The following is a 72089-nucleotide window of genomic DNA, read 5'->3' as shown; positions in this document are numbered from 1 at the left end:
ATTTGAAAAAGTGATCGCATATAAACACTACTCAAATTATTCCAATTCATGCAATAAGCCTCCATCAACAGGCATTCAAACAATTAAGGACTTAAGCAATTAGCCTCATGGCAAGCATGTTAGACATGGCAACAATCACACTCATGCAATATGCTAAAGCGTGTAAAGGCTCACCTAGTACTCCAAGACAAAAAAGAAATAAGTTAGAAGAATGCATGATCCTAACTTTATGCAATATGACTAACACAACACATGCGATATGCAATCTGAATAGGCTCGGCTACTAATATGGCATATGAATAAGTTAAATAGCATGCGGTCTAAGCACATTTTCAAAGAAGAATTAAACCAACAATGCAGTTAGATTGATAAACCGAGCCTCGGTGCATGCAATACAAATGGATGCAAACATAGAGAATGCTAAACAAAACATGATATCCGTAATCTAACCATCGTAAGCAGTTAAATAAAAGGGAGAAAGACGTGAGATTGGAAAACATACACATTATTACATTGCGCTCTCACGAAGAAGAGTCCAAATAAACTAACTAGCCAACTAGCTAACTAATTAAGCTAACTATTACGAGTCAAAATGAATAACTAGCTAAACTACTTAACTAATTATTAGAACAAATAAATTAACTATTCTAGTTAACTAATTAATTACAACACTTTACAAAATTAACTAGCTACACCTAATTAATTACAACAACAAATATCTAAGCTGAATATTTAAACTTAAACACGCTTGATATGCGAAGAATGCTCATGCACGTGCTCGATTTCCACCCGAAAAGTCACTATTTTGCTTCTGGAGAGCCTCTGTTGTGCAATAGAACACATACACTGCTGCTCACTTCTAGAATAACACTGCTCTGCCTTACAAACATATGCTACTAAAATTTGCATCAGTGCCCGGCCGGCCAGTGGTGAAGACTACCAACCACTAATGATGGCCGGTCGGCCATCAAAGGTGGTTTGCCAACCACCTGCCGGCCACTACTGCCCAGTTCTCCTTGCTGCAACAGAGGACAAACAGAGTATATACAGGGTATTTTCAAGGGTTGTCTGTACAACTCACCCCTCCTTTTCATGAACAAATCAAAGGAGTGGTGAACTTAAGCCACAAACCACCAACTCAAGCAATTTCATTGCATGATAGCTTATGACTCAAAGTGTGCAATTCCAATGGATGCAACAAAAAGAGACTCTAAAGACCACCTCCCTATCATGGATGATCAAGGGAAGTGGTGACCTTGGAGCCTTGAATCATTTCATCACTAATGAGTATGAAATGGTTCCGGTTCTATGTGTTCAATTAACGTCTGATTAAACACAACCAATTATTATCTTGCATCATTTTAGCCTCAATTTTAGATTACCAGCCATCCCTTAATCTATTAAGTCCAATGGTGAGTTTAAGTCCTCTAAATAGAAAGAAGGCTCAAACTAAAAGTTGTTTTAGGCATGAAAGAGACATCATGCCATTGGTAATGAACCCCCTAAGGGATTAAACCATTAAGCATGACATCTCAATCTCATGCTTTAAATAAACAAATTGTTTGAACCACTTTCAAAGCAAAACAAAAGCCAAGAAAGGAGGGAGGTTGCAGAGATGATTAAGTACTGAAAATGAGTGAGAAAAGCATAAATAAATGCTATCAACTCAAACAAGATGGTGTCTAAGGCCTAGAACAACAAGCTTGTGAGGACAATTACACCATAAGCATGCAAAGCAAAGCTCAAATGCAACCAACAGCCCAAAATAGTGCTAAAACAAGTCTAATACTGTCCTAAAACATGCTGGAATTGAGCTAAAACAAACTAGATTAATATGCTAAAACATGGCACTAACTAGGCTAGTAAGCAAGACACAAAGAGAGGAGGCTAACCCCTCTAAATTTGAACTTCAAAACATGATTTTGGCCACTGAAGATCAGTGTTTAAAAGCTTGGGAAAAGATAGTAAAAGGGTGGGAAACACAAGGGCAAAGGCCTCCAAAACAAGGTACAAAGAAGGGCTATCAACCCCTCAACCTTTAATGGCCCTTATACCCAAGCTTCAGTCCAAAAATATAGAGTTTTGACAGCCCCAAAACAATAAAAAAACAGTAGGAATAATAGCAAATTAAACAAAGCTACAAGCAAAGTCTTATACATTTTGAAGATAAGAGCAATTCCAAGCAACAAAACCAAGTAAACACACCCTCTAAAGCTCAAACCAAGCTCAAAAGTACCTCAGCTCAAAGATGGTGAGATTTGGTTAAGGGTGTATAGGCAAAGGTTAAGGATTTGGAGGCTAAAGTGTAGGAATTTGCTAGAGAAAGAGAGAATTATGGAGAGAGAGAGAGAAGAAAAAAAAATTGATCTCAAAATTTTCTAACCTTAAAACATAAGAAAGGGGCCTCTTATATATAGAAAACATGAATTCCCTACAAGGATATCCAGCCCTACACATGGGTGCAGATGCATACATCTGTGCAAACAGCTGGCACAGTTGGCACAAAATATCTGCAAAAGAAACTGGTGGCCGGCAAGCGATATTAGTGGCCGGTAGCCCAAAGTGATGGTCCGCGACCACCAAAAGCTGCAAGCTTGAAGGACTAAGGCTTGGTCCAAAAATGAGGCAACAAGGGTGCAGGGTTTGAAAGGTTCAAAGTTGTGGCGTTCCGCTGAGGACTTCGAGCACTTGGCGAGCAAATAAACTCAGCATCGAGTGTGCATGCGAGGACGTCCAAGCTGTAAGGGCCGTCAAAAATAGGGTGTCTACATCATGCTATCTTAATCTCCTTTTTATCTCAATTCATTTTATTTCAATTCATGAGTTATTTCCATTTATCACAAACAACCAAATTGAGGATACAACTCAAAGGTTTTCAAAACGATATAGTTATCATATGAACACTTCCATTTGCCATTTTACAGAAATTTTGTCCACGGGAATCGGCATCCATGTATATACAACATTTTTAGGACTTTCACCGTGGACACACAGGCCAACTTAATTCAATGGAGTCCATTCCCTTTCTCCTCCAAACAATGGAGTATATCACATTTCTCCTCCCAAACATCATACATATACAATATATTAAAACACATAGTCATATTCAATAACAACCGATAAGAGATTAGGTTCAATTTGCCTAATCCTCATGTAATTTCTACAACAATCATAGATATCCTCCACCAATAACCCAAAACAGATATTTCTAAACAAATATACAATCTCTTCAACAAATAAAATTGTCCAAATTTCCATAGGTGGGTGATAATGCAAATCCAACTCCACCAATTACTTAAACCCTTATCCAATTCCATATTCCCAATACCGATTTCATTAGTTTATACAAAATAACAATTTGAACTTTTTTGGGGCAAAACTCCCTTTTATTCCAAAATCCATCCCGGATATCAACATCAACAAATTTGCCACAACATAACTTCATATTTACTCCCATAATTACTTTTTTTTTTCCTAAACACATACATTTGAAAACCCCTCTTTTGAATTTACATCCCAAACCCTAGGTTTGTTAAAATCATCTCAACACCCAATGTTTCTTACACATCAAGAAATAACCAAGTTAAAACTAATAGAGAGTGTAGAAAGTCCCTATCTCAAGTTTAGAAGACCAAGGGAGAAGTGGAGAAACCCCAAAGATGCCGAAACCAATATTGATTTGCATTAAAACGTAGCTCTTGATGTGCTCTACCCTTTTAACAAAGGCACCAGGGTGAAGAAAGCACTAGACCTAGATGAAAAAGTAGAGAGAATGTAGGTTTTAGAGAGAGAGGGTCTTAACTTTAGGATTTGGAGAGAAATAGATCTGAAAAAGTGATATAAAAAGTCATTTTCGCAAATTGATATAAGCACAGTCCGCTCGAGTACAAGAAATGACGCTCGAACGTCAAACACAATAAGTTGTTCCGCTCGAGCGCGAGAAGTGACACTCAAGTGCCAAGACACAACGAAAAAGGGCATTACCACTTGAGCGCAAGAAGTAACGCTCAAGCACAGAATACACACATTCAGTAGTTTTGCAGACAACAAGCCAACGCTCAAGCACAAAGAAAGGCCGCTTAAGCGCAAAGAAATGCCGCTCGAGCGCCCACCCACTCGAGAGTAGGAAACGCCACTCAAGTGTAGAATACACTCTCCCAGTAGTTTTGCAGACCTGCAAAAGTACTAAGAGTTTGCAAAGCCCGCTCGAGCGCAAGAAGTGTCGCTCAAATGAAAGAGCAAAAAGCTAGGCAACAAAAGTTTGAAAACTAAGCAACCAACCTGTTCCAAACATGCTCCAACCAACTCAAAAGCCAAACTCAAGTAAGAATAAAGGGGGAAAAGATATGAACAACATTTGGAAACCATAAAACCCGAGTTCCAGAATATCAAATAGGTTGGGTCAAAACCGAAATCATTATACTTTGTAGCATAGAAGTCCACAATGGAAGGATCTTGAAAAATAAACTCAATCAACATGGTGACTGACAAGCAGCTCAAATTAAATAGGGAAGAAGACCAGCTTGTTGGCAGTCCACTTTTATGGCTAGGATATGGACAGAGACATTACATGCTTATCAAAGTTGAGATTAAATGCCTTTAAATCAGACAGAGCAAAAGACATGGACGTTGCAACAGTAGCAATTTTAGCTACATTCTCAGATATGATCAAATTAAATGAACTTCATGATAAAAATAAAATGATAATAAAAAGCACTCCAAGTGTACAACTACATATTATTGTATGAAATGTTAGCATTAGCAACTCATTCATCAAATTCAAACAATATTGCCTCTAATAAATATTCATTTTCCTTTTATGTTTTGCAAGTGAGTGATTCATTTTTCTCTATTTTATATTTTTCATATTTTCTCTCTGAAGATGTTTTCTTCCTGAGATTTTATTTCTATGGTCATATAATTTAAGGCCAAAAAATTTAAATGCAACTTTAGGAGCCTCCGGATGAACTATTTCAAGAGTCTTTTTTATCCACTATGCAACTTTCTGAAAATCAACAAACGAGCTAAAAGAACTGGCAAGAGCGACCAGTCCCCTCTCTCACAACGAAACAGAATAACATTTTGGTGATTCCCACCTAAGAGCCAACTTTCACACACATGAAGGAAATGGTGAATCAATTTTTTTTCTATACCTATAACATTATTTTGAGATATTTAGTTATAACCTTTTTGTATTTAATTATAACATTTTTTTTAATTATGACTTAAAAATGATAAAATTATGTTATTTTTTCCGTGGTTATAAAGTGAATATGTGAATATGGTATACACCCACAATTTCAAATCATATGTGAAGAACAACCGATTGCTTTGCGAACTCGGAATCTTCAACAAAGGCTGTGCTTTCTCGACTCTAGAAGAAGACAATCCTTGCGAACCTCCTCCTTTCTCAGTGAGTTTCTCTCTCATGACTCCCTATTATTACTACTTCAATTTTTTTAAAACACTGATTAATTTTCTTTTTTTCTTTTTTTTTTTTTGCAAAATCATACAAAGATAATCGATTTGGATTTAGAAACCCTAATCGTTCCTAATCGGAAGTATTACTCTTGCAAAGAGTATCCACAGTGCAATCATGCTTGAACGTTCTGGGCGGTGCTGTGTTGAAAGGGGTTGCATCTAAAACTAGGTTTATCAATAGATTGAATTTAATTTGAATCCAAAACCCAATTGATCCAATTATTGCTGGATTAGATTCCTAGCCTTGGTTCAAAAAAGTTTAATGGCGAAATTGACATTGAACTCTGTCACGTTAGCCCTCTTCAAATCTTAGACATTGTAGACAACAAATTGTTTGGAACATTGCCAAGGTGTTTTAACAATTTCTCAGCCATGGCCATGATGCAAAACTCGAAAAGTTGGATTTTTCAAGAGAAATCCCCACACCACACCCTATTCAAACCCCACAAATTGAACAATACAAGTTACATAAACTCTAAGGCCCCGTTTGTTTGGACGCCATCACAATCCGGAGTGGACTGTGATGGATAAACAGTGCATGCAGCTCATGTTTGTTTTGTTTGTGGCCTTCAGATTGGTAGTCCGTTCGAATTAGGATGGGCCTTGGGCTAGTGGATTGATAGTCCAGGCGAAGAGGTGGTATTACAAAAATAGTCCGCCGGCTTAGTGAGTTGTCGAACATCTGGCCAATCAACCTATCGGTCAACTGATTTTTTTTTTACTTGTTAGGCATTTGTTTTTTAACATTAATGTTTAATTTTTTGTATTTTTTGTTAAGTAAAAATCATAATTTTATTTGTTTTATTATTTTATATTTATTTTATATAAAAATAATTTAATAATCCCCTCACTATGAAAACAAACACAATTTTACTAATCCCCTCACTATCAATCCTCTCACTAACAATCCCCTCACTATTAACCTCCTTACTATCAATCCCCTCCATTCTACCTCTGAAAACAAACGAGTCCTAAGACTCCAAATAAAACCAAAATCTCACACACACTTGGAGAAAATTGACTCTTGACATCCTAATGAAATGGTCAGCAAGTTAACCCCATTGATTGTGGCACTACCCATTTTATTAACCATAATCACAAGTTATAGTGACCAAAAAATATTCAGCTTCAATCCCCCGTGAATCTTAAAAAAAATAAAATTATGCCATGTCTAAAACCACTTGATTCTACTCAATTGCCATAACTACTTTTACAAATTCATAACCATCAATTTTCTCTCTTGTTAGTTTCAGGATTCATTTGGTTTGATTAGGACACTTTTGGCTCTTGAATAGCACAGATGACCTATCTTGTGAGGCTTTGACTTCTATTTCAAAAATAGTAAAGACAACATTGGATATTGCGGGCATCGCGGCTTTACAACCACCACAATTGCACCACCACCTATACCAATTTCGTCCTTGTAAGGCATTGAAAAGTTAAATTTGATTGAATAGAATAATACTATATGTATCAATTAGTATAAACTAGTATATTAACAGATGATGTAACATAATTTTAAAGGCTTTAGGTATTTGTAATTTAATTAATAGGTGGGGTCAGTAATAACGACATAACACTAATGTTAGAACAATCTTCTATGTACAATAAATAAATTGAAACAAATCAAACAAATAAAAATAAATTACTTACAGAATTTATTTTACCGAAATGTAAAAGTACAAAAAGATCAAGTCGAGTATGTGACACTCTGTTCTTAAGACAGATTCACCCTGCTACGGTGCTTACGGATAAAAGACGTCCATCTCTCAGGATACAATGATCTCCACAAATTATAGTAGCACTCCAAACAATTTGTACGGCGAACCAAACTTGTCTTCTATACTCTCTTAAATATTTCTCCTAAAAAATAATATGAAGAATAAATAATGCAAAAAGAGAACAAAAGGGAATGGAACAGATTTTCTGGATATTTGTGATTGTAAAAAAACTTGCTGGAAGGTCTTCTATTTATAGGCAAAAAACAGACCCGAATAGGTAGGTTCTTTGAATTAAACAGGTGCAAATTCAAATTGGACAGATATAGTTTGAAATCCAAACAAATCTGGTGGCAATTTCAACAGATAACTACACGGCAGTTTAATTTGTCTGGGCAGTTTTCAAACTGCTGTAAACACAGTTTGAATCTATTCAAAATTTGAATCTGTTGTGGAATTCGAAAAAAGCACAAATTTTGGATAAAAATTTGAATTCAAATTCAAATAATTTCCTGCAAGATTTTGAAAAAATTCAAATAAATTTTGTCCAAAAAATTAATGTTAGAACCGACCAGACCCATAGGCACAGCTCGGCTCTGCCAACCGATCGGACAGACGGCGAAGGCGCGAGCGCGTGTGTGGTGGTTTGGGCGAAGGTTCACATTGTCCATAACTCCTCCCTTCTATAAACTTGGGGTGCCCCTTGGGGCCCAACCCAAGTGTTGCCACCTAGAACTTATATACACACATAAGTTCTCTTAAGTTTCCAATGTGGGATAACCATTTCAAGAAAACTCACATTTTACTTCTTCAATTTCCTATTCCACGAACCAGAAAACGACGTCAATTTTTCATTCACTCATAAATGGTTTTGACGAACCGTCTTTACCGTGTGACTTGCCATGTGGCAAGGAACACGTCACCTCTTTGGACCCACCCCAAAAGACGTGTCGGACCTACTCCATTTTGTGCTCAAAGTTTACCCAAAATAAGCCTTTAGAAACCAAATTTCCAACAATCCCCCACATGAATGGAATTTGACGGAGAGAAAATGCAATAACATGATCTAATTACAGAGAGTACAGAAATTGGAAATATTTTGTAAAATGATAGGTAGCTTTTGGCTTTGAACCTTCCCTTGTGAGACATTATCGGATTTACTAGCTAACCAGTGAACATGATGTCTTGAACTGTTCAGCTGTTTGTGTAAACCAAAACAATAGAACTCACACAGTATATTACCAGACATAGTTTAGTTCTCACTATTATGTTCATTTTAGCCCTGAACAACCTGGCCTTTCATAACGCTCTAGAGAATTGTAGCCCTTCACAAATCTCATAGAACCGGCCCAGTTCACACTCATATAGGTGATTCTTATAAAGAGTATCCTGCCATACTCTACTAGGTATACCTAGATCTAAGAATCATTAAAAGTATTACTTGACCTAAAACGCTGCAGACATCACTATTTCACCATAGAAATGGGTAGGAGTTTGACTCCCTAGTGATCCTTATGAGTCATACACAACTCAGTTGTCCCTTTGAACCTAGATCTTAGGATCTCTAGTCAACTAGGTTGGGTTGCTGTTGTGGTAACTCCTATTTAATAGGCTTAAGTCCCATTCCCCTCGATGAATTCTTAACTAACTCTCTTGCTAACCCTCTGGTTAGTAAATCCGCTATTGTAGCTCGACTTTTTTGCCCCCCCTTTCGGAGAGCTCAAATTGGTCTTACAGTTCGGACTCCTGTCGCGGTTCTGAATCTAATTTCACAAAATGCAATGTGAAACTGATAAACACCAAAAAGTCCAATCCGGCAAATCAATTTTGAATCAAATAATGCCAAAACTGGACTGCTTTGCCCGATTACAAAGTCACCACCTATATATTTTATTTTGGAGAAATTTAGGAAATCCTGACTCGTGCCAAAGGCCACGTGTCCGTCATCACCAAGGTTGCCTCGGCTTGGGAACTTAGGTACGAGAGGGGAAGGTCTTGAAATGAGCACCCCCGCTCGCCTGATCAAAGGATCAGCCTCTACTATCATGATATGTCATTTTATAAACATTATGTATTCTTATTCCGGTTATTAACTAACTTTACTATATGACGCACACAAGCAAGTATAGACTAAAAATCGTAAGAATTTGAACATTTCAACTCATGTTTGCTTTCGAAAATGGTTTGAACTTGCCACCCCCAAGTGGGCTAAAACACTGATTTGTCATCAAACATGATGGGCTTAAAACATGTTTTGCTACTTCGCAAAGTGGGCTTAAAACTCACATTCGTTGAACTGTTCCAATTCAAGCAACAAAGCCTTCATCCACAGGCATTCATGCAGTTAAGCATTTAAGCACATAACCTCATGGCAAGCATGCAAAACATGGCAATATAGCAATCACACTCATGCGAGCATGCTAAAGCATAAAACTTACCGAGTGCTCCAAGCCAAAATAAAAACTAGTTAGAAATATGCATGATCCTAACTATACAAAATGCCTGATGCAACACATGCAACAATGCAATAAGATAGGCTCGGCTACCTAATCATGGTATATGCAACACTTTGATAGCATGCTTTGAAACACGTATTCAAAGAAGTATTGAATTTGACAATGCAGTTTGAATGATACGCCGAGCCTCGGTGCATGCAAAACAAATGAATGGATGCAAACATGCAAGAATAAGGTATGCTAATTGAAACATGACCCTAAATTAACCATCAAAAACGGTTAAATAAAAGGGAGAAAGAAGTGGGGTTGGAAAACATACACACACGCGCACACACTTATTACAACATTATGCCCTCACGAAGGAGCTCCGAATGAATAAACTAACTAGCTACGCTAATTAAGCTAACTATTACAAACCAAATTAATTAATTATTCTAGCTAATTATTACAACAATTGAAATAAATTGACTAACTATTCTAAGCTAGCTAAAATATTACAAAATGAATTAAGCTAATTAATTGCAACACTTGTATGAATGAAATAGCTAACTTATTCTAAGTTAACAAAAGCGACAAAATGGCCTTGAGGGCGAGGGACGCATGCATGCTCAGTTGATCCACCCAAAAATACCATTGCCTTGCCATCGGATGCCTCTGTTTGCACCCGTTTGATCACTGAAAATTGTACCAACTCCCAAAATGCCTCTGCTCCAACTCAGGAGCACATTTTGTGCAAAAATTGACTGGTGGCCGGTTGGCTACAAAAAGTGGTTGTCAGCTACCTCAACTAGCCGGTCAGCCACTCCAAGTGGTCTCAGCCACTAAACTGGCCGGGCGGCCACCCCTTCCCTGAACTTCTCCTTTTGTTGCAACAGAGAGCAAACAGAGGCAAAGCAATGTATTTTCAAGGAATGTGTGTACTGTTGCCCTCCTTACCATCACACAAACTCAAAGGAGGGTAACTCTTGGCCTTTGAACCATCAACCAAGCATTTTCAATGCATGATGGCTAGAGAACCAAGCTTATACAAGGTTAATGAGTGCACAAACAAGACCAAAATAACCACCACCCTATCATGCATGATCAAGGGTGACGATGACCAAGAAAAGTGGCACGTTTCATCACTTGGAGTATGAAACGCCCCAATTTTCTCATGTTCGGATTAACGTCCGATCCGAACACATACAATGCAACACGAAGATGCTTAATCATGCCTCTTTTACTTAGTTCATTTTGTTTACACATTTTAACTTACCAATCCATTCTTTAATTGATTAGTCCAAAAGGTGAGTACCCTCTAATGGAAAGAGGGCTTAAACCACAAGTACCTTGAGCATGAAAGAGGCCTCATGCTGTTGGTAATGAACTCCCAAAGGAATTAAACCATTAGGCATGAGGGTCTCAATTCCACATTCAAGCCAACAAGGGGTTCAAAGTCACTTTCAAAACAAATAAAAGAGTAAAGAATAGAGGGAGATTGCAGAGATTTCAATACTGAGATGGAGTGCAAAATGACACTAAATCATGTAAGCAACTCATGTAATTCATGCTCAAAAGCCTAAAATATTAAGCTAGTGAAAGAGATTGCATTACAACCACACAAAACAAGACTCAAAAGGCCAAACCAGCACAAAACAAAGCTAAGCCCAGTCAAAATAGTGGAAAAATCACGTTGAGATTAAGGCACAAAATGCTAGAAAAATATGCTCACATGTTAGCTTGCAAACAAGACTCAAGAGCAACTCTAAAAAGCAAAGAAAGAGTGAAACAAATGAGCATGTGACAGAGCTATATATGCTTAAATTACATGTAAAAAGAAACTACAACATGCAACCAACTCAAGCAAATCATGTGTAAAGGCCTAAAACACCAAACTAGTGAAGCCATTTGCACTACAACTCTGAAAAACAAGACTCATATGACTAAAACAGCCCAAAATAGAGCCAAATCATTCCAAATCAAAGGCAAACATATGCTGGGAATAAGCTAAGTTAGGTTATAAAAACATGCTACCATGTGATGCTAACTAGGCATGCAAGTGAGACACAAGGAGGGGAGGCTAACCCCTCCCATTTTGAACTTCAAAACATGCTTTCCACCACTGAAATAACTCTAAACTTCAGTGGTTTAAAGGTCTAAAATGTTGGTTTAAGAGTGATAAGAAATGGCACAAAAAGCTTCACAAGCTAAAGAACAAAAGGGAGAGACAACCCCCTAACTCAAAAAGGCCTTAAACCACCATTTTTAGGACTGAAAAACAGAGGTTTTTGTAGTTGAAAACTAGACCAAAAACAGTACAAAAGATGGTGAAACAAGTTATGCAAAACAAGTTTAAAATGTGAGTCTTATACCTCTTGAAGCACAACACACTTTAGGCACAAATGAAGCACCAAATCAAGATAAAATCACCTTCTAAAGCTCAAAAAAGGTCCCAAAGAATCTCAGCCCAAAGATAAGCAACTTTGGTTAAGGATGTCTAAGCAAAGGAGAAGTGTATCTCTACTTGTATGCACAAAAAGGCAAGAGAGATAAAAATCTAGAGAGAGAGAATTGTAGAGAGAGAAGATTTTTAGAGAGAGTGACTCCCAAAATTTGCTAACCTTCCAATATGAGAGATATGGCCTCTATATATAGCAATATATGAGCTTCAGGTCGAAATATCTAAATTAGGATAGCTAGAGCAATGTGAAAACAGCTGTAGGGAAAATATCTGTAAAAAATTTGAGTTTTGGATACCAGTGGCTGACCGGCCACTTTTTGTGGACAACAAGAACCCCTTCTGGACAACATATGGCCAACAAAGGCCATTAGTGGCCGACACATGGCCGACAAGCTTCACTAGTGGCCGGAAAGCAAAGACTGGTTTCTGGCCCTAACTTCAATTAGGCATATCTCCTTCATCTAGACTCGGCTTTAGGAGATTCTTGAGTGCAAAATGAAGCCCCGAAGTCCACTTTCCAATGGTGGTAACCTCACAGCTAAAATCCAAGTGTACAAACGGACAGGGCTGATTTAGCGAGGGCTGCTCGACTCTCTCTCTTAACGATTCATGCCCAACTTCTTCCCCGACTTGGTTTCTTCTTTCCCCTCCAATTTTTTTCAACTCCAAACTCCTAAATAAGGTGTTTTAAAGATTTTTTTTCCAAAGATTTCACCCCTCCTTCATTTATTCCACTTTATCCTTGCTCGGTTTACCGAAAAGCACAACATTTAACGAAATGCGAGCCTCGAAACATCGTAGGAACTTTGTTTTAAAAAATATTTTGAAAGAGAGGGTTTTAAGGTCTAAAAATCATTTTAGTCAAAATAGTTTTGGCCCAAAAATGGGGTGTAAGGTTGGGATTTGACGCTCTCCTTGCCGAAGAAATCGGACCTTTACATAGCATAGTCTACACCATCAAATGATCCAATCAATGGCGCCCAAGTCTTAAGGACGGTCAAAATGGGGTGTCTACAGTTGCCCCTCTTTGACAAAACTCGAAACTCACGAAATGACGTGAGTGAATGTTAAAGCCCAGAGACGACCCAGTTTTGACAAGGCCAAAGACTTGGACAAACAAACAAAATACAAATGCAGTTGGTTGAACCTGAAGGTTGCCTACGTATCCCTTTGCAAGGAATCAAACCAACGTAGTTCAGGGGCAGGATGCAAATGATACACAATGCAACAAGACAATGTAAATGACATAATCAAACCACATGCAGTGCAAAACCACACAAATATCATAAAGGGATGGAGATGCTGTAACACCCCCAAAATAATACAATAAAGATAACTCATACGCGAAAATAAATATAAGAAACAACACACTTTCATATATCAGAGTTCACTGTTTAACAAACAATTAAATGCCATGTAGGCTTTCATCTTTCCAAGACATTGCTTGGTTACACCAATTGAGTCTCACTCATTACATCTTAAGCCCTTAGCTTTACAAATAACAAACATACACACATAAGCATAAATAGGAAACTCTTGCTTCTCGAGAGTCCATCCATGCTATTGCCTTGAAGGTAACACCTCACTTGCACCTGAAAATGATATTCCCGTATAGGGTGAGCCAACAGCCCAGTAGAAATAATCTGACATAATTTATGAAGTTTAGCAAAGGTATAAATACCATGTATATAAACAATACCGATATGGAAGCATCCACAAGACCTACATATCCATATGCCACTAAGGCCAATCTTATCCCATTTTCCATCAGTTTATTTCCAATTATTTAATGCTACTCAATTCATGAGTTAAATTCATCATCTTTCAACAACCAAAATGAGACTACAACTCAGTGGTTCTCCAATTATGCAAAACACACACATAAACACTTCAAACTTGCCATTTTACGGATATTTCGTCCGAAGGAACCGGCACCCATTTATGATAGATTTCGGGTCTTTCACCCAAGACACTCAGGCCAACTTGTTTTAAATAGAGTCCATTCCCTTTCTCCTCCCCAAACAAATTATACATATGCAATGTATTAATAAACATAATCGTATATGGAGTACATCCCCTTTCTCCTCCCAATAAACATACATGTACACAAACCATAGATTAGCATTAAATCGCCTAATCCTCATACAATCTCTACAACAATCATAGCCATCCTCCACTGATAGGCCAATACAATTATTTCCAAGATATATTCAATATTGGGTTTAATAGTTTATTCAAAACTTCCATGGGTGAGATAATACATATCCAATATCACCATTTATATCAATAATCATCCAATTTAACATATTCAATGTTAATTCCAATTATTTATACAAAATAATCATTTTACCAAATTAGGACAAAAATCCCCTTTTTTCTAATATTAACCCAAATACCCAAAATCAACTATTTTGGTACACCAAGAGTTTATATTTAACCCCAAACATCATTTATCTCATATACATCAAAAACCCCTCTTTTTATTTTACACCCAAATCTTATATTTGTCCAAACCACAACCAAATCTCACCATCTATACACAATAGCAAATAACTAAGTTAAAAACCATACTAGAGTGTAGAAAATCCCTACCTCAAGTGTAGAAAACCCAAGCAACAAGGTGGAACTCCAAAGATGACGAAACCCAGTTTTATTTAGATCAATATGAAGCTCTTGAAGCCTTCTACCTTATTCTCAAAGACACTAGGGTCAAGAACACAATAGATCTAGATAAAATCTTAGAGAGAATGTGAGTTTTAGAGAGAGAATATGAAGATCTTCGTCTATGGAGAGTTTTAGAGAGAGAATGCGCTGCTGAAAGTGACCTAAAATGTCACATTCACGATTTGATATGAACAGGCTCGCTCGAGCAAAGGAGTTCTCGCTCAAGCAACCAGACACAACAAGTCACCTCGCTCGAGCGAAAGAATGCTCACTCGAGCGAACAATGCAAGGCTTCAGGTCTGCAACACTTAAGCACACTCGAGTGAAGGAAAGCTCGCTCGAGTGAAGAACACCAACCTTCAGGTTTTACAGAGACGCAGACGCATGCTCGAGCGAAGACACATTTTCACAGAGCTCGCTCGAGCGCAAGAATCCTCGCTCAAGCGAAGAGACAAATTTCTGGGCAACAAAGTTTTGGAAAAACAAGCAACCAACCTGTTCCAAACACACAACTACAACCCAATAACCAACATTAAAGGGAAGACAAGGGAAACAAGACGTGAACCACCATCCAAACCATATAAACCCGAGTCCGGAAGACCACCAGAGACGGGTCAAAACCAAGGTCGCTATAGATGCAAAATCAAACTACGTTTAACATAGAAAAGGTGTCGGAACCCTCAAACCACAATTCTCTTAGTGGAATAAGCGTGTGCACATGCAGAACTATGTGTTTCGCAGAAAGAATACAAGTAATTGGATGGCATGATATAAGTGAGAAATGATCTGTTGAGGAAAGATCGTGATCCTAAATGTTGAATGCAACAAAACAAAGTACAATGCTGTGAATGCACTATATGCAGTGAATAAGGCGTAAGCCAAACCACATTTTACCTAGAAAATGTATGGACACAAAACAAACCACGTCTAACATAGAAAAGGTGCCAAAACCCTCAGACCACAATTCTCTTAGTGGAATAGACGCATACACATTATCACAGAACCATGCTTCAACGAAGCAAATGTATGAGCACATGCCAGACTAAGCTTAACATGGAAAGGATGCAGACGATAAAACAAATATGATACAATAGATACATGCGATAAATTCTATATGCAATACAATAGAAGTACTAGATAATGAAATGCGACAGAAGTAATTATGATAGATATGATGATGCAGCTAGGAAGTGATGCTCTCGAAAGTACCTTACAGGGGCAATCGGCAATGACTCACCTTATGCTGCTAAGGATCTTCCTCTTCTGCATCTTGCATTTCCAAACCACAGGTACTACTTTTCTCCCTAGCTATGTTTGCAACTTTCCCTATCCTCCCACAGAGTGACAGACTAGGTTGGTTTAGTATCCAAAATTGAGGCGCATGCACGCTACCTCAACCTATGGGGCTACCATACAGATTTCAAGCCGAAGATACACCCCTGGGTATTTAAACCAGACTTTAGTCTCGGAAATCCTGAACCTTTGCATTCTAAGCCTCGGCCATTCAAACTCTAGTTTCCACCGTCTCAATTGATCTCCTAGGAACTCACCGCAAACATAAGCAAGTGGCTATACCAGACCACTGGAAGTCGTTTGGGCACGACAAACACCAAAGGAATTGCACCTTTAGAGGATTTAAGGTCTCCTAGACCAGAGGAGTGCACAAAACAGTGCGATGCAGAGTGAATGCACAAAACAGTGCTATACAGGTGCACAAGACAGTGCAATGCGCAGGACATCGTGATTGAATTGCAATGCACAAGACAGTGCGAATGATACAAAAATACAATGTGCACAAGACAGTGCGATACAAGTGAATGCACGAAACAGATATGAATGCACAAGACAGTGTAATATGCAAGGTGCACAAAATAGTGCAGATACGTCCAAACGCGCCTTACACGAGTGAAGAAAGAGGGAATAAGTGCGCAAGAAAGTGCGAATGTAAGTTGCACAAGAAAGTGCGAATGCATCCACACGCGTCTCACGCGAGTGGAGAAAGAGTGAATAAATGCACAAGAAAGCGTGAGTATAAACTGCACAAAAAAATGTGATGTGCAAGAAAGCATGAGTGTAAACTGCACAAAAAAAGTGCGATGCGCAAAAAGCACAAGTGTAAATTTCACAAAAAAAGTGCGATACGCAAGAAAGCGCGAGTGTAAACTGCACAAAAAAGTGTGATGCGCAAGAAAGCGCCAGTGTAAACTACACAAGAAAGTACGATGTGCAAGAAAGCGCGAGTGTAAACTGCACAAAAAAGTGCGATGCGCAAGAAAGCGTGAGTGTAAATGCAGGATTTTAAGGTCTCCTAGACCAAAGAATGCACAAGACAGTGCGAGTGAGATACAACCACAAGGTGCACAAGACAGTGCAAGTGATACACAACCACAAGGTGCACAAAACAGTGCGAGTGATACGAAATTGTGAAATAAATGCATGATGTTAATTGAAAGCATGTTCTATGCATGAAACAAGCATATTCTATGCAAGAGACAAAAGCATATTCTATGCAACACTGAAAGCATATTCTATGCATGAAACAAGAGCATATTCTATGCAATATTGAAAGCATATTCTATACAAGAGACAGGCATATTCTATGCAACATTGAAAGCATATTCTATGCAAGAATCATAAACGATGCGCGGCACGCATGCAACAGAAGTGTATATGAAAGTGCACATTCTATGCAAGAAAGGAGGCAAATATGTACTTTGGTGCCTCCAAATTTACCTCTCGGAGGACTTTGCAACATGCTTAACTCAGAAAGGACACACCCTGTTCATATTGGCGAGGGGTAACATTTGCATGCTACTTTAATTGACAATCTGACCTGAAGTAGGCTTAAACTTGGGGTCAAGGTACACTCATACACCAGAGAAGGGCGAGGCCTGAGAATGTGCACCTAGAATGCATTCTCGAACTTTGTTGAAGTTGAAACATGCTAAGATGCGCCAAATTTTTCCTCTTTTCTTTTGCTTTGCAATCCGGAACCTATGTAGCTTCAGATAGGTCCTGGTTCGGTTATTCTCACATGACCTGGGTTGAACCCTGCAGTTTATGAAAGAAAGAATTTTGTTTTGCACAAATGTGGAGAACGGCACAGCACTCTGAGCACAAAATGATTTATTTTTGAAATTAAAATTGAGAATGAGTTCTAAATCGGGTATTGAGCCTACGACTAACCATAGCCAAAACGACTCAACAAAGGGAAAGACAAGGTAAAAACAACACAAACACGTCAAACGACTCAAAACGAGAATCAAGACAAACAAAAATAACAAACACAACACTTGAATGTGTACCACTAGTGGGAAACCTCTCAGTTCACGAGGAGCATGTTTCTTCGGGTATTGTTTCCTACCATTTCTCATTTGTGATCCTCACATCACTATGACACTTAATCTCTAGTTTTCTGAAAAAGCCCTTTTCTCACTTTTTCCTCTCAACGCAGATCTCTCTATTTTTCAATCTCTCTTATTTTTTATCCCTCCCCTGGGTGGTTGATGGATAAACAGGAAGTTGTGGGCTTGTGCCCCTAGTATTCTGCTAGATTCTCCTTCTTTCGCTCACAACAGTGAACTTTTTCACTAAGGGATTGCACTACGACTGGATGTGCAGCAGATCTGCAATTGACATTGGTTGACAATGCCCTTGGCTTAGCTTGACCAAGATGAATTACAATACGTCTCACCGGCTAGGTATTCAATTGATTAGTTCCACACATTACATTTTCTACGTCCCTATTCCGGGTCAGACGCCAGTTTGAGCGTGATCGTCCCAGATAAGGGAAACAAATATCTAGCTCCATTTCCAATTCGTGCTTCGCACTTGACTTGATACCTCGCTGCTTGGAGGATGAGAGAGCTTTTGGTCCTTTGCTGTTAGCTTCAGTTGTGTCCATTCTAGTGAATACATTGATAATGGGGAAAAGACAAACAACCTGACTCAACTGTGCCTCTAATTCATCATTTTGACCATTTTTTGTTTTTGGCTTTCTGCTGAAACAATTTTGACCAATATAAGAGTAAGATTAACATACTTGTTTGACTTTCTACTTTGAAATCATGAAAGTCAGGTTGTGAGCACTGAAAATTTTCCTTTTTTGGGTCCAAGAAATGGTATTGTTTTGGAAAAATGGAATAATTTTTGAGAAAACTAGTCAACCTCATTAAAAATTCTCAAAATTATTTTTGCAAATGGCCACTGCTCGACCAACATAGAATTTACTCTCAAGATGCACAATCTCAGATCTGAACTTGAATTGTCTTGCAGCTAAATCTTCCAGCGGAATAGAACAGCTAATTTTGAACGAAGACGAGCGAATTTGCACATGGATAAGATAGCCGAGTTGAACACAGGTAAACCAATCAACATAGATGAGACAGGCAGGTTGAAAATGATTGGGGCCGAACTTCGGGATGAAGTTGCCTATGTATCTCAAACATGGGAATCAGACCGTACGTAGTTCCGGGTTAAGGTACACTCGGGTGTTGACACTCTCATTTTGCGCTCTAACTTTTACCAAGGCCGCCCTTTCAGGTTTTCAACCTTGCGAGCTAAGTTTTTCTTTTCTTTTCTTTTTCTTTTCATTTTTTCTTTTTTGTTCTTTTATTTTCATTTTTCTTTTCTTCTCTTTTTGTTCTTTTCTTTGCTCTAACTTTTGTCTGGGTTATCCTTCTGGGTTTTTCGGCCCAGCGAGCCTCTCAAGGATAGAAAAGTTTAACTTGTCCATGTTGATCAGTCATAAGATCTCTAAGCCATCTGAATCCATGAGAATGGCTACTGTTGCTGACTAAATAGTCTTGATGATGTAGGAGTCCATCCAATCGGGTCTAAATTTGCCCCTAGTGTTATGGATAGGAACTCGATTGTCCCTCAGTAAAAACTTTCTTCTTTTCTCCATTCTGGGATTTGGTTTTCTTGCCAGTCTTCATTGACTTACAAAATGACCCATCTTTTGAATCTTTGAGCACATCTGACATTTTTGCCCCTAGTTCAAGGGCTATTTTTGATCTAGCTTTGCAAGCTTCCTTTGATGACATCTGACCTTCTTGATCTGACCTTCTTGCCCCTAGTTCAAGGGTTGCTTCCGATCCGGCCATACAAGCCTTATGTTGTGATTGATCGTTGAACATTCTGAGTCAAGGTTTAAGGTTTGAAAGCAAAAGGAGTCAAGTCTCGAGGCCGAGAGTGATCCTATACTGCACAATCTCAAGATCAATTCCACGCATGTCTTCGTAGGACCACGCAAAACATTTTTTGAAATCTTTTAGGAAAGCGACTAGTCGCTCGCATTGAAGACAATGTAGAACCAATCTCGATCAAGCTAGGATCCTTCCCAGTACTCACATTAACAAACATGATCTCATTCATTAAGGGCTTAGCATGCCTCTCTTCCTCTCAATTGATCAAATTTTTGCAAATTCTGAGGAATTCCTTCATCTTTGTTTTCATCACAGTGTTCGAAAAGTTTTGAAAAACTTAGGTCAATGCAATGATTTCAAGGCACAGAAAAGTAGGTGAAAATCTCTACCGTTTCATTTAGATTTTCTAGCACAATTGGCACAATGGCAGAAACAAGACGCAACAGAAAAAGTGTAAAAGACAAACAAAAAAAAGTAATGCCTGAGTTAACACACCCGAATATCACCAACCTCCAACACAACAAGACAAACTCGATACAACACAACAAGACTGACGCAATACAATACAACAAACTGACACAATACCCAAGTCAGAAAGTAAAATAAACAGCATTCGCAAATTGCTCAAAACAGTGCATGCCATCCACCATATCTGGAGTAAAAATGAGCGCCATCAGCAGGTGGTTCATCCCCCAATCACATAATCATATTATCCCCCAAGTTTATCGATCCAGTACTGATAGACTTTGCAGGACTTGGTGCGACGATGACCTCGTTATCAATCAAATCTTGTATTTCATGGCGAAAACGAAAACAAACATCAGTGTCATGACCGATTTGTTGATGGAAGGTAAAGTACTTGGCCGGATTATGCTTAGCTGGAAGGGGATTCGGGAGAGGCCGAGAAAGGGTCTGAGATGGCCTTGTCCAATAAGGATTTGAAAATTTTTGGATAAGGTCATGTAAAACGGGAAGAAGACCTCTAGCCTCGGGGTTGGTGCTTCGAGGTTTGTTGAGTTATGTTAGATGTACCGACAAAGGGGTTGGCAGGTGCTGACTGGGTTTGCTGATCTCCTCCGAGTGTAGGATTGGAGCTGAAAGGGATGTTTCTAGTGCGATAGCCCTTTTCCCGGCTTGCCCCTTAATTTAGAATGCTCTCATCCTGAGTAGCAAAAGTGTCATCCATAGTCTTTGCAACAACTGCGAGCACTTGCTATTTGTTCTGCCCTTCAGCTTTCAAAGCCTCAACAGCTCATTGAAGATGTTCATAGGGACCAATGTCTGCCCCTACCTTGTTCTTGCCATTTACCTCTACTTTGCCAAGGGATTGGGTCGCTATATCAGAGCGGAGCCCAATTATTGTCGACATGTCATTGCCTAGACCTGGGATAGCTTTAGGTTGGCTATTTTTAATTGTAACTCGCCCCAAGATTGAGGAGCCTTTTGGCATGAAATTTCTGGCATGTGATATGGGCGATGACAGAGCCAATATCCCAAAGGCCAAATCTGCCACAATTCTCTGAAAATCTTCAATCATTCTTATCAACTCAGAAGTAGTGGGTTCACGGGTTTGAAATGATTGGGGCTCGAGTGCATCCATCATGCATAAGTCCATGCTGACTGGAATGAACACCTTAGGCTTGGGTAAATGGGCCAGGGTGATGTATATGCTGGGGTTGTAGGTAGATGGCAGTGTATGGATTAGATTGAGATGTGGAGGTGGCGGGTCAGTAGTGGCCTAAGGTCCCTTTGGTGGAGCTATGATCTCTTCGTCAATAAGATCCTGAATCTTATGACAGAGGCGGATGCAACGGTTTGTATCATAACCGTGCTATTGATGATAGGCACGATATTTAGCTGGGTCATATCTTGGTGAAAGAGGATTTGGGAGGGATCGGGGTTCTAGGAGTTCTAGGTACCCTTTTTCTCACAGCATTTTCAAAGCTTGAGAGAGACTCATGTAAAGATGATGGAAATTTTGGGCTTGGTGCCGAGTTAAAGTGGTTGGTCTTTGGCTATTATCGGGAAGAAGATTTTCGATGGGTATGGTTGCAGTGTTTACTTCTTCTGAGTATTTTAAAACTGCGCTACCACTGGTAGCAGCATCGGATTTGCAAACAGCATTCTTCCTCATAAGCTCATTACCTTCCACAATAAGCCCATGTCTGATGGCATCCTTGATTTGAACCCCAATGTCATAGAGGTCCTTAAAGTTGAATATCATATTCTGCAATGTCTCGGCTTGCCTAACAATATCTTGCTGCAGTGAATCCACTGATTGCTAAAAACAAATCAGTAAATCTTCTAGATTCGTCGGAGACTGAGCCATGAAAGGGGTAGATGGTCGTGCTCTGAACAGAGGTGATCTAGTTGGTAAACGCTGGAACAGTGGAACCGATGAGCCCTGTCTAGCCCTTTTTTGCCTTGCCTCTAGTGAAAGAAACACTAGTTTCCCTCGAACTAAATCTTCAACCTGACAAAGTCTATCAACACAAGTCCAGAGTACCTGGGGGATATTGGAGCCTTCTGAAGCTATGGTTTCAGGACTACCTTGCAAAAGAGAAAACAGGCAGCATCTCAGCCTAATTCACGAGAACAGATATGATCACAGTTGAATGACTGTGCTCTCTACTGAATTCTGCTCCAAAACTGATACCTAGACTTGCAACTGATACATACATTCCTGTACAGTTTCACTGTAAAACACATACCAATTAAAGAGAGCCAAAACACCCCTATGATGGGGTAGGGTTACCCTGTCCTAATTTCGTCAGGAGCTAAGGGTTCACTACGCAAACAAGTGGTTTCAAACAATCCTACATTCGGGTGAGCAACCTGTCCTAGTTTGGAATAGTCTTTATGGTTTCCGAGATGTAACTAGGTCGATTGGTCAAAAAGGGTACCTCAGCAAGACTACCTAATATACCTCTCACACCTAACACTGAGAAGTGAAAGGAGGATCAAACGGTATAGCAGTAGTCTAGATCCAAGGCTTGTGTTCCCATCGTGGCAGAGCCCGCAACCGGTCAGCCTTATGGCACGCTTTTCCAAGCAAGCCTCTGGCAAACCGTTCAGGAATAGCAGATGGCAAACACTGTGACTTAAGCGCACCAATGCAAATGCAATGCAAAGAAACACATAAGTGTGAATAAAACAACATATCATGAGTTCAAGTCAAGTTCTCTAAATCCCCAGCAGAGTCACCAGAAAATGTGGCTCGACTTTTTTGCGCCCCCTTTCGGAGAGCTCGAATTAGTCCTACAGTTCGGACTCCTGTCACGGTTCTGAATCTAATTTCACAAAGTGCAATGTGAAACTGATAAACACCAAAGAGTCCAATCCGGCAAATCGTTTTGGAAAATCGATTTTAAATCAAATAATGCCAAAACTGGACTGCTTTGCCAGATTACAGAGTCACCACCTAAATATTTTATTTTGGAGAAATTTAGGAAACCCTGACTCGTGCCAAAGGCCACGTGTCCATCATCACCAAAGTTGCCTCGGCTGGGGAACATAGATACGAGAGGGGAACGTCTTGAAATGAGCACCCCCGCTCGCCCGATCAAAGGATTAGCCTCTATTATCATGATATGTCATTTTATAAACATTATGTGTTCTTATTTCGGTTATTAGCTAACTTTACTATATGACGTAGGGGTGTTCGCGGATCGGTTTTATGCGGTTTGCGGTTCGGTTTTGACCCGCCCGCATCTATGCGGTTTGGGAAAAAGTCAACCCGCAACCGCCCGCAGTGCGGTTTGCGGTTTGTGCGGATAGGGTTTGCAAATGTGCGGGCGGTTGCGGGCGGTTTACGGTTTACACTTTTTCTTTAAAAATTAATTTTCGAGTTTTTTTTTCCCAACAAATTTAGGCATTAGATTCATTTTATATATTTGTGATAACAATTTTTTGATGAGTTTACAAATAAAAATTGAATATCAATGCATTAAATGAAAGTACCCAAAACAAAGAGACCCTACACTAGCATTTTTGCCATGAAAAAAATGTATATCAATGCATTAAAGGTTGTACTCAATTAGAATTGCTAGTTCAGTAATCAATAATCAAACTATAAGTTCCATCGACAATTAGAAGGAAAATTTTATTAGGAAAAAGTGGATGAATCACCAATGAAAATCATATAAGAAACCAAGTTTAGGACTTGATAATTCTACGGCATTAAGAAAGTTGAGAAATACTTAAAAATAAGGATCCTAGTGTCATAGAGAATATAATGGTGCTCCTGTAAAAGTTACAAAGTTGGTATATATAAAAATAATAATAATAAAAGTGCGGGCGATTTTTTCGGGTTGCGGGTTTAAACCGCGACCCGCCCGCAACCCGCAAATTTGTCATATTTCAAACCGCATCCGCCCGCATTATGTTTGCGAAACCGCCCATTTATATGCGGGTTGGGCGGATTGGGCGGTTTGAACGGTTCGGATAAACCATTGCCCACCCCTAATATGACGCACACAAGCAAGTATAGACTAAAAATCGTAAGAATTAGAACATTTCAACTCATGTTTGCTTTCGAAAATGGTTTGAACTTGCTACCCTCAAGTGGGCTAAAACGCGGATTTGCCATCAAACATGATGGGCTTAAAACATGATTTGCTACTTTGCAAAGTAGGCTTAAAACTCACATTCGTTGAACTGTTCCAATTCAAGCAACAAAGCCTTCATCCACAGGCATTCATGTAGTTAAGCATTTAAGCACATAGCCTCATGGCAAGCATACGAAACATGGCAATATGACAATCACACTCATGCGAGCATGCTAAAGCATAAAACTTATCGAGTGCTCCAAGCCAAAACAAAAACTAGTTAGAAATATGCATGATCCAAACTATACAAAATGCCTAATGCAACACATGCAATAATGCAATAAGATAGGCTGGCTACCTAATCATGGTATATGCAACACTTTGATAGCATGCTTTGAAACACGTATTCAAAGAAGTATTGAATTTGACAATGCAGTTTGAATGATGCGCCGAGCCTCGGTGCATGCAAGACAAATGAATGGATGCAAACATGCAAGCATAAGGTATGCTAATTGAAACATGACCCTAAACTAACCATCGAAAGCGGTTAAATAAAAGGGAGAAAGAAGTGGGGTTGGAAGACATACACACACCTACACACACTTATTACAACATTATACTCTCACGAAGGAGGGTCCGAATGAATAAGCTAACTAGCTACGCTAATTAAGCTAACTATTACAGACCAAATTAATTAATTATTCTAGCTAATTATTATAACAATTGAAATAAATTAACTAACTATTCTAAGCTAGCTAAAATATTACAAAATGAATTAAGCTAATTAATTACAACACTTGTATGAATAAAATAGCTAACTTATTCTAAGTTAACAAAATCGACTAAATGGCCTTGAGGACGAGGGACGCATGCATGCTCGGTTGATCCACCCAAAAATACCATTGCCTTGCTATCGGATGCCTCTATTTGCACCCGTTTGATCACTGAAAATTATGCCAACTCCCAGAATGCCTCTGCTCCAACTCAGGAGCACATTTTGTGCAAAAATTGACTGGTGGCCGGTCGGCTACAAAAAGTGGTTGTCGACTACCTCAACTGGCCGGTCGGCCACTCCAAGTGGTCCGGCCACTAAAACTAGCCGATCGGCCACCCCTTCCTTGAATTTCTCCTTTTGCTGCAACAGAGAGCAAATAGAGGCAAAGCAATGTATTTTCAAGGAATGTGTGTACTGTTGCCCTCCTTACCATCACACAAACTCAAAGGAGGGTAACTCTTGGCCTTCGAACCATCAACCAAGCATTTTCAATGCGTGATGGCTAGAGAACCAAGCTTGTACAAGGTTAACGAGTGCACAAACAAGACCAAAATAACCACCACCCTATCATGTATGATCAAGGGTGACGGTGACCAAGAAAAGTGGCACGTTTCATCACTTGGAGTATGAAACGTCTGAAATTTCTCATGTTCAGATGAACGTCCGATCCGAACGCATGCAATGCAACACGAAGATGCTTAATCTTGCCTCTTTTACTTAGTTCATTTTGTTTACACATTTTAACTTACCAATGCATTCTTTAATTGATTAGTCCAAAAGGTGAGTACCCTCTAATGGAAAGAGGGCTTAAACCACAAGTACCTTGAGCATGAAAGAGGCCTCATGCTGTTGGTAATGAACTCCCGAAGGAATTAAACCATTAGGCACAAGGGTCTCAATTCCACACTCAAGCCAACAAGGGGTTCGAAGTCACTTTCAAAACAAATGAAAAAGTGAAGAATAGAGGGAGATTGTAGAGATTTCAGTGCTGAGATGGAGTGCAAAATGGCACTAAATCATGTAAGCAACTCAGGTAATTCATGCTTAAAAGCCTAAAACATTAAGCTAGTGAAAGAGATTGCATTACAACCACACAAAATAAGACTCAAAAGGCCAAACCAACACAAAATAGAGCTAAGCCCAGTCAAAATAGTGGCAAAATCATGCTAAGATTAAGGCACAAAATGCTTGAAAAACATGCTCATATGTTAGCTTGCAAACAAGACTCAAGAGCAACTCTAAAAAGCAAAGAAAGAGTGAAACAAATGTGCATGTGACAGAGCTCTATATGCTGAAATTACATGTAAAAAGACAGTACAACATGCAACCAACTCAAGCAAATCATGTGTAAAGGCCTAAAACACCAAACTAGTGAAGCCATTTGCACTACAACTATGAAAAACAAGACTCGTATGACTAAAACAGCCCAAAAAGAGCCAAATCATTCCAAATCAAAGGCAAACATATGCTGGAAATAAACTAAGTTAGGCTATAAAAACATGCTACCATGTGATGCTAACTAGGCATGCAAGTGAGACACAAGAAGGGGAAGCTAACCCCTCCCATTTTGGACTTCAAAACATGCTTTCTACCACTGAAATAACTCTAATCTAAAAAGTTGTTGAAGAGTGATAAGAAATGGCACAAAAAGCTTCACAAGCTAAAGAACAAAAGGGAAAGACAACCCCCTAACTCAAAAAGGCCTTAAACTACCATTTTTAGGACTAAAAACAGAGGTTTTTGTAGTTGAAAATCAGACTAAAAACAGTATGGTGAAACAAGTTATGCAAAATAAGTTTAAAAAGGTGAGTCTTATACCTCTTGAAGCACAACACACTTTAGGCACAAATGAAGCACCAAATCAAGCTAAAATCACCTTCTAAAGCTCAAAGAAGGTCCAAAGGAATCTGAGCCCAAAGATAAGCAACTTTGGTTAAAGATGTCTAAGCAAAGGAGAAGTGTATCTCTACTTGTATACACAAAAGGGCAAGAGAGAGAGAACTCTAGAGAGAGAGAATTATAGAGATAGAGAATTTTTAGAGAGAGAGGCACCCAAAATTTGCTAACCTTCCAATATGAGAGATATGGCCTCTATATATAGCAATATATGAGCTTCAGGTCGAAATATCCGAATTAGGACAGTTGGAGTAATGTGAAAACAGCTAGAGGGAAAATATCTGCAAAAAATCTGAGTTTTGGACACCAGTGGCCGACCGGCCACTTTTTGTGGATGACAAGAACCCCTTTTGGACAATGTATGGCCGACAAAGGCCATTAGTGGCCGACACATGGCCGACAAGCTTCACTAGTGGCTTGAAAGCAAAGACTGGTTTCTGGCCCCAACTTCAATTAAGCATATCTCCTTCATCTGGACTCAGCTTTAGGAGATTCTTGAGTGCAAAATGAAGCCCCGGAAGTCCACTTTCCAACGGTGGTTACCTCATAACTGAAATCCAAGTGTACAAACGAATAGCCCTGATTTAGGGAGGGCTGCTCGACTCTCTCTCTCTTAACGGTTCATGCCCAACTTCTTCCCCAATTTGGTTTCTTCTCTCCCCTCCAATTTTCTTCAACTCCAGACCCCTAAATAAGGCGTTTTAAAGATTTTTTTCCAAAGTGTTCACCTCCCCTTCATTTATTCCACTTTATCCTTGCCCGGTTTACCGAAAAGTGCAACATTTAAGGAAATGCGAGCCTCGGAACATCGTAGGAACTTTGTTTCAAAAAATATTTTGAAAGAGAGGGTTTTAAGGTCTAAAAATCATTTTAGTCAAAATAGTTTTGGCTCAAAAATGGGGTGTAAGGTTGGGATTTGACGCTCTCCTTACCGAAGAAATTGAACCTTTGCATAATATAGCCTGCACCATCGAATGATCCAATCAGTGGCGCCCAAGTCTTAAGGACGGTCAAAAATGGGGTGTCTACAGCTATGTTGTTTTTAGACTTCACATATTCAATGGAAATAATTCTATTATAGAGTAGTTGTCTTACGGTATTATGTCAACAACGAATGTGTCGCAACTTGCCGTTATACATATGACTCTGTGATCTATCTATTACTGATTGACTATCACAATGTATGCATATAGTAGGCACTAGTTTTGGCCACATTGGAATATCTTCAAGGAAGTGGAAAAGCCATTCTGGCTCTTCCCCAACTTTATCTAAAGCTATGAATTCTGATTTCATAGTAGACCTAGCAATGCAAGTCTGTTTAGAAGATTTCCAAGATACAGCCGCCCCACTAGGAGTAAAGACATACCCACTGGTAGATTTTGAGTCCCTAGTATCCGATATCTAGTTTGCATCACAGTATCCTTCAAGTACTGCTGAATATCTAGTATAATTAAGCCTAATGTTACGAGTAAATCGGAGATATCTTGGAACCCTTATAATAGCTTTCCAGTATTCTACTCTTGGATTACTCGTATATCTACTTAATTTACTTACTGCATAAACTATATCTGGGCGAGTGCAGTTCATCAAGTACATTAAGCTTCCAATAATTTGGGCATACTCTGATTGAGAAATACTTTCTTGTACATTCTTAGAAAGAAACAAATTAACATCCACATGTATTCTAGCAAGATGATCATCATCTTTGCTAAATTTGTCAAGTATTTTCTCAATGTAATGTGATTGTGACAAAGCATAACCTTTTAATGTTTTGGTAATTTTCATACCAAGTATTACATCAGCAATCTCTGTATCCTTCATGTCAAAATGTTTATTCAACATTTTCTTGGTAGTTTTAATCAAGTCATTATTACTACCTATGATGAGCATATCATCCACATAAAGACATATTATAACATAGCCTTTGTTTGTGTTTTTAATATAAACACATTTGTCACATTCACTAATTTTGAATCCATTTGACATCATTGCTTTGTCAAATTTCTCATGCCATTGTTTTGGCGCTTGTTTTAAACCATATAATGATTTAACCAATTTACACACTTTCTTTTCTTTTCCTGGAACAGAAAATCTTTCTGGTTATTCCATATAAATTTCTTCATCTAACTTACCATTTAAGAAAGCGGTTTTCACATCCATTTGATGAATTTCTAGATTGTATAGAGATGCAATGGCAATTAGTATTCTAATGGATGTTATTCTAGTAACTGGTGAGTATGTGTCAAAGTAATCAAGACCTTCTTTTTATCTAAAATCTTAAACCACAAGTCTTGCCTTGTATTCGTCAATTGATCCATCCGTTTTTATTTTTCTTTTGAAAATCCACTTGTACCCAAGAGGTTTACAACCTGGTGGCAAATCCACCAATTTCCAAGTATGATTTTGCAGGATGGATTCAACTTCGCTGTTTACAGCTTCTTTCCATAAAAGAGCCTCGGGTCTGGACATAGCTTCTTTAAAAGTTAAAGGCTCATTTTCTAACAAAAATGTTAGGAAATCTAGACCAAAAGATTTTGAGGTTCTAGCACGTTTTCTATGCCTAGGTTCCTTTTCCTCATTTTGATCTATCTCTTGCTCTTGTTCTTGATTATGTTCTTGATCATGACTAGTAATAGCATCATGAAATCTTTTGTTAGTACTAGGCTCTTGTTCAGTTTTATTTGGAAACACATGTTCAAAGAAAGATGTATTCTGGGATTCAATAATAGTATTTATATGCATTTCGGAATGTTCTGACTTATGAATCAAAAGTCGATATGCACTATTATTCATGACATAACCAATGAAAATGCAATCAACAGTTTTAGGACCTATTTTAGTCTTTTTAGGACTAAGAATAGCGACTTTAGCCAAACACCCCCACACTTTTAAGTATTTGTAGGATGGTACTCTCTCATGCCACAATTCATAATGTGTTTGATTCACTTTCTTTCAGGGTACTTTTTAAGTATATAATTAGCATAAAGTATTGCTTCTCCCCCATAAGTTTTGAGGTAATCCAAAACTTATTAACATGGCATTCTTCATTTCTTTTAAAGTCCTATTTTTCCTTTCAGCAATTCCATTTTGTTGAGGTGAGTAAGGAGCGGTGGTTTGATGAATTATTTCATGTTCTTTACAAAATTCACCAAAAGATGATTCATATTCACCACATCTATCACTTCTAAGTTTCTTAATTTTCTTACCAAGTTGATTTTCAACTTCATTCTTATATTGAATGAAATTTTTAAAGCTTCATCCTTAGTTCGAATTAAATAAATATAACTATATCTAGTATAGTCATCTATAAAAGTGATAAAATACTTTTTCCCACCTCTAGTTTGAATTGATTTAAAATCACAAATGTCACTTGAATTAATTCAAGTGGTTCTATACTTCTTTCAATTGAATGGAAAGGAGTTTTGGATAATTTTGTCTCGACACAAATTTCACATTTATGATTTAAATCAATGTCGAATTTAGGTAAACATTCCATATTAATTAAAATATGCAAATATCCATAATTAATATGTCCAAGTCTACCATGCCATAAATTTGAAGACTCAAGCAAATAAGAAGAATATGTATTTTTATTAATAACAGAGAGTACAACAGCTATTATATTCATTTTGAAAAGGCCATCAGACATGTAACATTTTTCTACATACATCCCGTTTTTAGTAAGTACAAACTTGTCACTTTCAAAAACTAGCCTAAATCCATTTTTACTCAACAAAGATCTGGAAACAAGATTCTTGCGAATGTCCGGTATATGCAGCATATTATTGAAAGTGAGTTCCTTTCCAGATGTCATCTTCAGAATAATCTTTCATTGTCTTTCAACTTTGGAAGTTGAGAAATTGCCCATAGAAAGTTGTTCACCGTTGTCCACTATAGAATAAGATATGAACATCTTTTTGTCGACACAGATATGGCTAGTAACACCAGTGTCCACCCACCATTCTTTAGGATTTCCGACAAGGTTTGCCTCGGAAACAACTGCAAAAAGATTTATGTCATCTACACCATTGGAAATTTTGCCCACTTCGGTCATATTGGCTTGAGCAGGCTTCTTGTTTGTTCTACTTTTGCTTTTGCCTTTGCTACGGCAATCTTTGGCCCGATGTCCCTCTTTATCACAAATGTAACATTTGCCATTAAACTTGTACTTCTTAGTTTCTTCTCCTTTAGAGCCTTGTGAGGAAATTTCTCCGGAAAACTTCCGTTTCTTGGCTTTTGGATCATGTTCCACCACATTTGCCTTTGACTCTATTGGATGCTTACCAGCCCGCTTCTCTAAATTACAGTTGTCCTCCTTAATCCTCAAATGCACAATTAATTCCTCCAAAGACATTTCTTTGCGCTTGTGTTTGAGGTAGTTCTTGAATTCCTTCCAGCCTTGTGGTAATTTTTCAATTAAGGCAACAACTTGAAAAGATTCACTGAGAGACATGCTTTCTGCATGAATGTCATGCATAATTAGTTGGAGATCTTGAACTTGACTGATCACAGTCTTAGAATCAACCATCACAAAATCTAGAAATTTGCCAACCATAAATTTCTTTGAACCAGCATTTTTTGTTTTATACTTTTTCTCCAGAGACTCCCAAAGTTCCTTTGCCGTCTTGATAGGACTGTAGACGTTGTATAATGTGTTGTCAAAGTCTGTTCAAGATGTAGTTCTGACAAAGGAAATCAGCATGTTTCCAGGCATCAACTGCAGTAACCATTTGCCGGTCTGTTTCATCCTCTTTCAGAATAGGAGCATCCTCACGGAGAAAACGTGTCAGGTTGAGAGTAGTAAGATAGAACAGCATTTTCTGCTGCCATCTTTTAAAATCAGTTCCTAAGAATTTCTCTGGCTTCTCACCGTGATTGATTGGCACAGTCACAACAGAAGGAGGGGTTGGAGCAATTGCAGCCACCATACTAGTACTTGTTTGAGCATTAGTTTGACCAGTTTCAGTAGCCATGAATTCTAAATTACAAAACAAAATTATAATTAGAATTTTATACTACACAAAAAATTTAAACCAAAACCACAGAAAAAAATAAAAGAAACAAGAATTGTAACTTTTATTTTTCAATTAATTTGAAAATAAAATAAAATTTTATTTAAACAAATTAATTCCATACAGAAAATTAAATTTCTGTAACACTTCAATAATTAAAATACTGAAACAGAATTTTAATTAATGAAAACTCAAAAATTATTTTTGAAAGCAAAAATTAATTTCTGACAAACTTCACAAATAAATATTTTGAATTGTTAATAACACCAGTATATTACTACTAGTTGTCAAAGAAAATAAATAGTATATTACTACTATTTTTCAAACAGTATATTACTACTATTTGTTTTTCTAACCAGAATATTATTTTGTAAAATCACATAAAATAATTTCTGTAAGAAGAAAAAAAAAGGGAAACAAACAGAAAATTTCATATAAATAGAATAATTCGAATCTGTCTTAAAATTGTTCCAACAATTTATAGGCAAAAAACATACCCGAATAGGTAGGTTCTTTGAATTGAACATGTGTAAATTCAAACTAGACAGATACAGTTTGAAATTCAAACAGATCTGGTAGCAGTTTCAACAGATAGCTGAATGACAGTTTAATCTGTCTGGGCAGTTTTCAAACTGCTATAAAACAGTTTGAATATGTTCAAAATTTGGATCTGTTGTGAAATTCAGAAGAAGCACGGCTCTGTCGGCCCGACCCACAACCCACACTCGTGCCTGGTACGGCTCGGCTCGGTCGGCCTTCAAGGAAACCCACATTTTACTTCTTCAATTTTCTATTCCACGAACTCGAAAACGACATCAATTTTTCATTCACTCATAAATGGTTTTGACGAGCCATCTTCACCGTGTGACTTACCATGCGGTAAAGAATACGTCACCTCTTTGGACCCACCCCAAAAGACATGTGGGCCCCATCTAAATTTGGGCTCAAAGTTAGCCCAAAATAGGTCTATAAAATCATATTTTTCCAACTAGAGGAGACAAGAAGTATTTCATAACATTTATCGATGATTGCACAAGATATCGTTATGTATACTTACTTAGAAGTAAAGATGAAGTTTTAGAAATGTTTAAACTCTACAAAACTGAAATTAAAAATCAACTTGGTAAAATCATTAAAATGGTTAGAAGTGATAGGGGTGGTGAATATGATACACCTTAAATGAATTTTATGCACAATATGACATTATTCACCAAACTACAGCATCTTATTTTTCACAACAAAATAGAATTGCTGAAAGGAAAAATATAACCTTTAAAAAAATGATGAATGCCATGTTGCTAAGTTCAAGCTTACCGCAGAACTTGTGGAGGGGAAGCAATATTGTCTGCTAATTGTGTTCTTAACGGAATACCCCACAAGAAAACTATCAGCACTCCTTATGAATTGTGGAAAGGTCGACCACATTCCTACAAATACTTAAAAGTGTGGGGGTGTTTGGCAAAGGTCGAAGTTCCTATTCCGAAAAAGACTAAAATAGGACCAAAAATAGTGGATTGTGTGTTTATTGGTTATGTTCAGAATAGTAGTTCATATCGATTTCTGACTTATAAATCAAAAATACCTGATATAAATGTGAACACTATTATAGACTCAAGGAATGCTGTGTTTTTTAAAAATATTTTTCCTTACAAGAAAGGACAGGAATTAAGTTCACATAAAAGAACTTATGATTGTACACAAAGTCAAAAAATTAGTGACAATCAAACACAAGAGACTAGTAATGGTCTCGACCAACAAGATTTAACCGATGATGAGCCAATATGAAGAAAGAGAGTAAGAACATGAAAATCTTTTGGTTTAGATTTTCTGACATACTTGTTAGAAAATGAACCTCAAAGCTTTAAGGAAACAATGATAGGTCCTGAAGTATTTTTGTGGAAAAAGACTATTAATAATAAAATTGAATCTATTATGTAAAATTATACTTGGAAATTAGTGGATCTTCCAGCCGGTTCTAAACCTCTTGGATATAAATGAATATTCAAGAAAAAAATGCAAGCAGATGGTTCAATAGACAAGTATAAAAGCGAGACTTGTGGTAAAAGGTTACAGATAAAATGAAGGTCTGGACTATTTTGACACTTATTTTCCTGTGACAAGAATAACATCCATCCATATGCTTATTGCTATAGCAGCTTTTTATAATCTAGAGATATATCAAATGGATGTCAAGACCGCTTTCTTAAATGGTAATCTAAATGAAGATATCTATATGAAGCAACCTGAAGGGATTGTAGTACCGGGACAAGAAAAGAAAATTTGTCTACTTATAAAATCTCTTTATAAATTAAAATAAATGCCTAAATAATGATAGTTAATATATTAATTGATATATATTGCATTACCGGATTGAATATAACACAACTCTCGATAATTGAACTTTGCACCAATAGGGACAAAGCATGCATTGACTTGGAAGACCACTATAGTCATTTGGAAAAAGCATATTTTAGTAATAGCATGCATTGACTTGGAAGATCACTAGAGTCATTTGGAAAAAGCATATTTTAGTAATGTTTTAATTTTTTTTTACTAAGATATGAGGTAAAAAAATTCTCGCTCGCTCGCTCCTCTCCCTGTACTACTTATTTTACGAAGCACAGAGGAGAATCGAAGAGAGAGAGAGAGAGAAGGAGATCGAGGCCATATGATTTGGATCTCTTTTAATCTGAATCTCTTTTGATCTGAATCGATTCTAGGCCTTCGTGATCTGGATAGTCTAATGCAATTGCTCTGCCCTAGTTCGTTAGATGATCTGATTTAATCTAATCTGATCCTATTGTTCTGTTCGATTAGAACTTCGATTTCAGAAATGGAGCAATGACCAAGGGCAATGAACAGGTATGGAGTTCTCTCTCACTCTCTTTCTGTAATCTCATCTTCTCTCCATTTTTATGGCTAGGGCTTTTTTTTTTAAATGGATTTTACTAGTTTTTGGATTTTATTGTTGATTTGAATTCAGTTACTCTATTACATCGAATGTTCATTTGAACCTACTCTGAATTGGAAAATTGAATTGCTCTGTATGTATATTGTTCTTGTTTGTGAAATCAACTAGTTCCTATTGTCACCATTCATGGGGAAAAAAAATTGAATTTTTTTTTTTTTGGTCCAGATCCAAATGAGGAGCTTGTGATCATTTTTTTAATTGTCAGGGTTCATGTGTTCATATTGATTTATGTACTCATTTATTTTATAAAATCCTGCTGGTAGGTGGAATTTTTTTTTTTCTGTTTTTTTAGTCAATTTTTTTTTTGTTTTTTGTTTGGTACTCTTTGATATTTGATTATTTTAGTAGATTATCATTGGCATGCAAATAGGTATGCGTTATTAATTCTTAGTTTCTCATTTTAGTGCCATTTCTAATTATGCGTGGACAGCTTTTCTCTCAACGCCAGTCATTATTGAAGTTTGCTCCCATGCAATGCACAAAGGGGGAGAAGGCTAGTTATTGCTTGGCTTGTCTAATATCGCTGGTGGGGCAAGTAAGAACATTACGGGAACTTAGTTTTGATATGGTGAATAGTGAAATTACTTAATATTATTTAATTTCACTTCCATCTTTATTGGCTGTGAGTTCTTATATCTATTAATCACTCTTCCTTTAATTTTTAGGCGAGATATCTACAATTTCGGAATTGGCCTGTTGAGTGGGGGTGGTGTCGAGACCTCCAATCATTTATATTTGTATTTGAAAGACATAACAGGTGTATTTGGCAACACAAGTTGTGCTTTAGAATCCATCTTTTTAATTTGTTGTACTTATGGGGATGATGGGGTTACTCCTATCCAATTTCACTTGAATGCAGAATAGTGCGGGAACGTCCCGAATATGGCTATGCAACATACTTCTTTGAGTTTTTGGATTTTCTGCCCATCAATTGGCAGATCAAGCTCTTGGTGACTGCAATGAAGCTTCCTAGCTGTAGTAGGGTTACCCTGATTGAGAATAAAGCATTATTGGTAATGACTTTATAAGTATTTCTTAGATGATTGTTACTTTGATGGTTGAAATGGTTAATTGCTATGCTATGCTCTGTATGTATATTGTTCTTGTTTGTGAAATCAACTAGTTCCTATTGTCACCGTTCATGATCAATTTTTTTTTTGGTCAAACCAAGATTGAATTTGCTCTCAGTTTTATTGAGATGAATGTGAATCATCCTCAAGTGACCATTCACGGGGAAGAAAAATTAAAAATGAAGGAACAATTATTGCTTTGTATATCTTGTGGATAAACCATTGCTTCTAGGGGACTGGGTTTACCATGTTAAACTCTATGCATTGGCTAAATCATAAAATACTAAAGGAAATTCTGCTTTAACATGCTACATAAATAGGTGTTTCTTCTAGAGAAGGCACCGGGGCAACAATGTCTGGTGATATCACCTATATCTTAAAGGCTTGGTGGCAATCACATTCTAAGTGGCCATACCCAACGGTAAGTGTTTGCTTATCACTCCTTTAGACTGTGTGTTCAGTTTGGTGAATGGGAAGCACAATGAACTATTTATTTGAATGGGTTGCTTTAGTGCTATTGGTTTCACATTTGGTTGGGTAGAGCAATTATGGGTTAGCATTAAGGCTTCAACTAAGTTTAGGCAATGTTGTCCTCATGTGGTCTTGATAACTTCAACAATCCATTTGGTAACCTAGGTGAGAAAGAGAAGAATGAAAAGATTATAGGTGCTGATGCAACTAGTGAGCAACAAGCTTCAAAAGAAGATGAACAAGTATGCCACTATTCGAACAAACTTTGAGCAGTCCATAATTTGAATAGTGAGCTTATTGATTCTTTTTTCTTTTTATTTTTTTGTGTGAACAGTGAGCTTATTGATTCTATTCTTGATGTTGTGAGGAAGGAGGCTGAGAATTATGATTATGCTAATAATTGCTTGTTGCTTGTAGTGTTTCTTTTTCTTTTCCTCCAAATGATGTGTATGGAGATGATATTTAAGTACTGATTCTTGTTTTCATTGATACTACCAACTTATGAAAATCATGCTCAGACGTTAGTAAATATATTGTTAATTCCTTTTTCTTTGGCTTTGCAGGTATGATCAAACGTTAGTGAATATATTGTGCAATATTTGTGTTATGTTAAAAAGGGATGGTGCTGTTGTGTTGTTAATATTGTCTACCTTCCCATTTTACAATGTGCGGCACTTCCAGAATATGAATAGCAATTTAGTTTTGGAGGCTCGTTCCAGGAATTGAATTTCTTTAATGGGGTTTGCCTTCTTTTTAGAGTGAGGATCATAATTTTGTGGAAATAGTTGAAATTTAAACTATTAATATCAATCAACACATTTTATCGTACATTGCTTTGACAATACCAATGACCTTAAATTTTTTTCCGCTTTCCCTATTTTTAATTTTGATATATTTGTCATTTATTTCAGGAGGTTCGGGTAAGATTTATTGGGTTTGGATCCGAGGAGGATGAATGGGTAAATGTGAAAAAGGCTATCCGTGAACACTCTCTTCCCTTGGAGCATTCAAAATGTGGAAAAGTGGAAGTTGGAGATCTGGTACTCTACTTTCAGATAGTATTATTTTTTCTAGTTTATGTTTTCAAATGTTACAAAAATATATTTGGCCCATGGTATTACATCCTTCATTTTGGTGGTTTGGGCATATTTATTAGGAGAGGAGATTTTGGTGAACATTGTGTGTTGACAATGTTGTTAGGTGACCAAACTTCTGATCTCTAATTTTTCTATTTTTTTTTTCAGATTCATTTTAGCTGCAATATATAGAAAATTATTGCAGTAAGAATTTTTTTACCTTTATGAGATGTATCTGGAGTTGGTAATTTTCATGGGTATACATGAGATAGATTGATATTTTTGGTACGTGTTTAAATTAATTTGTTAATTTTGTGTAATTTTTTATAAAAAAAATTATTAAAGTGCTTGCAATTGATATTTTTGTTGTAACAAATGCATATATAATTTTTATAATAAATCATTATTTGCAACAAATGTCATTGAAAACTATTTGCGATGGTAACAAAATGGTCACCAAAAAACATATTAGCATTTTTTTCTTTGTTATTTGCAGCTGGCAAAATAGTGGCCGTCATAAGTAGTTTAGGCGGTCACAAATTATTTGCAGCCGCTACTTTGCCGTCGCAAAAAGTATTTGCCACTCTCATATTCGGGACCCCATTTGCCGTCTCATGGACCATCGCAAAAGGCCTTTGTGACTTTTTTTTATTATTTGCGACAACTTGCAACAGTCGCAAAAAATACTTTTTTTAATAGTATAATCTTGAATTTTGATATGACAGTATATGAATGGTCCTGGACACATGTTATAACTTTATTGACTGTATGCATGAGTTATTATATTTATGTGAAGAGTTTTTGTAATGCCATATAAGCACAGCTCATTGGACAAATTTTTATTATTCTGCTTCCGCTTCTGGCCCTCTATTATTAAATATGATTTGATTTATGTCTAAGGTCGTAGGTAATCTCATGATTACTGGCCGGTTATGGTCCTAACCTCTAGGGGTGGGTTCAGGTCATGACAACTTGGGTATCTCTATGAGTTCATTTATGTTGATGCTCTTCCTTTATTCAATTTTTTGATGTTTGTTTGTTTTTTCCTCAGCTGATTGGGTTCCAAATCACAGTCCCCAAATGTCAATGTCTTTCATTTTCCTACAAAATGTATGCAAGTGCGTGATAGAAGATTTAATATAGGAATGTAATTGTAGGGTTGGGATTATCAATTAACAACTCATATTCTACAAAATGAGGGAGGAATTCATGAAACTCTGTCACTAATTTAGAAATTTTGAACTTGAGGGTTTTCATTGAAACCCAGTTTCTTGAATGGTCTAAGTAACGGTAGTTTTGAAGTACCGGTTATAGATTATATGCAATGAGTGATGTTTTCTGTTTGCTAGTGCACCATAAGAAAAATCCCTACCTCTTTTTTGTAACTGAAAGCTATTGCTTCATTTCGAATAAATTAGGTGAGAAAATAAAAGAAATGATTATGTTTAATCATTATCATGTTTAGATGAGTAAGAAAACAAAGCATGTGAAGTAGGGATGATTTTCTTTTTTTCCCTGGCTGCTTGCTTGTTCTGAACAGACCCTACCATTTCCAAAATGCAGGTAGCGAACATATGTCAAATTAATCTCCAACTATATCTATTTGAGCACTGTAGTAGACACATCAATGTGCTTCCAATTTTTAGAAAACAAGCCAAATACCTAAATTTCTTCTCAAACATCTCTTTCATACAAATTGATCAAACACCTTGTGTCTTCTGCTTGTATACTAATGGCAAATATACGGTACTTGATCAAACACATGGGGCAAATTAGAACAACTGAAGACTAAATTTTCCTAAATTCTATATACAAATAGCGTTAATTCTCTGGTTTCCATGCTGTTCATAATTCCATATCCTTTAAAATCAATTAATTTTGCTTGCTGAGTCATTTGCTTTGTTATTCCCTAGCATTACATCATAGGAGCTTAAATTTTTGAGTTTTATTGATTCTTAGTTCTGAAGTTATAGAAAATTGGTTTATTCTAATTTCTAGGTGATAATGGTCTAAATCTTACTAGAATGCAGTCAATAAGAAGCTTATGAAGAAGTAGCTTCAATGAAGAGGAATCTTATAAGTTAAATGGATGTCAAGGCGAGGCCAACCTGGGACCATGCATTATAAAGTTTTGAGTCACACTTGGGACCTACTGTGGAGACATGTTGTAGTTCTAATACGAAAAGTCCAACAACTTGTATATATTTACTATAATCTATCTATTCAACAAATATATATTTGAAGAAATTTGTAGAAGCTTTTGAAGCTCCATTAAGATACTGTAATCTAATTCTGACCCTGGGTGCAATAAAATAGAGATTCTTAGGATCTTCTTCATTTCAATTTTTCATTCTTTATTAATGTTTAAAACATTTGAGCAGATTTTTTCAACCCCTTTCTTTAAAAGATCCTATCAAAACAAGTACATCCCTTCCCTTCAACCCTAGTACTCATCAGTACTGTCACAGCCCCAAAATTTCATCTTTCCTTATCTTATTAGGACCCCACCTTTTCTTACACACATCCTCTTAATTGCTCTTCTGGTACTCATCAGTAGTCACAACCCCAAAATTAATAGGCAGTAAACATCCTCTTAAGTGCCCTTCTATATCAATCAAGTATCAGTTTTTGGAGGAGAGTATTTCTTGCACTTGTTCTAGATCACAAGGTTTGTACCATAAGATAGGGAAAGATAGGCTGCATAAGTCACAAGGGAGGTGGGAATATGGGGTTTTATTCCAGAGCATGAGAGTTTGGGCTTCATGCAGTGCCTAAGATGTGAATCTCTCACAATTATCTGAATTTGGAAAAGTAAAGTTGTGAAATAAATCCCATATTATTGTGCATCATCTCTTCTTTCTGCCAAATAATATTGGAAAGAACAGGTGTATGATTCTCTCTTCTTTTCTTTTTCTTAATTTACCACGTGCACCGCTAGATTTGTGAATATTATTTTACTTCTTCAGCTTAAATAAACTACCTTAAACTTGCTCCAGGAATTTCGTTGAAGACTCAAGAACTCTATGTTATAGTCTTTTCACTCGCCACCTTGATTTGTTTGCGAGGTACTTCTCATTCTACAGCACTGTTATGAAGCTGGTCTTCATTTGAACTTCAATTGCTATTGTCTGGTACATGAGGTATCATATAGTAGTGAAACAAACATACAAGAAGGATCAAGATACTTTCCGACATTATTTTCTTGTTCTCCCCTGCTTTGTGCTGGCTCTTTTGATTCACCCTGTTTTCGATGCGATGGAGGTACAAAAATTTACATCCTTTCATTTGCTTCTAGTTTCATTGTTGTTGTTTTCAGAAATATATTACCCTTATAGACTTAAAGAATGTCATCTGATTAGTTTATCAACAGAAGTTAGAGGAAAAAAAACCTAGTTGGTATCAGTGTCTTAACACCACTGTTTGCATCACTCACTGTATTTTTAGTAACATTTTATCTTTTTTGGGCAACATTTATTGTTATATGTGAGATGCTGTTCATGGTTTGCTATAAGGGCCTTGTTTAGTAATGACAAATTCAGAAAATAATTTGTGAGTTTTCTATTTTTGTTTTGTTTTTGGTTGGTTATAATAAGATATAGATTCAGAAAATAATTTGTGAGTTTTCTATCTTTGAAGATAGGTCTCTTTTTTTGCTATTTCCTCTCTAAATGTACAACTCACCGTTACCGACTGATATTAGAAGCAATTTTTTATTTATTTATATGCATGTTGTCAATATTTTCCAGTCTCTGAAGTACCAAAGTGGCACAAACATTTTTTTATTCCTTCTTTTTACTCCCTGATAATCAATAATTATTCCTTTTTGTTTGAATTATTTTTATGCTTGTGTCTAGAAAATCCACTGTATTGTGATTACTGCTGCTACTATGATGTATACCTGACATCTTGTTATAGGTTCTCTGGACATTTTCGCTATGTCTTGAAGCCGTAGCAATCTTGCCACAGTTGGTACTATTGCAACATTCGAGAAACATCTGACAACTTGACTGGAAACTACATTTTTCTTCTTGGGTATGTCATTCTTACTGATCGAAGCTGTGTTACTTCTTGTACCTAAAAAAAGAAGCTGTGTTACTGCATATCCCTTGGTCTAGTTTATGTTGTGGTACAAGAACCCATGAATGCTTAGAGAATTTTAAGGAAATAAGCTGATATTTTGTGCCTGTTTGGTATCACTTATGAGTTGGCTTTTTAGATTATTAGTGGATGTGTGCCCACCCGATGGGTGTGCTGTTAAATCTATAAAATATAAATTTTGATTTTGAATTAAAAACATGTAATTCTATTGCTCAAATGGTAAAAGTGTTGCTTACCAGGCCAATGGTCTTAGGTTCAAGTCCTAATTTTTTATATTCTCTTAGATAAATAAGGGACACTTGGCATAGAGAAATAAGGGACACTTGGCATAAGAAGAAGGCTTGGACACCAAGTGACTTGTTCACTTTATATATAGATTAGCTTAAAAAAACTTGTAAACCTGTTTGTTGTAGCTTTTGATAATATGTGAAAAAAAAATTAGCCTATTTGGTTAAATCACATAGGTTTTTTGTTGTACAAATATTCAGAATGCCTTCAAAAGTTATATTTATGACAAGTGATGGGGCTCTTTTGCCCATACATATTTATGGGTTTCAAATTTGCTGAAAAAAGCTACAAATTGTAGGTGAAGAAAATTCCACTCTTTTTGGTCAAATAAGCTGAAAAGGTCAAATAAGTTACAATTTAAAATTGCAGCCAAACACAAATAGTCAACTTTTTAAAAGCAAATAAGCTAAATAAGTTGACTTACAAATGCAGCCACGCATGGCCTTCACCTGTTTCCTTTGCCATGTCTAGTAACTCTCTCCAGCTTTGCTTGCATTTTTCCCTTCACTCCCTGACCTATGAAGAGGCTTTGATGATCTTTCTCTTGGTATATTTAATCTGGAACGGAAAATAACTGCGAGAGGAGTGTTTTTGGGCAATATTTACTGTTCTGCGTAGATTCTGACTTGATTGTGTCAGAACATTGAGAGGGTGGTCCATTAAAAAAAATCAGAGCAAGAAACGTTATGGCAAATATTTAGAATTGTTACTTCCTCAACCATAATGGGCTAATTGTTTTGTGGTGGACTGTGAGACACTTCTATCATATCAAAACATTATATGATAGAGGATGAAGTTTCAAAACATGGGCATGAGATCAACGGGAACGATTCTTATAATATCCGGCAAGAAGGTGCCTTTAAAGGGGGAAAAGATAATGACCAAAAGAGGTAGAAGGGCAAACTTCGGTGTAGCCATATCCTATGAATATTTTGGCTGCGACATGCGACGTTAAGAAGAATATACAAAGGCTCCATCAAAAAAGAGTATCAGGTAGATCAAGTCATGTTGGAGAGTGGACTTTTCTAATTCGTTGCGAAAGAAACATACATTTTAAAGGGCACTCGGTCCAACAGTCCAAATTGAAATTTCTTGTCCAAAGTTCCAGGTGCAAAATTATCATGTTCATAAGGACATTCTCTTGCACAAATGACTAAACTACCCATGTATTTAAAACCACGACTGTTTTTATTTTACACCAAACTCATCTCTCTCTCTCTCTCTATTCTCTCTCTCCTCTTTCTTTCTTTTTCCTATAGGAACCCTAGCCACTGCCATCTCCCACAGGAGCTCTGATACCTCTTCGATGAGAACCCTAACCAGTCATCTCTCTTTGTTCATCCTCTCTCTGTCACCACTCTACCTCCTTCCTCCGTCGGCGATCTCTCTCCTCTACCGATCTCTCTCTAACACCATCGAGAGGTATGAACTTGCCTGCACAAATAGGTTTATGTTGTTCCATGTTCATCAATGGAGATTTGCAAAGCGTAGAAGAAGTGCAGATTTGCACACATAGGTTGAAGTAGATCTACGACCACCTCTACCACCATTGTCGTCGTGTCGAGGAGGAGGTTCAGAAACCCAAGCCCAATCCACACTTTCCATCGATATTGTCGTAAGGGGATCTATGGGTCCTACGCGATGAACATCGACGGCTGTAATGGCTTGGCTTACCTCACCAAGATCGAATTTGGGCCGTGGCGATCTCGATGTCGCCGTCGCCGAGATGTCTACCTCTGCCTTCATTCTTCAACAAAAAGCAAGTTTTGAAAATCGTTGCCATTGACGACTACGCCACTAGAGATCTCCAGCAGTTCCTTCGCCTCGATTGAAGCCTAAAATGGTGTTTTTATCCCAAAATCTATATATATGCGTATTTATCTCTATCTCTCTTGGGTATTGAGTGATTGGGGATATGGTAAAAAAAATTATTCAGCTTTTTAGGGTTCACCTTTCAGAAAATTGAAATTTTTTGTTTTCTGTGTTTTTTTTTATTGATTTTTTTTTTTAATATTCTAAGAACTTTTTTTAATTTTTAGATACACCTAATATAAATACACTTAAAAAGTATAATATTTGTGGAAATTTTTTTTTAGAAAATTCACTAAATACCAAAATTTTAAAAAAAATGATAATTTAGTATATTTTTTGTATTCTTGTGTATTATTGATTTTTTTAAATATATTTTTTACAAATATTTTACTTTTTAGATACATCTAAGTAAGGTGCATCTAAAAAAAATACACTTAAAAAGTATAATATTTGTGGAAATTTTTTTTTAGAAAATTCACTAAATACCAAAATTTTAAAAAAAATGATAATTTAGTATATTTTTTGTATTCTTGTGTATTATTGATTTTTTTAAATATATTTTTTACAAATATTTTACTTTTTAGATACATCTAAGGTAGGTGCATCTAAAAAAGTAAAAAATTGCTTAAAATTATTCGCTAAAAACAAAAAAAATACGAAAAACAAAAAATTCAATTTTCACAAACACACTTAATGTTAATGTGCTTTATTGTTGATGTTGGATATTGAAGACATTGATGATTGGGGATTGCGAAATGTTTTGCTGGGATCGAAACCTGAGATTTTGAGTACAGAAAGAAACCCTAGAAATCTTAGGTTCAAAAACGTTGTACAGATAAGATAGTTAAATTTAAACAGATAGGAAATTAAAGCTTGTTGAAATTTAACAGATGGGAAAAATTGGCTTATTACATTTCGACAGATAGATACAAATTTGAATTTGAGCAGATATGTTCAAAAAAATGAATAGATTAAAAAAAAATCGAACAAATAGAATAAAAATAGGACAGAATTTAAACATATAGAAAAAAAAAAAAAAAAATTCAACAGATAAAAAAAAAAAATTAACAGATAGAAAAAAAAAATTCAGCAGATAGAAGGAAAAATTGGAAACAAAATGTCCTTAAAAACAAAGTGTGCATTTCCCACTAATAAAAAATATACATTGAACCGAATGCCTTAGACAGATGTTAAATTGGATTTTTCAACAATTTTCTCTTATTTTAAATCTGTTGGATTTATTTTATTACATATTCCAATTGTGTCTTTTCTTCTGCCTGTGAATCAAGTTTCCAAGTAGGAGACCTCCCATATTTACAATGAATCTTTCAGATAAGAAAATAGGGCAACTTAGGAAGTTATTTGAGAATGCAAAATCATCATTCGATTTGGATGTCTAATTATAACCAGCAGCACTAGCTTTCATGCTGTTTTGTTGTACGTATCTTAGTTTCCTTGAGTTCTATATAACACAGGAGTATCTCTGATCTTTGCTTCTGCCTTTCTTGTAGTGCTTACCGAGCATCATATATTATCAATTGGATCTATCGTTTCTTTGCGGAGAATCACCAAGTCCGCTTTATACGTAAGTTTTCCATCTTTACTTGCATGGTTTTCATTTTCATTCTACCTGACTTTGGGTGGAAAATATTTTCTATATTTTTTTTCTTTATTTTTTGGCATTTGGTATAATGAAAAAACGAAAGTTTAACGGAAAACTTTTACGATGGTCAAAGGAAAACAAACTTATTTGGATAAAAAATATTCACTTTTAAAAGGTGGAAAAAGTTTTTTAGACTCTAGTCTTACCAAACCAATGGTGCCACCTACCACCACACTGCCATCACCACCTCCTCTGATGCAACCACCACCTCCACCCCATCACCATCGCCAAATACAGATTTGTGTGGTGGAAGAATTGCCTATAAAGCTTCACTTAATGATAGATGTCAAGCACTTCAGAAGGTGGCAAAATTTGGTTTAATGAATATGGTAAAATTTAAGGCAATTAATTGAAGGTGGAATTTTTTATTAAGGAATAAATATTTTTGGAAAAATTAATTGGTGGAAAAATTTAAGTAACATTTCAATTTTATTAACGTAATTTAAGGGAATAAATTCGGTTAAGTGGTGGAAAAATAATATTGAATATTTTAGTTCTATAATAATATTGATTTTATAGACAGTATCCAAATTTACAATTTTATTTTAACACCACAGTTAAAAATTTAAGGTAACATTTTAATTTTATTAACATAATTTAAAAGAGCATTAAAATTTACAATTTCATTTTGACACCACAAGGAATCAGATTTATTGAAGGTGGAAAAATTTAAGGTAACATTTCAATTTTATTAACATAATTTAAGGGGTATTCAAATTTAAAATTATTTTAGCAACATAATTTAAGAGAGCTTTCGCATAAATTAATGACAGTACTGATGGCAACTTCCATGACGTATTATATATAAGGGCAAATTATATTTTATTCCCTCAATTATCATCGTCTCAAATTAAAAGTTGATACAATCTAATCCTTTTATTTCTTAAAAGTTTTCAATCTAACCCTTATGTCTTAATTTTGTGAACAAAATAGATGGAAAAAGTGCATGTGATATGTACCCGTCGTATTTGTGACAAATCTTTAAAAGGTACTTTTTTTTCATAAATATAAGAGCATCCCTAGGAGTATTTTTATATCACCTCCTTACTTAAAATAAGGGATTTTGTTGTTAAGAAACACTCCCATCAGATTCCTTAACCCACTTCCCAAATAAAAATGTTGCTACAGTTGCTCCCCAAATGTAGGGAGTGACAAGTCACCCCCAAAAAATATAAAATTATTTTTTATTCAACCTTGAGCATCTCCATCCCTAAAAATATAAAATAATTAACAAATAATATTTTATTAGAATAGAGAAAGAATAAGAAATTTGTTGGGGGAAATAGATGAAAAAATGATTCCTAAAATAGGAAATAGAATTTTTAATAATATTTTAGGGTAAATTCTTATTTTATTTCGTTTTGAAGGCACAACCGGACGTCCCCCGGACATCCACCCGGTCGACCGCCCAGTCATCCGGCCGATCGATCGCCCTGTTTGTTTTCTTTCGCTGTAGAGAAGCTATCTTTCATGGTGTGCTCTCGCTTTTGTATTTATTATTTTATTATTAAAAAAATATTTAAATTTAAAAGTAATGAAAAATATTATTTTAATAGAATAGAGAAAGAATAGAGAGTTTGTTGGGAGAAGTAAATGAAAAAGTGATTCTTAAAAATAGGGAATGAATTTTTTAATAATATTTTAAGGTAAAATTTATGTAAATTGGTGGGGATGCTCTAACATGTGCACATTACATGTAATTTTTATTTTTTGTCTATTTTGTTAATAAAATAAAGATATAAGGGTTAGATTGAATGCTTTTAGAAGATAATGGGGGTACATTGTATCAATTGTTAGTTTGGGGTAAAATAAAAAACAGTGATAGTTGAAGGAGGTAAAATGTAATTTGCCCTAGATATAATTAGTGGAATTTGGTATATCATTGTTACGTTATGTAATTTAGAAGTATTTAGGCCAATTGGAAGTGCCACGTGTATTATAGAAATTGAAAAAATTTAAAAATACGAAAAAATTAAAATGAGACTTCCAACGTCAAAGAGGTTGGAATATTTTGGTTATATTATGTAACTAAATAGGTGACCCGTAATGCACGGAAATGTATTTTTTAAATGAAAAATTAATTGAGTCTATTTTATGTGTAAAAAATTGTAATAATTGAAAGTCAAATATAAATAGATTTGCTAATAGATGATGAAAATTTTTGTCGTCATGTGTGGTTCAATGTAAAAAGGTTCATAAAAATAATTTTTTTCGAAGTTTAAAAAAAAATGTGTATTCTCAACTTAAAATCAAATTTTTATTTGTGTTAATTAAATTTATCAAAAATTATAAATTTCACTTGTATCAAAACATTTACATAGACCCGAATATGCGTACGTAATTTGTGTATACATGTGACCAACATGGTACCTAAACATAGTTTAAATTATTGTAATAAATTTAAATTTTGACATTACAAATCTTCTTAATAATATTTTGGTTAGATTTTTCAAAAGTAAATTTTAGATCCTGCAAGGCACGGGGCTATTATTGTGGTAAATTTAAGACCTTGTTTGTCATCCCATAAAAAAGTTAAAAAATTTAAAAAGTTACTATTCTATTTAAGTCACATCATCTTATTTAAATTATATCACATGTCTACTACATCACTTCAAACCCAATCCATACCCATATTCAATTCATATTTCATAAAAAGTCAAAAAGTGCACTTATTTAGAATATTCTAAACAATCCCTAAATTTAAAAAAATACAAATCCTTTCAAAATTTATTTTTTTAATTTTTTAAAAAGATAATAATAATAAAATACTTGTCATTTTATATGATTTTACCTTTTTGAGAGCAAAATAATATTTAAATTTTAAAAATATTTTTTAATATTTATTTTGTCAAATTAATTTTTATTTAAAAAAAAAGGAGAATCAATTTTAAATTATGTGTTAGAGCATCCACGCCAATCTCTTCAAATTTTTAGTTAAATTATAACTTAAAAAGTCATTTTTCTGTTTTAACTAGTCACCCAACTACATCAAACTCTCTATTTTAATTCAATTCTATTAATATATATATATATATATATATTTTTATTAAATTGATGAGCTGCTAGCCAAATAATTCTTATGTTCCTTTGTAAAGGTAAAAAAAAAAAATTTGCCGTTCACCGGGCAGATAACCGATAACACAAGTAGCGATAAACAGTATCTCGTTTGTTGTAGCGAGATACTATAGCAATCATAAATTTTGACACACTACAAACGAGACTGATGAAGGTCCTTTTTTGATATTTATATCGCTAAATTAGCTAAGAAATGATTTTACCGATTCTGATGCTGAGGGCTCTTATGGGGCTAACCTCCCAAAAGTAGAATTACGTTTCACTGGGTCGTGAATCAAGTTCATCGGATGATGCGGAATTTGATAGGCATCGTAAACGGAGCAGACACAGGCATTCTTATTCGAGTTTGTCTGAAGATTCAGGCTCTGATGAGCGACGTGGGAGGAAGCACCGTCATCCGTAATCACTATGATTCTTTGTCAGAATGAGATTTATATATGCTTTAATTTGATCTTCTCGTGGAGATGGCAAATGAACCAGCTTTTTGGTTTAGGACCATCATAGTATTCCGTGTCTTGGTTTCAAGTATCATGCCATTGTTTGGGTAGTGTTACTAAGAATTTCGTTTCGCTCTTTTGTTGTTGCCAGTTATGCATTGTATGAAAATTTGATGTTTGATAATTATGAGGAGCCTGAATTGTAAGGATGCCATGATATCTCCTGTTAACATCTGTTGTGTTTGAATTGTTGTGACAATAATCAAAATTTTGTTTTACGAAATGAGAGAGAGAGAGAGAGAGAGAGAGAGAGATTTGTTGTTCAATCAGGGTTGCAGCCTGGCTGTTTCTGTTTTTCGACATTATTGAGCTTTTGGTAGCTTAGGCCAAGTTTGGCAACCCTTGAAAAATTTAAAAAGATAAAAAATTATCCAAAAAGTTAATTTACCTAAAAAAATATTAAAAAATAATATACACATATTAATACAAATCAGAAAATAAACTCATGGATTGGTACTGACGAGATGGTGAAGTTAGTGACCGAAGGAAAAAAAATTATAGTAAAATATTCACTAAATTGGATGGTAGAGTTGGGCCCGTGGGGGCCCACCATGGGTTCCATTTTAATAATCTGAACCGTCAATAAGTAGAACTCGTCTAGTATTATATTCCTGTAAAAAATCACATCTATCAGATATCGGTAAATACATGATCAAATCAGTTTTGTATATAAATTGATGGCGTTATAGTTAACAGTTAACAAAAAACACTAACACGATCAGATAGTTATCAATATCCAATCAACGTGATTTTTTACAAGCATATAGTACTCGACAAGTTTTACACATTCACGGTTCCGATTAGTAAAACGGGACCCGTGGTGGGCCTCCATGGACCAAATAGAACCGACTAATTTATGTCCGAAAAGTAGAGAATCAATCTCCTACACTGCCTTCCGCCGCGCTGCCCTTTAGGCTTCCAACCGTACGTCCTATTCCATCACTTTATTCCCCTATATACTTATTTATACAATTTTTTAATACATATTTTTTCATAAAAAGTCAAAAAATTAACCCAAACATTCATATTTTTTTCTCAACTTTTTAGTCTAAAAAGACAAAAAGTACACTTATTTAAGACAGTCCAATGCAGCAGATTGCACATTGACACAAGCAAATGGAGTGCCATAATTTGCACAAGTCTTTTGATAAGTTTGAGGTTATATTTATGAAAAATTCTTCAGACCACTAATTCAACACTACTAAGGCATAATGTAGACTCCATCACTGATGTGATAGTTTGGTTTTTGTTTTTTTGTTTTCTTTTTTCTTGCACTGCCAGCTCATTAGAGCTGGCATTAGTGCTACCATTTTAGAGTATTGAATCAATGGAATTTATATATTGATGTAAAAATAAATTTTAATTAAACAGACACGGGATATTTTCTTACTTTTAAATTTTAAAATTATATATTTAGATTTCGTAATTATAAAAAAATTGTACAAAGTATGAAACTAATATAATTTTATAATCAAAAATAATAAAGAGCTCTAATTTTGGAACTCTAAAGAGAAAAAAAAAATCTAATCACATGTTATGGCAAGAGAAAAAAAAAACAAAAACATAGACACACATCTCATCACATGTAGGCCCCACTCCTTATCACATCACTAGAGTTCTCTTCAGAGTTTCAAAATTAGAGATTTCAATTTTTATTCTTTTATAATTGACAAAATCTGATGTTGAGATTGTTACTCAAAAGACAACCTAAGAGGGGGTGAATTACGTTTTTACAAATAAAAATAATAATACCCTAATAAAAATTATTACTAGCACAATAGATAAATATAGTTAATGAAATAAAAATAATTAAAACAAGTGTTCTAACAACTATCTCAATTAATGATTTTAGCATAGTGAAAATGTGAAATATAACTATGACAATTTAAATAAAATAAAGAGATAAGGGAAAGAGAGATAAACAAATTTATAGTGGTTCGACTTCAACTTGGCCTACGTCCACTCCTCAAGCTTCACTTGAGATTTCTACTATACTTTAGTTTTGCAGGGTGCTAGCAACCTTTTCACAGATGAAACAATCCTCCACAGATTTTACACAGACATTCTAAGTCAAGAACACTGAATGTACTACACTCTTACAAGGTTGAAAATAATGTGTTTTTGCTTTCACAGAAAGCTACAAGAATTATCTCTCAAAGATAGATATAAAAATAAAACTTTGTTTTTCTGTAAACCTCACACAGGAAAGATGGGCTTAAAGCTATACGTCTCAGTGTATAATTTCTAAAAGATGATGTAAACAAAAATTGAAGAACACTTCTCAGAGAATTTTTCAGAGAATAGATGTGAGTAATTATAGATAAAAGAATATTTACTGATTTTTTTGTTACTAATTTACATTAGAGGCTTTGGTATATAAAATGAAACTTATAGACATTTATAGCCGTTATATTCATTTGAATTTATAACCGTGGTATTCATTTGAATATTTTCCACTCCATCATTACTAATTTGAATATCTTCTACTTGAACCTTTTGAACTGCTGCTGTGCTGGACTGTTTGAACCTTTGTTTTGGATTGTTTGAACTCCTGATTTAATCAAATATTAAATACATTCTAACAACATTTAGGATAAAGGTTTAGGTGAGAAATAATGGAATAATAAATTTTGATTCTATTTTTCTCTTTCAAATAAATTAAAACATAATTAAATAAATCATCAAAATAAATTTTGATTCTATTTTTCTCTTCTAAATAAATTAAAATATAATTAAATAAATTATCAAAATAAATAAATCTAACAAAAATAACTAAACTTTAATAGCACATTAACAATTATTTATTGCCATTGGGGCATTATCACATGGCATATTGAATAATTTTTTCACATCTGGGTATTTTATGACGTAATGTTTTACATGACACTACTACATCCTGATGGGCTTCATATAGTGTATGTAGTATAGTATATGTAGTTAGTGTTACATCAGTCAACATAATATTTTTAATTTTTTAATTTTTTTTTGAATATACATAATTAAAATTTCATTTTAAACATTTTTTAAAAAATAAATTCAATTCAAATATGATTTATCTTAAATATGGCAAAGATTTTATTTTGAACTTTTTATTTAAAAGTTTTTTAAATTTTAAATTAGATAGCATTAAATAGACCAATTGTATTATAACATGTATATTTTCCAATTTTAAAAATTAAATTTTTTGAGAAATTTAAAATATTAATTTTAATCCCCTAGAGTCTATTAGATAAAATAAAATAAAAAACTTTGTGGGCTAAATTTAATTACAATAATTTAGATTTTTTTAATGGAAGATATCTTACATGATAATTATCACATGTATATTAGACCAACTATTTTTTTTTTTAAATAATATCTTAATCAAGATATTTTTGCGGGATAAATTGAATATAAGTAGATACAAATTTTAAAATTAAATTTATTTTTTAAAAGATCTTTTAAACTATTATCAAACTGATGAATAACTCAAATAATGACTTTTTATTTTTATTTTTATTTTTTGTATTTTAAAAAGTTAAATATTTAGCTTAACTGCCATATATAATATGTTTTTAAAGAGTTAAGATGAAGATTATATTACTATATTGATTAAATGCCCAATAATTTTATCTTCTATATTGTTAGACTTATTTATTTTGATAATTTATTTGAAAGAGAAAAATATAATCAACATTTATTTTGATAATTTTATGTTTTGATTTATTTGAAAAAGAAAAATAGAATCAAAATTTATTTTGTCTCATTATTTCTCACCTAAACCTTTATCCTAAATGTTGTTAGAATGTATTTAATATTTGATTAAATCAGGAGTTCAAACAGCCCAAAACAAAGGTTCAAACAGTCCAGCACAGCAGCAGGCCAAAAAGTTCAAAAGGTTCAAATGAAAGATATTCAAATTAGTAATGATGAAAGTACAACGGCTATAAACGGCTACAAAGGTTCAAAAGGCCAAAAAGTTCAAAAGATTTAAGTGGAAGATATTTAAATTAGTAATGATGGAAGTACAACGGCTATAAACGGTTATAAATTCAAATGAATACAACGGTTATAAACGGCTATAATTTTCAATATATATATCAAAGCCTCTAATATAAACAAGTTACAAAAAAAAAACCTGAAAATATTCTTTAATCTATAATCACTCACATTTATTCTCAGAAATTATACACTGAGCCTTATAACATTAAGCTCATCTTTCCTGTGTGAGATTTACAGAAAAATAAAAGCTTCATTTTATATATCTATCTTTGAGAGGTATTTATTGTAAGCTTTCTTTGAAAGCAAAAATACCATTTCATCTTGTAAAAGTATTGCAAACACTGTGTTCTTGAAATCTTGAGAATGATTGTGAATCACCTAAGATTTGCAAGGGTTTGGGCTTGTGAAGTCTGTGTAAAATCTGTGGAGGATTGCTCCATTTGTAAAGAGGTTGCTAGCATCCCCGTGAAACTAGAAGATAATGGAAAATCTCAAGTGAAGCTTGAGGAGTGGACGTAGGCCGAGTTGAATCCGAAGCACTATAAATTTGTTTGTCTCTCTCTCCCTTATCTCTTTATTTTATTTTAAATTGCCATAACTATATTTCACATTTTTACTGTGCTAAAATCATTAACTGACATAGTTGTTAAGACACTTGTTTTAATTATTTTTATTTCATTAATTATATTTATCTATTGTGCTAGTCATAATTTTTATTAGGGTATTATTAATTTTAATTATAAAAACCTAATTCACCCCTCCTCTTAGGTTGTCTTTTGGGTAACAATTGGTATCAGAGCCTAGACTCTTGTTTAGATTTAACCATATAGGAGTTTCGATCCATGGCAACCTTAGCTGAAGGACAAGCCACAAATAGGCCACCATTGCTTGACGGAAACAACTATAATTATTGGAAAGATAAGATGACCCTATACCTACAAGCCACTGATTATGCAATGTGGATTATTGTCACCAAAGGTCCAAAAATTTCTACCAAATTAGTAGACAACATTAATGTACCTAAAACTGAAGATGAATGTGATGAGAGAGATCATAAATTATTGCAAGCCAATGCTAAAGTCAAACTCATTCTTATTTGTGGATTAGACTCTAAGGAGTATAATAGAATTTCAAGTTGTGATTCGGCAAAAGAAATTTGGGACAAACTTGAGGTAACGTATGAAGGTACAAACCAAATGAAGGAATCTCATATTGATATGCTTGTTCATAGTTAAGAACTGTTTAAAATGAACTCTGATGAATCTATTTCAAGTATGTTTACTAGATTTACTGAAATTGTAAACTCTTTGAAATTTCTTGGCAAAATTTATACTAACAGTGAGTTGGTAAGAAAAATTCTTAGGTGTCTACCAAAGAATTAGAAAGCAAAGGTCACCGCCATTATAGAAGTCAAAGATCTCTCCACACTTAGATTGGATGAGCTTATGGGTTCCCTTATGACTCATGAGATCACCATGAAAGGACATGCGTGTTAGACTTATTTATTTTGATGATTTATTTAATTATGTTTTAATTTATTTGAAAGAAAAAAATAGAATTCAAAATTTATTTTAATGATTTATTTAATTATATTTTAATCAAAATTTATTTTGATGATTTATTTGAAAGAGAAAAATAGAATCAAAATTTATTTTGTTCCATTATTTCTCACCTAAACCTTTATCCTAAATGTTGTTAGAATTTATTTAATATTTGATTAAATCAGGAGTTCAAACAGCCAAAAACAAAGGTTCAAATAGCCTAGCACAGCAGCATGCCAAAGGTTCAAGTGGAATATATTCAAATTAGTAATGATAGAAGTACAACAGCTATAAAGGTTCAAAAGGCCAAAAGATTCAAAAGGTTCAAGTGAAAGATATTCAAATTTGTAATGATGGAGTGGAAGATATTCAAATTGGTAATGATGGAAGTACAACGGCTATAAATTCAAATGACTACAACGGTTATAAACGACTATAAATTCAAATGAATACAACGGTTATAAACGGTTATAAGTTTCATTATATATACCAAAGCCTCTAATGTAAACAAGTTACAAAAAATCTGAAAATATTCTTTGATCTATAATCGCTCACATCTATTCTCAGAAATTATACATTGAGCCTTATAGCTTTAAGCCCATCTTTCCTGTGTGAGATTTACAGAAAAATCAAAGCTTCATTTTATATATCTATCTTTGAGAGATATTTATTGTAAACTTTTTTTGAAAGAAAAAATATCATTTCATCTTGTAAAAATGTTGCAAACACTGTATTCTTGAAATCTTGAGAGTGATTGTGAATCACCTTAGATTTGCAAGGGTTTGGGCTTGTGAAGTCTGTGTAAAATCCGTTGAGGATTACTCCATTTATAAAGAGATTGCTAGCACCCCTGTGAAACTAGAAGATAGTGGAAAACCTCAAGTAAAGCTTGAAGAGTGGACGTAGACCGAGTTGAAGCCGAACCACTATAAATTTGTTTGCCTCTCTCTCTCCCTTATCTCTTTATATTTTAAATTGCCATAACTATATTTCACATTTTTACTGTCCTAAAATCATTAACTGACATAGTTGTTAAGACACTTGTTTTAATTATTTTTATTTCATTAATTATATTTATCTATTGTGTTAGTCATAATTTTTATTACGGTATTATTAATTTTAATTGTAAAAACCTAATTCGCCCCCCTCTTAGCTTGTCTTTTGGGTAACAATGAGAATGTTGAAGACAAAAAGAAAAGCGAAATTGCATTCATAGCATCATCAAATGAAGAAGAACATGAAAACTCCAATGATGATGAAAGCTATGCCATGTTTAGTAGAAATCTCAAAAAGCACTTCAAGAAAAACAATTATGGAGAAAAAAGACCTTTCAAAAAGGAGTACAACAAAGATAACAAGAAAGAACCTATTATTTGCTACGAGTGTAAAAATCCTGGACATATGAAGATGGATTGTCCAAAATTGAAAAATCATGAAAAAGACTACAAAAGAAATAAGAAGGCCATGGTAGCAGCTTGGGGAGAAAGTGAAGATGAAAACTCAAATGATGAAATTGAAAATGAAGTAGCCAACTTGTGTCTCATGGCTCTTGAAGATGAAGACTCTACTCAAGATGAGGTAGCTACTCTTTATGAAGAACTTGAAAGTGCATTCCGTGAACTAAAAGATGAATTTAGAAAAGTTTGTGCCAAAAATAATATGTTAAAAAAATCTGTTGCATCTTTGTCTAGTAATGTAGAAGAATTAAAGAAAGAAAAAATTGTTTTGAAAAATGATTTTGACACCATCTCTAATGAGAAAACTGCTTTAAAAAACAATGTTGATGATTTAACAAAAACATTTGAAAATTTTGTAAAAGATAAAAATAATCGCAACATGTTTCTTGAAAATCAAAAATGTGTTTTCGATAAAGCGGGCATTGGATATGACCCTATTAAGAAATAAAAGAATCTCAATATAATTTTTGAAAAAGCACCTCTCATGACATACCCTCATATTACTTGCCATTATTGTAGAAAGAAAGGTCATTATATATCTTATTATCCATTCAAAAAGAATATGAATATGGGAATTAAAAAGGTTTGAATTATTAAGGGATCTAACAAAACTAACCAAGAAGGACCCAAGAAACTATGGGTACCAAAAACCAACACTTGATTGTCATCTTGTATGTTCGCCTTAAGTCCAAAGCTAAAGAAGACAAGTGGTACTGTAGCTCAGCTTTTCGCGCCCTCTTTCAGCAAGATGAAATAGCCCTTACAGTTTGGACTCCACTTGTGTTTGTTCTAAATCTGATTTCATAAGTGCAATGTGAAACAGTGGAAACACAAAGAATCCAAATCCAGCAATTGTTTTTGGAAAATTTGTTTGAATCAAATGCCAAAATGTCACGACCCAAACCCGCCCCTATGGGTTTAGCACTGTAACCGGCCAGTAATCCGTGATTACCAAAGGCCTGCTTAACAGTGATGACAGTAATACAAAGTAAGGGGCTGGCGGAAGCCAAAACAGTAAATAAAAGATGTCCAATGAGCTGCGACAGTCTGTATGTAAAAAGACTTTTCTGAACATATTCACATTCAAAACCAAAACAGTATATACATACATCATATACAGACATTTAGGTTAGGGACCAAATCCCTACCATAACAGTACAGTGCAAGTCTTATACAGTCAATACAAAACAGATACAAAAAGGGGGTAGATCCAAAACACCCCAACACAGCCTTGGCTTGGCAGCACTTGGAACCTCGAGGTGAGGCACGATGGTTGGCTTGACAAAAAGGGAGCTAACCCGATGCTTCTAGCTCCGGTCCGGTGCTTGGAAACCTACATATATATATATATATATAAACAGTGAGGTAAAATCCAGTGAATAACAAATGCGTAAAGAGGTTAAGAATGAATGTCCTTTCAGTAATAAATCAATCATATTAGTTATATGTGGTACATCCAATAACAAACAGTACAGTAGGTCTTAACAGATCGGACAATCAGTTGATGGCCATCATAATAGTAAACAGTAGTGGTTCCAAACATGGGAACCGACAGAGATCTTTGTGATAGTAGCAGTAACAGTACAGTAACAATAAATTTTTATGGATGCCACGAATACAGTTTACAAATAGGACAAACATTCATTTATTAAACAATAACGTTGCAGTAAGCAAAACAGTTGATTCTTCAGAAAATATTCATAATTAAACATATCTTTACAACATTGTTACTCACAGAGCACTGGGCTATAAACAACTAATGAGCGTCCTCGGATACCAACCCTACACAGTTACAGAACGAACACACACACTAAGTTACATACTTTGGAATCAAGAACTTAGTCCCTATCTTGACTCGGTGTGGTTTTACATCAATATCCTCATTAAGATGCCTTAAACATGGCCTAGGAATGCCTAGGATGGAATGAGAATGCAAAGATACACTTTAAAACATTTTTCAAAATTTTCAAAAAACAGGGGTCTCATTCTAGCGTGGCTTTCTACGCCCGAGCGAGCATGCCAAAATAGTGGGGTCGCTCGAGCGTGGACTTCCTCGCTCGAGCGGTCTGTAAAAATGCAAAAAGTGCTGGATGTTGAAAATCTCCGCTCGACGCTCGCTTGAGGGTGAGACACATCCTTCGCTCGAGTGTAGGTCTCGTCGCTCGAGCGTGCATCTGCCTGCACCAAAAATCATAGAGCTTGCAATTTACGCTCGAGCCAACATTCCGTCACTCAAGCGGAGCTCTGAACAAGGGATGTTGCTCGAGCGTAGAAGGCAAAATCTGGGTTTTCCAGATTCGCCTCCAAAGCTCAAACCAAGAATTTAACACCTCAAAACTCAACCTCTTGGGCCAATTTTCTGGAAAACACTTGAAGACCAACAATATAACATGTCTTTAAAGATCGATTTGTAAAATCAAGCCCAAAGGTAAGCCAATTGAACACAATTTCAACCCAAATTTCAAGAACAAAACAAAAACACAACATGCATGATCTCCTTTAAATGCCAACACCTCAAATCATGATTAAATTGGCAATTTGATGGAAAAACATGATGAATTCATGGACTACAATCAAAACATGAACTTGCATGTAAGATTTCATGAAAAACAACTTCGAAATGTCATAATATGAACATGCATGCATGGAATCACTCTTAATTCAACACTTTAATTTAATTCATGACCTTAAGCTCCTATTCCTCCATGAATCATGCAAGAAATGACTTGAATTCAAAAACAAAAAGGTAAATATCCTACCTTAGGTCTTCAATTTTAGGTATAGAAGCTCAATTATGCAATCAACCTTCACATCTCCTAAGTCTCCAAGCCAATTCTCAATTGAAGCTAAGTTTTCTCCTCGCTCACTCTTTCTCTCGATTTTGTCTCTAGAGATGAACAAGAATGATGCATCAAAAGGCTCCAAAACAATGTTGTAGGTAGTGGCCCACTAATGGCAAAAGGGTAATTAAAGCAACTAATGTGATTCAACATTATTTAATCTAATTTAATCATTCCAAATCAACTTCAAATTAAATCTACCATAAAATCACATAATTTCTAATTAACATAAAACACCAATCGATTTCTGATTCAATCGCCGATAGGACCTTCAATTCGCAATTCAAAGATAAAACATGAACAGATCATTTAATGACTAACAGATAGAAATGCATTTAAAACAGTATAATCTTGCAATCAATTCAGAATCTCAGTCAAATCAATTACTTATCATTCTCAGTCACAGTTTAGCATTAATCAAAGGTGAGGGTTGTCACACAAAAATAGATTGTTTTGCCAAATTTCATAATCGCCACCTAAATATTTATTTTGGGAAATTTAGGAAACCCGTAACTCGTGCCAAAGGCCATTAGTCCGTCGTTACCAAAGTATCTTGGTTCAGGAACTTAGGTATGAGAGAGAAATGTCAATAATGAGCACCCCACTCACCCAATCAAAGATTGACCTCTACTACTTATGATGTGATTTTTATGCACAATATATGTTCTTATTCTGATTATTTAATAAATCCTAAAATTTATTATGTGAAGCATGCATAGTATAGACTAGTTTACTCAAATTGGAACAATTCAATTTCATATTTGTTTCTCGAAAAAGGTTTGAATTTGCCACCTCAGGTGGGCTTATTTTGCCACTTAACAAAGTGGGCTTAAAGTTTGTAAATTTGCTACTACAAAGTGGGCTTAAAACGTACATACGTTGAATCATTCCAATTCAAGCAACAAGCCTTCATCCACAGGCATTCAAACAGCTTATCAGTTAAGCAATTAGCCTCATGGTAGGATACTAAGCATAATCAGAAAATTATGTACAGGTGGGATGCTAAAGCATAACAACTCACATATTTACCGACGTCCCGCGAACAAGCTACAAAACAAAGTTAGAAAATATGCATGATTCCTAACTATACAACACATGTGATATGCAATTATTAGGCTCAGTTACTAATACGACATGCGAAATGATTTGATCGCATGCGGTTTAAGCATGTATTCAAAGAAGTATTGATACGACAATGTGAATGAGAATGATAAACCGAACCCCGGTGCATGCAATACAAATTGATGCAAACATGAAACATGCTAAATTAAATATGATGTCTCTAATCTAACCATCATAAGCTGGTAAACAAAAGGGAGACAGACGTGAGGTTGAAAGACATATACATTATTACAAGTTTTTTTGCTCTCGCGCATGAGGATCCGAATGAACTAATGCGCCCTCACGCAGGAGGGTCTGAATGAACTAGCTAGCTAACTAAATTACTTAACTAATTATTATAAAACTTGAATAAATAAGCTAGTTATCTAAGCTAATTAACTATTACAACAAGTAAATAATTAATTATGCTAAGCTAGTGAATTAAGTAATTATGATAATGAACTAATTTAAATAACTTGTTTAAGCTAATTAAATACGTACAATGCAACGCTAATTAGCTAACTTCATTAATTAATTAATTACAGAGTAACTAATTTAAACTAGGTAACTAATCAATTACAATATGAATTAACTAATTAAATAGCTAATCAAATTAAATAACTTATCTAATGGAATAACTAATTAAATAATTACTCTAATTAAATCGTCTAATTAAATAATTATGACTAACTAATTAATAATTAAACTAATTAATTATTCTAGCTAATTATTACAAATTAGAACTAACTAATTAATTACACTAATTAATTAATTATAAAATCCTAATTAAACTAACTAATTAATTATAAAATTCTAATGAACTAACTAATTAACTACACTAATTAATTAATTATAAAATTCTAATGAATTAACTAATTAATTACAACTTTAATTAATTATAAATTTCTATTTAAACTAACTAATTAATTATACTAAGTAATTTAATTATAACATTCTAATGAACTAAAATTTTAATTAACTAAACTAATTAATTACAACTTGAAGTAATTAATCATATCCATGAGCTCCTTGGAAGCTCTCTGTTCTTACACTTCTTCTCCAATTTCATCATCTTTCACAGCAGAAGCAACTTGAGGAGTAGTAATTTGTACAAATTATGGCATGCATCTGGTAAGTTGGAAGAGCTTCTTCAGTGATCATGTCTCCGACCACAAAATAATCGTCTGGCAACTCTATTGCTCTCTCTCTCTCTCAGTTCCACGAGAATGGAGAAGATATAGAACACCTGCATCAGTCCCTGATCGAAGCTTAAGAAAACCATCTGCTAGCACTGTCTGTACATAACTACCCCATGCTGGATTATTAACAAGAGCTCCAAGTATGCCTCCAAAGTCAAATGAAGAAGGGTATGCTGTGCTCTCAGTACGTGGATACTTATAGGAGCACCCGAGAGAGAGAGAGAGAGAGAGAGAGGTTGATACCAGGTCGGTGTATCAGTGTGTGAATGGTGGTGGCAGCGGTGGTGTGGGGTGTGACGGCAGCGGTGGTGTGGTGTGTGACGGCAACGGTGGTGTGTATTGCCTCATGCATGTGTCAATGGTGTGGGTGTGTGTAGTGTGAGTCTGTTTGTGCCGTGTGTGAGTGTATCTGGGTTGTGTGTTGAGTGTGTGCCCATGTGCATAGGTCTGCCGAGAGGGAGAGAGTAAATGCATGTCATGTGTGCCGTGTGTTTCTCTCTGAAAAACCAAACATGCTGCCTTGTTTGTTTTCATGCACCACCGAGAAGAGAGAGCCCAGGTGCACAGAGAGAGAGGATCATGAATGATGCATTGTGTGTATTTGTTTTTCTCCCCTCTCTCATATGCGTTGTGTGTGTGTGTGCAGCTCCGAAATCGTGTTGTATGGAGAACCAGCCCGAGAGAGAGAAGAGAGAGCTCCCTACATGTGTGTGTGTGTGTGTGTGTTTGTATATGTGTGTGGATGGTGTGTGCAGCTCCTTTTTTTTTTTTTTTTGTCGCGGATGATGATCCATTATGCTCAAAAACCAGAGAGAGAGAGATATTATACAAAACCTCCACTCACTCCGCATCATAACCCGAACCCCATGCTGACCATCTCGCAATATAATATCTCCATTTCCATACAATGACTATTATAATATAATATCCCCATTGAACATAATCATCACATATTCTACCAGCATCTATCTTCTTTCCATTCTCTGTCGCTAAAAACATATTTGCACCGCCCACTCCAAAACAACATTATCCTACTGACCCTCTTCCTCTCCATAAAATAATTCATGTTTTTTTTCCACCCAAAAACTCATCATCATGCTGATTATTCTATCTAGGAAAAGTTAGGGATCATGAATTTTTTTTCATGAAAATGATCATGAAAAATTTATGATCCTTGGATTACCTTAATTAGTGTGTGGTGCTTTATTCTAAGTGTAATCTAAGGGTCACAAAACTTTCATGATTATTTTCATGAAGGATTTTTCATGATACCTAGTATTATTGATTCTATCTTTTATATTCTTTATCTTCCATCCAAACACAAAAAATCATCATTCTGACCATACTCACCCAAAAAACCACCGACCTCTCTTTTTTGTATTATTTTCTATTTCTAAATATATTATTTACACCAACTTACATAAGCACACCTAAAAATATGTACAAACACATAAAATCCAATAACATGTTATAAAATACTATAAATTAATAAAATAATATAAAAGATGTGAGTGATATAAAATAATTTGGCCAACATAGGTGAGGTTTGTGATTAAAGTTTCGATTTGATTTTTCTGCTGAGAAATTCATAAAATAGCACATTCTAATTTTCATCATTGGGTGGTCAAAAGAAAGTGCCCAAATCTTAGGGGCGGTCAAAAATGGGGTGTCTACAGGTACCTTGATAGTGGATATTCCAGACACATGACCGGAGATAAATCCTTCTTTACTACACTGTCATCTAAAGATGAAGGCCTTGTTATTTTTGGAGACATCAAGAAAGGAAAAATCATTGGTATTGGTAGTATCGATATTTCTCCTAATCCTTCTATTGAAAATGTTTTACTTAATTTGGGACTGTTTTATCTTAGAGGTATTGCATTTGATTTAATTAGTTACTTAGATGCCGACTTTACCGGATGCAAACTTGATAGAAAAAACACCAGTGGCACTTGTCACTTTCTTGGTAGAACATTAGTATCTTGGTTTAGCAAAAAACAAAATTCTGTTGCTTTATCAACGGCCGAAGCTGAATATATAGATTCTGGAAGTTGCTATGCTCAAATACTTTAGATGAAACAACAATTGAAGGATTTTGATTTGCATTATGATCATATCCCTATTAAATTTGATAATACTAATGCCATCAATTTAAGCAAAAATCTGGTTCAACACTCACGAACAATACATATTGAAATTTGACATCATTTTTTAAGAGGTCATGTTCAAAAAGGGGATATTGTACTTGAATTTGTAAACACCGACAAACAATTGGCGGATATTTTCACAAAACCCCTAAACGAGGATCACTTCAATTTTATTCGTGGCGAGCTTGGAATGTCAATTTCTACTTAGAAAGTTTTGTTATGACTGCAAAACTTGAATTTTTGTTAAAATGATATATGTGTATTGCTACATTGATATGGAACCATTTATATCAGTTGAATGCTCTCAAGTCCTTCATACATTTATTCTCCTTAACAGTTTGCTATTTTCAACTGTGTAATTTTTTGGGTTCTGCATCTTGAGGTAAAATTAACTTTGCATACATTGATTTTTTTAAACCCTCATGGTATTTTTTTTTTACATTACCATTCCAACAACACTAACGTCCCAATAAGTTTAATTTCTGCTGGTATTATTTTATTTTAATTTATTTTATTTTTTTATTTTGCTATTAAACTTAATTTCTTTTATTATTATTTTGGGCGTAATTTTTTTTTTTTTGCTTTTTAATTTCATTTTTTAGTACTTAAACGGAAAAACAAAAACAAATCAAAATACAAATATTTACATAAAAAAAAAAACACCCTTCATTTTTTTATGGCCACACACCGATCCAAATAAACATTAAAAAAAAAAAAAAAAAACAACAACAACACCCTTCATTTTTTTTACAGCCACACACCGATCAAAATAAACATTAAAAAAAAAAAAAAAAAACACCCTTCATTTTTTTTCAGCCATATGCCGATCTTACTTACTCGCCTCTTCCATCGTTTTCTTCTTCTTTTTATCACTTTAGGCGACCCTTGTTGCCCTGCCCCTGTGCTTTCGTCGAGAGCGACGACTCTCTGCTGACTATCAAAGGCCAAAAACGACGTTGCTCCAAATCAGGCCATGGAGGTGGTCTTCCATTTAAGCTCTTTATTTTCGGCGTTCAATGCGCCTATTTTTGCTCGCGCATCCTTGTACATGCGCTGGAGCAAAGAGACTTGGGCGTTGACTTGGTGGAGCTCACTCGTTTTGTTCTGTAGTCGATGCGCCAATTTTGTGACTGCAGTCACCGTCTCCATACAGGACGTCAGTGTGAAATGATTGGCTTCAATATCTGATTGCGCTGTCATTATTTGCTCAATCGACATCATATGAAGTTTAGAAAGAGTAGGCGTCGAAGCACTTGGCCCAGCAGAGCTTATGGGATCATTCAGGTCCTGAAATAGAGTGAGGAGACGGGATGAGGAAACCATGGTTTAGAGGTAAGAGGTGTAAAAGAAATGAGTTGCAGAGAAATAGAAGAGAACAGAGTGAGGTTTGGCCTCCTCCGTTCAGTTTTTTTTTTCTATCTCTCTCACGAAGAAGAAGAAAGGCCTGGAAGTGAATGAGGAAGAATAAGGAGACTGAGTGATTAAGAAGAATACGGATGAGAAGAAGACAAAAGGGAGCGAGAGCCGAGGTAGCTGATTGACCCGTCTTGCTTTTGTTGGTTGGCTGACGCAAAAGCGAGGCCACGTGTCCGACGCAATTTTCGACGGAAAAAAGAGACACGGACGAATCTTATATATATATATATATATGTGTGTGTGTGTGTGTATATGTTTTGATTATCTATTTTTTGATGTCATTTGTCACTATCATTTTCCTCCTCCTCCAGATTCTGACTCATGATTTCTTTTTGATAATGTCACAGGGGGAGAAAATTATATGATGTTATGTATTATGGTATTATTTTGTTATGATGTTATGTATTTATAGTTTGATATCTTAGTCTCATATCATGTCTCTAATTAAAGCTTATTTATTACATATGTGTTAACCTATGTATTTAGAAATGAATTCAGGGAGCATGACTTGAGGGGGAGCTTTTCTTACTCCCAAATCAAATCAAAATATCATTGTGTGCCATTATAAAAAAGTGGGAGATTGTTAGACTTATTTATTTTGATGATTTATATGAAAGAGAAAATAGAATCAACATTTATTTTGATGATTTTATGTTTTGATTTATTTGAAAGAGAAAAATAGAATCAAAATTTATTTTGATGATTTATTTGAAAAAGAAAAATAGAATCAAAATTTATTTTATCTAATTATTTCTTACCTAAACATTTATCCTAAATGTTGTTAGAATGTATTTAATATTTGATTAAATCAGGAGTTCAAACAGCCTAAAACAAAAGGTTCAAATAGCCTAGCACAGCAGCAGGCCAAAAGGTTCAAAAAGTTCAAGTGAAAGATATTCAAATTAGTAATGATGGAAGTACAACGGCTATAAACGGCTACAAAGATTCAAAAGGCCAAAAGGTTCAAAAGGTTTAAGTGGAAGATATTCAAATTAGTAATGATGAAAGTACAACGGCTATAAACGGCTATAAAAGTTCAAAAGGCCAAAAAGTTCAAAAGGTTCAAGTGAAAGATATTCAAATTAGTAATGATAGAAGTGCAACGGCTATAGACGACTATAAATTCAAATGAATGCAACGGCTATAATTTTCATTATATATACCAAAGCCTCTAATGTAAACAAGTTACAAAAAAAAATCTACAAATATTCTTTGATCTATAATTACTCACATTTATTCTCAGAAATTATACACTGAGCCTTATAGCATTAAGCTCATCTTTCTTGTGTGAGATTTACAGATAAATCAAAGTTTCATTTTATATATCTATCTTTGAGAGATATTTATTGTAAGCTTTCTTTGAAAGCAAAAGTACCATTTCATCTTGTAAAAGTGTTGCAAACACTATGTTCTTGAAATCTTGAGAGTGATTGTGAATCACCTAAGATTTATAAGGGTTTGGGCTTGTGAAGTCTGTGTAAAATCCGTGGAGGATTGCTCTATTTATGAAGAGGTTGCTAACAACCTTGTGAAGCTAGAAGATAGTGAAAAATCTCAAGTGAAACTTAAGGAGTGGACGTAGGTCGAGTTGAAGCCGAACCACTATAAATTTGTTTGCCTCTCTCTTCCTTATCTCTTTATTTTATTTTAAATTGCCATAACTATGTTTCACATTTTTACTGTCCAAAAATCATTAACTAACATAGTTGTTAAGATACTTGTTTTAATTACTTTTATTTCATTAATTATATTTATCTATTGTGCTAATCATAATTTTTATTAGGGTATTATTAATTTTAATTGTAAAAACCTAATTCACCCCCTCTTACATTATTTTTTGGGTAACACATATATATAATGTTTTTAAAAAAAGTTAAGATAAAAATTATACTACCATATTGATTAAGTGCTCAATAATTTTATGATGTGTATTTTTCTATTTTTAAAATTCAAAAAATTGAGAAAATTGCATTGATACTTTAAAACTCAAACACAACACTTTTGTTTATATAATAGTATAACAAAGAGAGAAAATAAACATGAAAAAAAATACAATCTTTTGTCTTATTTTTTTGTAAGTCAATTTTTTTCCTTACCAAGGGATGGCAATAGAAACTGTACCCAATGGTTACCCATGGAGATCCTACCCGAAATAAGTGGGTTTCCCCTATTTTTCTATCCATCGGGTCAGTGGGTGATCTAATTTAATTCCCCATCGGGGAATGGAGTGGGGAATGGGTCAGGCTCATTTCTCCGTATGTTTTGACATCCTCTCTTCACAGCTAGGGTTTTCTCACTCTCTCTCACCACTCACATTCCCACTCCCACTCCCACTCCCACTCCAAATCAGAGTTAAGCATCGAAAGTAGCTAGAGTTCCCCGGCGATCTCGTTGGCGCTTGACACAGTTCTCCAGCGTGGTGAGTTCGATCTCTTGTTTCTCTCTCTCTCTCTCTCTCTCTCTCTCTCTCTCTCTCTCTTCGTCGGCTATTTTTGCTTTGTTTTTGGGTATGATTGAGAAACCCATATGGGCAAATACCTAGTTGATGATTGATTTTTGGGGAAATTTATTTTTAAACTTTTGATTGATTGTCCTAGTTATTTACAAACTTTTGTTCTTCAACCTTTTGTTCTGGTTTTTTGGAACAGGACACTTTGGTTTTCATGTACTATGAGGATTTTGTTGATTATCGTTCTTCATTTCACATCCTCTTCTCTTGTGCAGATCACTCCATTGCATAAACAAGAGAAGTCTGCTCTGTATTTCTCTGGTTGAAGGTGTTTCATTTCATATCTTTAAACATGTTCTTTATTTTTGTTTTGTGATTGTTTATTTATTTTTATTAAAGGAAAGAATATGGAGGTTTTGAATTAGATTTTTTTTTGTGCTTTACCCAGTAAACTGGTCCCATTTGCATTTCCCAGGCTAACTTTTTAACATTATTTGCACAAAGTGGCTACAAAAATTATATTAAATTGGGTATACTGTATGATGAAATTATTATAGTTAACTACTAATGTAAAGATGATCAACAGTTTTACAGGGAGGACGTTATAAACATCATATAATTAGATAAAATGGTGAGTTTGATTGAGTTGTGATAAACTTTTTGACTATTTTGGTGAGTTTTGGATGTCCATAATTAGTATTTTTATTCTCAGAGTTTTAATGCTATTCTTGGTGTGTGGTGGGGATCTTGTATAGAACAGGATTTGTAGGTGTTTTAATGCTGTTCTTAAGATGATACATTGCTAAAGTACAAGATGTGTTCAAGTTTTGTGGAAGAGTGCCATAATATCCTTTATTATGAGAACTTTCAGTATTCCAAAGGCTTGTGATTTTGACTAAATTTTGGACATTGAATGGTTCAATGCATTTGACTAAAACAATTTATAGTCTCATGGTTATTTGGGAAGTGGAAGCAGGAAACAGAAACATGGCCCAAATTATTATGGAAAATGGGAGACGATTTGCATCGGTATACTTTTAATACAATAACCAAGTTATTTGCATTGGTATACTTTGTTTTGCTTATCTATTAAAATGCTCTGTTTAACTGTCTTAATAATTCTTGTTTATTTTTTACATTTCACTGTCCCTTTCCCTCTCCCTCCTTATGATATAACCAAATCCAGCTCAGTTATTGATATTGAGTGAATAGATCTTCCATTTGTGTCTATGTGAATCCAATTTTAGTTGAATTGAACTTGTTAATATAAATTGTTGGATGTTTGTTCCTTATATGGGTATGAAATCCATGTTCTAATCATTTGGTGTAACTCAATTTCCTAGAATTTATTATTTCTTCTTCTCTTGTTTTTTCCTTTTTTTGCAAAAATGTTGTTAGGGAATATCAATATGATTGTGTGTGTTCTAATTTATGTTCTTTAGGATTTTTAAGCATTGATAATGTCGGAAGTTGGAGCAAACTCTCAAGCAAACTCCCACCTACCCATTGATGGTTTACAACCATCAATATCGGTTGAGAGTGAGACCTCTCTACCATCACAGCCTCCTCTCCCCAATCAAAATGTCCTTAATGTAGATGATTCTGATTCTAGTTTAGCTACTAGAAAAAACCCTAGTTTTGTATGGCAACACTTTAAGAAAGAAAAAATTGATGGCGTGTGGAAAGCCATATGTAATTATTGTAAGAAGCATCTTGGGGGTAATCCGAAGCATGGAACTTCATATTTGCATGATCACTATAGGAGTTGTCTTAAGAAAAGGGAGGGAATGGACATGAGACAAAGAGTTTTAACTAGCAACTTTAACAAGGAGAGTCCGAAAGTCTCTTATAGTTTTGATGAAGATAGTGCTAGGAGAGAGCTTTCAAATGCCATAATCTTGCATGAATACCCTTTGTCTATTGTGGATCATATTGGGTTCAAAAGATATTTGATGGCACTTCAACCATTGTTTAAAGTACCTTCTCGAAACACAATAAAAAGTGATATTTTGAAGATCTATGACAATGAGAAGGAGAAGATAATGAGATTGGTACAGAGCAATCAAAGTAAAGTGGCAATCACAACTGATATGTGGACTTCTAGTAATAAAAAAAAAGGGTTCAGGGCAGTCACGACACACTTTATTGATGATTCTTGGTCATTGCAAAGCCGTATTTTGAGGTATATTTTTGCATATAAATTAATTTATGCTTTATTACAAATTGTTGTTGCATCATATATTATATGCATATAAATTAATTTATGTTTTAATTTATGATTTTAGGTTCATTTATGTGCCATGTCCACACACAAAAGAAGTTCTTTGTGATACTTTGTTCAATTGTTTGATGGATTAGGATCTTGATAGAAAAGTGTCTGCCATCACTGTTGATAATTGTTCCACCAATGATGCGATGATTAACATTTTGTTGGATAAATTGGATAGTAGTTCTCTTCTTTTGGGTGGGACTTTGTTTCATATGCGTTGTTGCGTACATATTCTCAATTTGATTGTCAAAGATGGATTGGCTGTGATAAGAGTAGGTGTAGAGAAAATTCGGGATAGTGTAGCTTATTGGACAACAACTCCTAAAAGAGTAGAAAAATTTGAAGAAACAGCTCGTCAAGTAAAAAATTTGAATACTAAAAAGATGGGACTTGATTGTGCTACTAGGTAGAATTCAACATATTTGATGCTTCAAACTGCCTTGTTATATAAGGATGTATTTTACCGTTTGAAATATAAAGAGACCCAATATACAACATTGCCAAGTGAGGAGGAGTGAGAGTTCACTAGAGAAATTTGTGGGAGATTTAAAATATTTTATAGAGCAACTGAATTGTTTTCTGGAACTAAATATCCCACAGCTAATGTTGCTTTTCCAAAATTTATGTGAGATTAGGATAACTATCTCCCAATGGCTCTCTTGTTCAATTGAGGTTGTTAGATCAATGGCATCAAAAATGTTGGGAAGGTTTGACAAATATTGGGTTATTATACATGGTCTTATAGGAGTTGCTGTTGTACTTGATCCTAGGTACAAACTTAGTGTGTTGGAGTTTTATTTTGATAAACTTTATGGAGATACAGCTGAAGAGGAAATTGCGTAGATTCGCCAACTTTGTTATGATTTGTGGCAAGAGTATCAAAGAAAACTTAGTTTGGGAACTGATGCTAATGTTGAAACTTCTACAAGTTCAAATTTTGGGGATTCAGAGGTAGTTTCAGATTATGATTTGTTTATTAGTAGAAAGCGAAGAAAAAAAGTCAACAATGTAACATTAGAGTTAGACCATTATTTAGAAGAGGATGTTGTGACAAGAACTCCCAATTTTGATGTATTGAGTTGGTGGAAATCAAATGCATCGAAGTATCCAACCTTACAGGCAATAGCTAGGGATTTTTTAGCTATTCCGGTATTCACTGTTGCTTCGGAGTCTGCATTTAGCACTAGTGGTAGGTTGGTGAGCCCGTATCGGAGTAGACTTTATCCAGATACTTTGGAAGCATTGATGTGTGCACAGAGTTGGTTGTGGGCAGTAGAGATGCGAGGTACTTAAATAAATCAATATGTAATTATTTTTAAAATAAATATATTTTCATTGAATAGTCTTAGTACTTAATTTTTTTTCTTATTTTTCAGGTAATTCAACATTGGAATCAGTTGGTTATGCTACTATATATGATGAGATAGATGTGAATCAAAGTTGATCTTTCTTTTGCATTTCTCTTGTTAGACGGCTCAAACTTTCATAGTAGGGTCTTTTTACATGTTGTACATTGTCTTTCAATATATGGATGTGAATTAGAGTCGAGCAACATTTTTTTCTTTGATCTTTATTATCCTTGTGTAGGTTTTGTTGCTGGAGCGTTGCTATTGTTGAAATGCTGCTGCTGCTGCTGCTACTGGAGTGTTGCTGTTGTAAGAAACTTGTACAGACTTAGAGTTGAAATGTCAAAGAATGCACTTTGTTGAATTGGGAGCTGAAATGCCAAAGAATGTGCATTGGGAGTTTAGTGTGTTTTGTTTCTAGTTGAATTAAGCCTTACTATGAACATCTAACTACTTTAATAATTTTGTGCAATTCATTTATGATGTTTACAATTACACAGTTAGATACTTTGACATACATGTGTATTTAGAGTGAAGTTATCCATATGTGGGTTTTGGTTGGCAAAATGTTTTTTGACATTATTTTGTTGGTACTGTCTTTAAGATCTTTGCTGTGCATTTGGATTTGTTACAATTTTTTTATTTTTTTGTGTGTGCTACCGTTGGGATGAACATGGGTAGCTATGTATTAGTGTTGGTTGATAGAGATCAACAAACAATTCCTTATTTATGCCCTGATGCAATTTAATATGGGTCTTATAACACTTTCTTCAAACAGGTTCTTTCACATTTTATTTTTTCAAATAGGCTCTTATAACATTGTAAACATGTTCTTATAACATGTAGGGAAGAGAGTGAGAGGGAGAGAGATGGTTGTAATTTTTTTTTTTAATCTTCCACGTTCTTCCACATTTTTTTTTCAATTACTAAAACTTATTTGATTGTCTCGAAATTATATATTTGATTATTATAAAACAAACTTTTTAATTAATTAATATGTATTTGATTTTGTTGTTGAACCAAATAAAATAAAATAAGATTGAATGTATATTTAGTTTTTGTTGTGAACCTTAAAAAAATTTTAAAAAAATAAATAAATAAGTTGTTAACATTGAATATATTAAAAAAGAAAAAAAAAGATTGAAGGTATATTTAGCTAAAACCTTAAAAAAAATAAAAAATAAAA

At 35.0% G+C, this 72089-nt stretch overlaps 1 protein-coding gene and 2 long non-coding RNA genes across 19 annotated transcripts; 2 read left to right on the top strand and 1 right to left on the bottom strand.

Moving 5' to 3' along the window:
• Positions 1 to 34715: 34715 nt before the first annotated feature.
• LOC145789126 (uncharacterized) lies at positions 34716 to 49094 on the top strand. 17 transcript variants are annotated; one of them, XR_014349132.1, is made up of 10 exons: positions 34774 to 34998; positions 35538 to 35675; positions 35773 to 35864; positions 35967 to 36120; positions 37560 to 37688; positions 40808 to 40985; positions 41640 to 41756; positions 45434 to 45507; positions 46519 to 46573; positions 46953 to 47037. XR_014349132.1 is itself a non-coding variant. In XM_082902640.1 (7 exons), the coding sequence occupies exons 1-7, from the start codon at positions 34978 to 34980 to the stop codon at positions 41666 to 41668; spliced, it is 741 nt and encodes a 246-aa protein (XP_082758766.1). In that variant the 5' UTR covers positions 34774 to 34977; the 3' UTR covers positions 41669 to 41908. The 17 variants fall into 17 exon arrangements, 6 of the variants coding, with proteins under 6 accessions (XP_082758765.1, XP_082758766.1, XP_082758761.1 ...); XR_014349133.1 differs by lacking the exons at positions 46519 to 46573; positions 46953 to 47037 and adding an exon at positions 48967 to 49094; XR_014349131.1 differs by lacking the exons at positions 46519 to 46573; positions 46953 to 47037 and adding an exon at positions 48847 to 48986.
• An 8094-nt stretch (positions 49095 to 57188) lies between these two features.
• On the bottom strand, positions 57189 to 62114 carry LOC145805867 (uncharacterized). The gene is made up of 2 exons (XR_014348038.1): positions 61128 to 62114; positions 57189 to 57469 (listed from the first exon to the last, which is right to left on the bottom strand). It is a non-coding gene; the product is annotated as an uncharacterized LOC145805867 (long non-coding RNA).
• Positions 62115 to 66943: 4829 nt separating this feature from the next.
• LOC145805866 (uncharacterized) lies at positions 66944 to 71158 on the top strand. The gene is made up of 3 exons (XR_014348037.1): positions 66944 to 67258; positions 67564 to 67616; positions 70934 to 71158. It is a non-coding gene; the product is annotated as an uncharacterized LOC145805866 (long non-coding RNA).
• The last annotated feature ends 931 nt before the right edge of the window (positions 71159 to 72089 follow it).

The sequence above is a fragment of the Camellia sinensis genome, chromosome 13 (genome assembly GCF_055761805.1).
Source record: "Camellia sinensis isolate YWXY chromosome 13, ASM5576180v1, whole genome shotgun sequence".
Taxonomy (NCBI): domain Eukaryota; kingdom Viridiplantae; phylum Streptophyta; class Magnoliopsida; order Ericales; family Theaceae; genus Camellia; species Camellia sinensis.
This window is presented reverse-complemented; position numbering and strand designations above follow the sequence as displayed.

What these genes read in the sequence shown, in the direction of transcription:
- LOC145789126 (XM_082902635.1), top strand. Translation starts at nt 34,978, where the DNA reads ATGACCAAGGGCAATGAACAG. An exon ending in GGGAACTTAGTTTTGATATG is followed by an intron (nt 35,676 to 35,772) that starts GTGAATAGTGAA and finishes TTTAATTTTTAG; the next exon opens with GCGAGATATCTACAATTTCG. An exon ending in AAGTGGAAGTTGGAGATCTG is followed by an intron (nt 37,689 to 40,807) that starts GTACTCTACTTT and finishes CTCATTCTACAG; the next exon opens with CACTGTTATGAAGCTGGTCT.